The sequence below is a fragment of the Hippocampus bargibanti genome, linkage group LG16, assembly GCF_051943395.1.
Source record: "Hippocampus bargibanti isolate YZ-2025 linkage group LG16, ASM5194339v1, whole genome shotgun sequence".
NCBI classification, from domain to species: Eukaryota; Metazoa; Chordata; class Actinopteri; order Syngnathiformes; family Syngnathidae; genus Hippocampus; species Hippocampus bargibanti.
In genome coordinates this window covers 7,278,673-7,343,776 of record NC_142749.1, presented here as the reverse complement: position 1 = coordinate 7,343,776, position 65,104 = coordinate 7,278,673, and the positions used below count along the sequence as shown (strand labels likewise).

The following is a 65,104-nucleotide window of genomic DNA, read 5'->3' as shown; positions in this document are numbered from 1 at the left end:
CTCTGCTTGGGTTTTTGTCCTACAGCATGCCCACAATTGCCATGAATTTTAGTTCAATTGCTTTGTATTGACCCAACTAGCCTCAGCTCTTTACTCTGCAAATAGACTTTTGTGAGAAGACGGAGAGACAGAGTCAATCAAACGCAGACTGGACGAAGTCAGATAAATGTATTCGTCTTGCACGTGATCTGTTGAGTGCATGAAATAAATCCAATTTCAAGTGAGTACAGTGGCAGGATGGAGTTCATCAGAAATTATATTTTCAACAACTGCAGTGCTGTGTTTTGCAGTCTTACATTTTGCATTCTACGTGTGCATGTACAATATGTTTTCACATTCATAAGCTTTGATCATTTTATCATAATTGCGAAATGCAATGTAATACCTGGGAAATATTTTACACAATTATACAGTGCTTTTATATTTGACAGTGACCTTAATGTTGGACCAGCACTGTCAAAAATGTTTTCAGCTGAAAATTTTGATGTGGTTTTAGTTTGTAGGTAAAAAACGTACAACAGAAAACATGCATTTAATCATTACATTACATACACCTAAATTACTAATTTGTGAGTTGCCAAGTAGGTTTTATGTGCATACAAAATGTTACATTTGAACTCCTGAAATAGGTATGACATTGTATGAGACATGCATTTAAAAAAGTGGAGATGCTAAGGTGGAGGAGGTAGAAACTTAAAAACGATGGGCAGAAATAGATATGATCACATTTTTTTTGGGCTGGGAATAAGCAGCAGATGCATTTCAATGATCTGGAATTGCAAGTCATTGATGAGCAGAGAATAATGAAAGAAATTTACATGACGGATGTTGTGACCTCGTGTGTGTGTGTGTGTGTGTGTGTGTGTGTGTGTGTGTGTGTGTGTGTGTGTGTGTGTGTGTGTGTGTGTGTGTGTGTGTGTGTGTTAGGTGTGCCCCATTTGCAAACACAAAAAAATGCACAACATCTCACAACTAAAGAACTACACTGAAGTCATTTTCTGAGTTTCATTTTGAGAAAAGTACTGCTCAGTTTCTATTTTAGGGCGGACACAAAACAAATCTTTTTGTATGTGGCACCTCAAATATTGTTTCTGATAAACACAGAGGTCGTAATTGTTCTTTGGCAGCGCGAGGGCCAGTCCTGTTATATGGAGAAAGGGACTTAAAGGACAACCGACACCACTTTTTTTGTTTCCTGACTGACCTCAGAAAAACGTTTTATAGCATCTAAAATACCCAAAACACGCAGGGTGATATTTTTAGTCAAATGCAAAACACCAATAAAAATGACTTAAAGTGTCTAAAAAGTACTTCAACTTGAAACCGGAAGTGGCCAGTTTCAGAAGGTACCGCTCCCTTGTTCGTGATGTCACGCCAAGATGTCTTGCCTTGCTCGAGAATCAAAGCAATGGCTTCAGATTCGGAGAATATGCTTTCTTGTTACTCATCCAGTTATGAATATGATTCAAATAGTTCTGATGAAGAAAGCATAAATGTTTGCAATTGATTAAAGAAGTCTTTCCGGGTCATTTTGAGGCTTCAGTGCTGATATGTAGCACCCAGAACATGCAGAAGATGGCGCCCAAGCTGCGTTGGAAATGGGCTGGTTTGTCTGCTGGTAATTTGTGTCAGTGAATATCAAATAGTTGTCTTGGTGCAACACACAAGGATTCACCATCGCGTTACTTATGTGTTTTCCTTCTAATTTTGCCATCAACACGAAGTTTTCAGACCAAACAACGGATAGCAAAAAGCTTGTGTGTCCTTTCTTGGTCAGGGGCGTTCCTTCCGTGACGTGACGTCAGGAATCGTCACCAACTCAAAAACAAGACTTCCTGAAAATTCAGCGCGAGCCTTAAAAACGTCAAATATAGCTATATGCGGTGGAATCTTTGTGGAATACGGTCAGTAGAAGTCATTTGAAGCGATTTTACAAATTATGGACACAACTTGCCCGGAGGCGTCGGTTGTCCTTTTATTGTCTTGTTTGTCTTCTGTCCAGTTCAGCCAAGCCTTAGAAATATGACACTTCTGGTTTCTATATGTTGTGGAGACTATAGGGGCACATCGGCACACTTTTGTGGACAATGGTCATAATGCTGCATACCCCCTCTTCCCCCCATGGTTTTTTGAGGTTACAACGCTGGCTTGAAAAATGGGCGCGACTTTGTGATGACTACAGCTGACAATGGCGGGCGGGCTGTGGCCATCGCAACGTTCCGGCCTTTCTACCTGTTGCCTTGAAGCTCACCACACACAGACTCTGTATCCTAGACACGCATGCGCGCGCGCGCACACACACACACACACACACACACACACACACACACACACACACACACACACACACACACACACACACACACACACACACACACACACACACACGTTTTTTTCTCCATGGTAAGGACTATGTGCCAAGGATTTTCCCCGTGGGAACCCTCCTTCAAACATGAAAAAATATATATTCATGAAACACACATACAGCTACTAAAATAACCATACAGCTCATTTAATTTGTATTGAAGCACAATTTGATTGACATTGACATTTAATTTCTCATAATTGTACGGAATGCAGTTAACAGAAATAAACAGAAGTACAGTAGCACAGTGGGACCTTAATAATAATAATACATTTAATTTACAAGCACCTTTCTGAACACCCAAGGACACTTTACAATAAAAAATAATAGATAAAACAATAAAATTGTGGATAAAACAATAAATAATAAAACAGCAGATTAAACTATACCATGAAAGCAAGTTTAAACAGGTGGGTTTTGAGGTGAGATTTGAAAGTATGACGGGAGTCAATGTTACGGATGTTGGGTGGAAGTGAGTTCCAGAGTTTGGGAGCGGAGCGGCTGAAAGCTCTGCACCCCATCGTGGTGAGACGGGCAGAGGGCATACAGAGATGGAGGGAGGAAGAGGATCTGAGGGCCCGAGAGGGAACGGAGATTTGAAGTAGGTCATACAGGCAGGGGGGGGGCAAGGTTATGGATGGCTTTAAATGTAAACAGAACTATCTTGAAATCAATACGAAGTTCAACAGGAAGCCAGTAGAGCTGCTGGAGGACAGGAGTGATGTGGTGAAAGGAGGGGGTTTTAGTGATGATCCGGGCTGAGGAATTTTGGACTAGTTGGAGTTTATGGAGAAATTTTTGATTAACCCCGAAAAGAAGTGAGTTACAATAATCGATACGGGAGTTGACGAGACTGAGGATAACCTTGGCTTACACTTAATTGGTTCCCAGACAGAGTGTGTCAGGCAAAAAGTGTGTATCCCAAAACTTAATTTCCCATAGGAAACCATTAAAAATGAGAATAATCCGTTCCCAGGTCTCCATAAAATATAATTCTCAACTAAATAAGCATTAAAACTAGACACAGTATACCTTATTCTATGTATAATAAATGTGCTATTGTATTGTAATGAAAGAAATACACTTCATTGTATAATAAAGTCATTTTCTTTACATTTGTGATGGTCTGATGGCTTGATGGAATGAGGTGAGCTAGCTGCCCGAGACCGTTGCTTTGACAGCACGGAAACATCTTTAGCAACACGCGCAGCTTTGATAGCTTCTTTGTTGCAAAGGATGAGGGCATGGTGGACTTAGCATATTTGTACTGGGTGGTTAAGTCAGACAAACGCACACCTCGTTCGTGTTTCTCAATGATCTCCTGTTTCTCCTCGACTGTAATTTTGTTTTGTGTCTTCTTCGGCTGAACATGAGCCTATGATGGGGTCTTTTTCGGTCCCATAACAGCAAAAGTATCCGTGATAAATCCTTGAAGACGAACGACATGTGCACTCAGAGAAAGGGGGTGTGGAAAGGTAGGCCGGCTGAGGCGCTGTTCTGTCGTGTGGTTTGGTGTTCTTCCGCCGAAAATTACTTCACCAGCCACAGTGGGGCGCCGGTCCATGTGTATCCCGAAAAGTAGTGCGTATGCCAAGGTTTAATTTTCATAAATTTAACGTTCGTAAACCGAAAAGTTCGTAAGGCAAGGTGTTCGTAAACCGAGGTCCCTCTGTAGTTCTCCAGACCGTAAATGAACAACTAAATGCACTAAATCAGTGGTTCCTAACCTCGGTTTGATCGAACCCTAGGGGTTCGGTGAGATGGTGTCAGGGGTTCAACGGATTCTGCCAATGGGTGGTAAGACACAAGACTCAATCAGAAGCAGAAAACCTTTAATCGTCCCATAATGGGGAAATTTGCAACATGTCATAACTAATTATTGTAATTTTTGTTGTTCTTATGACAGGCCTGCTTGGCCATCAACGGTTGCAGATGATAGTCAACATCATACTGTCCAAAAAAAAGTATATTTATAACTTGAAATGTTATTTACCATATTTTCCGGTGTATAAGGTGCAACTCCAATGTATGGTCTATTTTGAAACTTTTTCCATTTATAAGACGCACCGAACTATAAAGCGCACCTGTTCCAAATATAATATATGAAATATAATAGATGAATATACAAACGTTTTCCAAATAAAAAGCACACCACATTATAAAGCACTACACAAGAGGCTTGGGTTATGCACTTCCTCTACAGGGGGAAATGGAGTCTGTGACTGCTGACAGTGGTTGCGAGACCTGTTGGTTCAATATTCACATATAAGTCGCACCTGCGAATAAGGCGCAGGGTCATCTTTTGAAGAAAATCAAGGCTTTTGAGTGCACCTTATACACCAGAAAATATGGTAGTCTGTTTTTAATACTTTATTAATATATTGAATTTGTAAAATATATATTTATTTTTCCCTCATGAAGGGTTGGCTGAATGTGCCTGAATTAATTACAGTGAGACCTCAACTTACGAACACCTCAACTTACAAACTTTTTGTCTTACAAACGTCAAATTTATGAAAATTAAACCTTATAATAAGCACTATTTTCATAATACACACCCACCACGGCTGGCGGAGTGATCTTCGGCGGAAGCACTCGACCGAACAGCATCAGAGGTTAAGTTACCAACAGTCCTTATGGAAGGTGACTCTCCTCCCATCAGCCATCAACGGTCATCAAAAATGTAAATACAACTTTATTTTACAGCACAGTTTATTTCTTTAATTACAGTCCTCATGTAATGCGTCTCTCTTTCCAAACAGCAATTCCCTTTGACCTTCGACCTCTAACGCCATTCCATCAAGCCATAAATGACCATACAAATGTAAATAAAGTGACTTTATGATACAATGCAGTGTATTTATTTCATTACAATACAATAGCACATTTATTATACATAGAATAAGGTATATTGTGTGTAGTTTTAAGGCTTATTTAGTTGAAAAGTATATTTTATGGAAACCCGGGAACAGATTATTCCCATTTTAATGGTTTCCTATGGGATTTTTTTTTTTTGAGATACACACTTTTTGCCTTACACACTCTGTCTGGGAACCAATTAAGTTCGTAAGTTGAGGTCTCACTGTACTTGGCTTCGATACTTCTAAAAACGTTACGAACCATGGCACTAAATGCCTTTAAATTGAACTTTCCATGGTTTGTGTGAGGGGGAAGATAACCCTAATATTGTTTGTGTAATTTTTCAGCCGCTCTTTTGTTTTCAATTTAAACAGTGCATTGTTTACGTGAATCTGACTATCACTTGTGTGTGAAAGAGTAGCCTCCCGGTTACTTTGATTGAATCTTCTCCATATTGAAACACATCCGTTAATTTCGGGACTGCAAAATGCCACACGTGTCATCTCTAACTCCTCTCTCTCCTTTCTATGGAGATAAACATGTGGAAGACCTAGTAAGTAATGTCTGTCATCTAGTGGTGAATGGTGATATTACAACATTACAACTTATCAGGCGTGGTGGGGGAAGCCTTTTGTAATCTCGCCTGTCTCAAAACACACACACAGACACCACCCCAGCCATTCAGTCAAGCACTGTGAGGTTATTGAGACAGGGAGGCTGAACTGATTCCTGCAGTCGACACCGATCAGAGAAATCCCATCATTGATCCTGCCCAAACTGATTTGACAACCAGGCAAAGAGGTGACCACATGATACGATGTCCATTTTGTCATTACATTTCATTGTGTGGTGCTTTTTCTCTCTTTGTTTTTGCTCTCTCATTTGTAATGTCAGCTTGATTGAGTATTTTCTCCTCCCTTGTGGGTTCAGCAACAGCCTCCCTCCTTACCCCACATTCACGCACACACACTTTCACTATCTGCGGAGGCACCCAGTCGATATGTGACCGCCTCAGCTCATCAGTTCTTTGCTGCATAAGGCGACTGCAACTCTGGCTCCTTATTATTCTTCATTTTTAAGGTAGGTGCACTTGTAACAGTGTACGGAGTACGTAACCGAGCCCATCAGGTGTTAAAAGAGGACTATTACAGCCATGGCTCGCATACAGCTGCATCTGCAACATCTGCAGTGCTGTTGTAATTTGTGTTGACGGGTGGTGTTTAATCGCACTGTTTCACAGGCTTGCTGTATGTAATTGCTTTTGGCAAGAATGTTACAGTACATGTAGCAATCAAATTCATGTCATGAAGCTGTGTGAATAGTGTGACGTGAACATTTTTTGCTGTAATCCGTTCAAATTGATATGTCTTGATTCATGCAAGTTGAGAGAACTGCTGGCTGAAATTATTGTCGTACTTCTAAGCAGCGCTATCAGTCAAGACATTGCACAGGCTTAATTTTACACAATTTCCTGTACTGCAATTCATATCTGTTGATGTCATTACTATACAAGATATTTGGCAATGACCAAAGATGCTTAAAAGTTAATATTGACTTTGAATTGTAAAAATATAGGCATTTTTTTATTATCATTTGCAGTGGCGCGGAATTCAACTGGTGTAATGGTGAAATACCTTTCCGTTTTTTTCAGTAGAGTGCCTTGCAATGTTGCATTCCAACCAAAAGGTGTGTGAATTAAAAATCCATATTATGTGTGGCATTGGAATGTTTCTTCCCCCCAGCAGTCCAAAACGTCGACCAGGGATTTGTTTGAGCCCATATGTCACTTTAAGTGCAGTGCCATTAGCTCTGATATTCCTCCTTCATTCCAACATTTGAAATGGCCGAGTGTGACTACGCCCAAAGCCAGAGAATTGTCCATCTTCCGTATGTCATTTGAATGGTTGCCCATTTGCGTAAACCCCGTGATTGACTGATGAGCGGGACAGAATCAATTCCGCCTCTCACCTTTTGGTCAAGAATAGGCGACAATAGAATAACAACAATGTAGAAGGTGCTTTTATTCACTGCATTTATTTAACAATAAATGCAGTGTCATTGTGCTGAAAAGCACAATGACTAACATGCCTCTAAATCAGGGGTGTCAAAGTCATTTTTTGCCGCGGACCACATTGTAGTTATGGTTTCCTCTCGAGGGCCGTTATGAATTTGGGGAACCAATTAGAATGTTTAAATCCCTTCAAATATTACATATAGAGCACACAGCAAATTAATGAATAACTCGTTTTCAAATCTGAAGTCAAGAATAATGACTTTTATTGTGGTTGACATCCAAAAATATGTCATTTTGGCTCAGATTTTAGCAATCATCATGGAATTTAACAAGTTTGATTTGCTTTCGCGGGCCGAAAAAAATGATGTGGCGGGCCGGATTTGGCCCGCGGGCCTTGACTTTGACACCTGTGCTCTAAATGATTGCATTTATGACTATGCAAATTAAAAGTTAATTTCTCTCACTGGACAGAATTTTAAAATCCGATCTCACTGCATTGCAATCATGTATTCAAAACCGTGTCCAAGGAATCTCTGATTAAAAGTCTCCTTTATCGCCATCTGTAGTGTCCCCTCCAACAGAGTGTGATGTGGATGGGCTGCCTAGTGGTTACGGATCTAGGGAGTCCATCCTTTGGCCCCGTGAAAAGAAAGACTGGAAAAGAAGAAGGCGTGGTCGTAATAACAGGTAAGCTGTCTTTGTTTTGCCTGTTCGTGACCACGTCCGTTTTTTAATTTGAGCGGTGCGTCAGACATTTAACTCATTCACTGCCAGATGTGCAAAAATGTGACCACTCCAGTGCCAGGGTTTTTGTCATTGTCACTCGAATTCCAGGACCCACTGAATATTGAGTTTTAGGACTACATAAACTTTCAATGCAACGTAAGAAACATTAGACTCTCTTCTGTCATCAGAAAAAGAGTTCATTCCTAAATTATACGGGTTTGGAGTTATATGATTCTAAAATGTAATACAATGCAAAACATACATATTGGTTTATGTAGAGCTTTAACAACAGCTGAAGCTGGAACAAAGTGCTAACATGGACAAAGGGGCAATGCTGCCCCCTAGTGGAGAATAAAAAAACACATGACCAGAGGCCATGGCCAGCAGTTTATCAGCACCCAAGCATGCAAAAACAAAACCCGAACAAAGTCGGGAATGGCGCTGTATGTCATATTTTCAATTCCCGAATAAATTCAGAAATGGCAGTGAATGAGTTAACAGATGATGTTGCTTCTCAGAAAGGCCGTCGGGCTCAAATCATTGCTTTTTGGGGGTGTTACAGTTTCAACGGCTGGGATCGAGGCCACCCCAACACAGAACCCATCAGAGGAAAATCAGTCCCCGCGTTTGAAGTGACTGCAAGTGCAGCTATGCGCTGCTCCACCCTGCTTGCCATCCTCACAGGGGTGTTACTCTACTTGGTGCTCGGTGCCGTGGTGTTCCGCGCTTTGGAGGCGCCGCGAGAAGAGGGCAAGCACAAGCAGCTGCAAGGGACATGTCAGGAATTCCTGATCAACTTCACCTGTGTTGGTCCTGACAACCTGCAAGCTCTCATAGAGGTATAGTGAAGATCATTTTTAGACTAGCTCCAATCAGCCAAATATAAACTAATGACAAAATATGAATCTATCATTCAGAACAACAACAATTGTGTTCAGCAATGCAAAAGTGAAGTCCGAGTTACTGTGGCCACACCACAATCGTTTGTGGTATCATACATTACACTGCCCGTCACTTTACATACACACATAATGCAAGCAACTTTCCTACAAGGAAAATATTGAGTAGAAGAAAGCTAAGCTAAGTTTGTAGTTAAAAAAAAACAAATCAAATCCAAAATTTACTCACATTTCTGTTGGAATTCTGCACCCCCATCAACGCCATTGTAATAAGAAGTGCCGGTAATTAGATTTGCTCAGTCATCAATATCTGGGTAAAAACAATAATTGACTCATTCACTGCCATTCCCGAATTTATTTGGGAATGGCTGTTGAAAATATGATGTGGAGCGGCATTCCTGAATGTGTTTGGGTTTTGTTTTTTCTTGGGGGGGTGCCGATAAAGAACTAGTCAGACCTCTTGCAATGTTTTTTCCCTTCAACGAGTGGGCAGCATTTGCCTTTTGTACAACTGCCCCCACTTGCACCTCACATTACTCCAGAACCATATAAATTAGGAATTAACTCTTTTTTTCATATGAAAGAATAGAGTCTAAGGTTCATTACGCTGCATTGAATCGACGAAAAGGTTTCTTCCTAATGGACAGAGGTGGTTATCAGAGATATATATAGGGCCAGAGTTAACAGCACAACTTCAGTTTGCTGACGAAACTCTTCGAATGAGGAGCGAAACGTACGACACCTTCAAAGAAGTACAGATGACGGCTGAAGAAACCTTTTCATCGATGGACCACTCCTGTACGACTGAGAGCCTGAACAGACATATTGCTGCATTGAATGTTTAAGCAGTCCTCAAACTCAATATTCTGTGAGTCTTGGAATTTGAATGAAAATGACAAAAACCCTGGTACTTGAGTGGACACTTTTTTGCACGTCTGGCAGTGAATGAGTTAATTGCGGGAATATGTCTCCCCCCCCCTCACAATTCCACCGTAGGAGGTAGCAGAAGCCATTGGTGCGGGTGTAGATCCAAGCAACAACACCTCCTTTGTCAGCCAGTGGAATCTGGCTAGTGCCTTTTTTTTCTCTGGGACGGTCATCACAACAATTGGTGGGTAGACGGCTGCACGGCCGCTTGACACATCCTGCATGGCGATGCGATACTTGTTTACTTTGATTGTACATATGCAGGTTTTGGAAACATCTCACCCAAGACTGAAGGCGGTCAACTCTTTTGTATTTTCTATGCCTTGGTGGGAATTCCGTTCTTTGGTATTCTTCTTGCTGGAGTGGGAGATCATCTGGGTACCGGGTTGAGGAAAACGGTTGCCAAAATAGAGAAACTCTTTCTGGTCAGAGCCCACATGTAACTTCACTTAGACTGCGTGTATGTTTTGTTTGATTGACTGAACTGTGGTTTCTATTCACGCACAGAAATGGCGCATCAGTCAAACCATTGTGCGAGTGATATCTGCCATCCTGTCCATCCTGCTCGGCTGCCTGCTGTTTGTCGCAGTGCCAATCCTGGTTTTCCAAAAGGTAGAAGGTTGGACACTGTTGGAGTCTGCATACTTTGTCGTCATCACCTTGACGACGGTGGGGTTTGGGGACTATGTGGCAGGTAAACTACACTTGGACGTTTCTATTTTTCGAACACTTCTGTTTTGAGAGACCAATCTTGCATATTTTAAGTGATAGAACCTGAGTAAAACAACCATGCCAACTAATTAACTATGAATCTTAAAAAAAATGTTGATTTAATAATAATAATAATCAATATCATTTCTAAACGCCTTTCAAAACTCTCAAGAGTCACAGGATAAGTTTTAGCAAGAACATACCTCGGCTTACAAACACTTTAGCTCACAAACTTTTCGCCTTACGAACATTAAATCCGCTTGAATATAATCTTGGCATACAAACTAGTTTTCAGCGGCGGACGAACCAAACCACACAGCGCCGCGGTGGCTGGCGGACTAGTTTTCGGCGGATGAACACCAAACCAAACGGTCGAACAGCGCCACAGTGGCTGGCGGACAAGTTTTCCACCACCCCCCCCCCCCCCCCCCCCTCTGTTTGAGTACAGACGTGGTTTGCTATCGAGTGGAGTACTTTTGCCATTATGGGACCGCAAAAAGACCCCACCACAGGCTAGTGTTAAGCCGAAGAGGACACAAAAGAAAATTACAGTCGAACAGAAGAAGGAGATCATCGAAAAACACGATCGAGGTGTGCGTTTGTGTGACTTCGTGTCACAGTACCAGTATGCTAAGTCGACCATTGCTACGTGAGGCTAAGGGTGTTTCTGTGTTGTCTAAGCAACGGTCTCAGGCAATAGAAAAGTTTGAAAAACTTCTGTTGATTTGGATTAACGAAAAGCAGCTAGCAGGGGGCAGTGAGTGAGGGTATTATCGCCGAGAAAGCACGCCAACTTCACTTGGATATCATCAAGAGGCAACTACATCAATGACCATCGCAAAGGTAAATAAAACGACTTTATTATATAGTACAGTTTATTTCTTTAATTACAATACAATATCACATTTATTATACACAAAATAAGGTAGAGTTTGTGTTGTTTTAAGGCTTATTTAGTAGAAAATTATGTTTTATGGGGGCCTGGGTTTCTTTTGGGAAATAAGGGTTCGGCAGACAAACTTTTCGCCTTACAGACACTTTCTGGGAACCAATTAAGTTTGTAAGCCGAGGTTAACTTAGCATACTTCTAAATACATTTTTGAGCTGATGCACATGGGCTGGTTAAAATCTTTACAAGTCAACTAAATGTGTATGCGTTTATTTGACTTTGCATTGAGAATTTTTATTCGGCCATTAAATTATTTGTGAGTGTTTTTTTCTGAGTCTGAGATAAAGTACGGTTTTTTATTGGTATGTTGACTCAAATTTGCAGTCACTCTTCATGGAATATTGCTATAACCCACTGACACTCTTCTTGAAGGAGATTCAGGCCTCGAAGGCAGCGACCACTGGTACAAGCCTTTGGTGTGGTTGTGGATCATACTGGGTCTTGCCTACTTTGCATCCATTCTGTCAATGATAGGAAACTGGCTTCGAGTTCTTTCAAAGAAGACCAGAGCTGAGGTTTGAAATCCTCCCTGTTGTATTTTTAGCATTCTCTCTGGTTCCATCATTGTTGATTTTATGCTTCTGTCTTAGATGGAGGAACTGCGAGCCCATGCCACTGACTGGACCCAAAATATACAGAATATGGATTTTCGCATCTCTGGAAAAATTGACGATCCCTTTAGACGGCGCCGGCGCAGGCAGCGCCATCGCGCTCGCAGTCACGGTCATGGTACTTCAGCTCCCGGGGCTCCCGAGGGAGAAGATCGGAATGACGGTGAAACGTATTCAGAATCGTACTCCTCTTTTACATCCTCTTACGAGTCCGAATCTGGATCGGAATCTGAAACCAATCAATCCGACCAGGTGCCCGAAGAAAAGAAGGACCCTCTCTTTTCTCAGCCTCTTGACTATTTTGGGGAGAATTTAGCATTCATTGATGAGTCATCCGATGCTCAAAGTAATCATTTACAATTCGATACTCAATTGGATTCAAAAGCACCACATCTGAAACACGTCAAACCACACAAAAGAAGACGCCACAGGAGGCCTCTCCCACGAGGTTTAAAAAATGATCATAGCAAGCGACCCCGTTTTTACATGAAGGAGCACAATGGAACCTTACACCCAGTTCCAAATATACCTCAGACGTCTCAAGAATAACACAAAGCATAGGAAAATATGTTGCTAGAACAAGAGAGGCCATAACAGTACTGTATATCCCCACTGCGGTGCTCATGGTGAGATATATTAAGGCAAAAAGTGGGACCAGAACAACAATTTGTTTGTTTGTAGTGCATAATGCAGGGAAATGTAACTCAAGTGTTGAAAAGGCTTTAGCCGCATGCGGTTTGCAGATGATGCTGGTTTACTTTAGCTCGTTTGCCTTAATGTGAATATGATGAAACGTCTCAATGCCTTTGCCTTTTTTTTGTTACCGTCTGTGGAATTGCTGCTCTCTACTGGGCTGAGAGAGAATTGGCAGTTTCTATAGATAGATATGTTTGACATTATTTATTTTGAATGTAATCATTCAAAACAATGCAAAAAAAAAACTAAAGAATCAGGAGGGACAAACCAAAAATCTCATACTACCATTTTGGTGGCACTGACCACCGACACTTGCCTGCCAACTGACTTTGAGTTGGAGATTTTTGAGGTGATTCACCCAACTTTTAAAATGACTATAAAAGACAATATTTGTATTTTCACGGCCTTATGCGCCACTGTTAATGCACTAAAATAATGTTTGTCCTTTTTTCAATAAAATACAACCCACAGTGTTTTCCATTGTCGACTGTGAAAACAAAGTCCATGATGACATTGCTGACTAATGTCATGTGTACAAGTGGACTGTGACTGTTTCTCATATATTCCCGATTCCAGAGCAGATTTTCTTTTTAAATTGTAGACAGTTAACACATCATATGATCACGAGGCATGGCATATATTATTGAAATAGATGTAAGACTGAATGGATAGTCATGTGATCCGCCTTTTTAACACCTAAATGTTCCAATGCTTTTGTCCATATTGTGTTCGCTGGCGAGGACAAATTAAGCCCAAGCTGCAAGACTGGAATAGCACACATGCTGACAATAACCACTCAAGCATTGGTGGACTCAAAAGACTTAAAGGACAACCAACGCCTGTGGACAAGTTGTGTCCATAATTTGTAAAATGACTTCTACTGAGCGTATTTTACAAAGATTCCACGGCACATAGCTATATTTTACGTTTTAAGACTCGCGCTGAATATTCACGAAGTCTTGTTTTCGAGTTGATGACGATGCCTGACGTTACGTCACGTCTGGAACGCCCCTGACCGAGAAAGCGACACACAATGCATTTTGGGTACTTTGTTTGGTCTGAAAACTTTGTGTTGATCCGTGTTGACGGCGAAATTAGAAGGAAAACACATAAATAACCCGATGGTGAATCATTGTGTGTTGCACCAAGACTACTATATGATACTAGTTGACACAAATTCCAAGCAGACAAATCAGCCCATTTCCAATGGAGCTTGGGCGCCATCTTGTGCATTTTCCGGGATGCTACATTGGAGTCCAGACGGCTCAAAATGATCCGGAAGGACTTCTTTAATCGATTGCAAACATGTATGCTTTCCTCTTCAGAACTATTTGAATCATATTCATAACTGGATGAGTAACAAGATAGCATCTTCTCCGAATCTGAAGCCATTGTTTTGATTCTAGAGCAAGGCAAGACGTCCTGGTGTGATGTCACAAACAAGGGGGCGGGACCTTCTGAAACTGGCCACTTCCGGTTTCAAATTGAAGTATTTTTTAGACACTTTAAGTCATTTTTATTGGTGTTTTGCATTTGACTAAAAATATCAGCCTGCGTGTTTTGGGTATTTTAGATGCTATAAAACGTTTTTGTGATGTCAGTTAGGAAACCAAAAAATAGTGTCGGTTGTCCTTTAAAACAATGCAATATCAATCACAATGCCCTTTCATATTCATATTTAAAAAAAAAGGTCATGACAGTTAGGCACTCCGAAATGAACAGACAATTCCAGAGGAGCTTGGCACACAGACTGAATGCTAAGAGCCAAGAATAAATTGCTAAAACTCATACGTGGCGAGTACCAGTGGCAAATGGAAGAGGGAGCGCACCCACGGACTAAATATACACAAGCAGTGCATGTGATGATGATTGTAGACAGGTGAAACACTTATAGCCTGGAAGAGAATAAAATCACTATGCCTGGAGATACATTAAGAGAAGTAAAGGGAATATAAATACAATAAAACAGGAAATGAACATAAGCAGCGGGATGAAATTGACACTAAATTGCATGGGTGGGCATTTTGAAGTACCTCACTATGGGATTTTTATCTCGATAGAATGTAATTGTTGTGTCTCAATGGTATTTCACGTTAAGTCTGACTGATCAAACTTGCCAACATTTTTGCCTTTTTTATTAGAGATGCAAGAAAACTTTTAAAGGTTTTTTTTTGTACTGATTCTAAACCTGACCTAGTTTTTTATCCTAATACACCAGGGCTTTACATTAAATCAATAAATCTGAAACAAATGTAATTTGCTGAACAGTCATACATTAGTATTATTTTTGAATTAAAGATTAGGTTCAGCAACATATGGATATAGCTTTAAATTAGGACGCATGGTAAAATCTGTTTCAGTGGATGTTTTAAAGGTCAAAGTTAAAAACAAAAAAAAGAAAATGTCTCAAAAATCTTATGTGCTATGAAAAAAGTCACAAACATTTTTTAAATCACTTTAACTCGTTCACTGCCAGACGTGCAAAAATGTGTTCACTCCTGTGCCAGGGTTTTTGGCATTTTCACTCAAATTCCAGGACCCACAGAATATTGAGTTTTAGAACGACAAAAACATTCCATAAAGTGTTAGAAACCTTAGACTCTGTTCTTTTACCAGGAAACAAAAGAGTTATTTTCTAAATTAAATGGGTCTGGGGTTATATGAGCTTGAAATGGGGGCGGCTGTCCAAAATACTGTATAGTGCAATACATACATATTGGTTTATATCGCGCTTTAACAACAGCTGAAGCTGGAACAAAGCGCTAACATGGAAAAAAAGGGAAATGCTGCCTCCCTATACAAAAGAAAAAAAAAACATTTCCAGAGGCCATAGCCAGTGCTTTATCGGCACCCAACCATAAAAAAAAACAAAACCTGAACAAATTCGGGAATGGCGCTCTACGTCATATTTTCAATTCCCACATTAATTTGTGAATGGCAGTGAATGAGTTAAATGTTCATTCTTTCTACTCCCTATACAAGCAATATAAAGTGGTGCTTGAGATAATAGTTAAATGAATTATGTGATCATGCTCGTAAATTAAAATATTCAATGTACTGTATACTTACCGGTAAATAAGAGAAAAGCCATTAGTCTAGAAAAGCATTATCCTCAAAGACAGCAAAATACGCAGGTGAATCTGCCTTGGCCACCAGAAGGCAGCATATCGCAATCAGGAATGCGCAAACGAACAAGAGCAGAATACAATACAGTACAATAGATATTGATTTATGTAGCACTTTAAGCTGAAGTTAAAACAAATCTCTTAACAAGAATGTATTAAACTACTGTACATGACTTAATAAGGTGATGACAGCATTGTTGTGTCATCCATCTTCATGTGTTGCTCCACATTTGTGTTCAAATATCCAACCACTGCAACATACTGTATAATATGAATGGTATTCATCACAAACTTTACAAATGCACATACATTTATCTAGTCTTTATTTGTTGCTATGTTGTTGAACAAGAAAAATGCAGATGATGTGAGTCATGGGGTAAACCCCCCCTCCCTGCTACAGCAAATGGGACAGTTTACTGTAGCATGTATAAAGATGACAGGCAGCCTTCTGGCAGGGCGCTCAGGAAGTCAGCAGGCTGCGATGATGTGCGCTGGCAGTGGGTGACCTTTTACTGGAGGACACACACATACGCACGCGCACACACACACGCGTTACGCCTCTAGAATGCCACGAATACTACTGCTGCTGCACTCACCCCACTGCTGCCACCAGAGGGAGAATACTGACTCGTCTGTACACTTCACTCCTGACGTGCAGTTGGAAACAATATTCTGATTGTGTATTATTAAAAAAAAATCTGAAACCCTGCAGATATAACAAATTTGGTCAAATTGCATAGTGATAATGTTCTGTTGAAATTAGCTCACTGTTCGAATCAAGATCAACTTCATTTTAACAAATCTCTCTTGACATTGCAGTGTCGGTCATTACTGTGAACTGACATGTTTGCTTGTGTAAATAGTAAAAGCATTCTAATCAGCAGCAAACGTTTAACAGAACACTGAGCCTTATCTCTTCATGTTCTACTTTATTTGTGTTGCCTTGGTTAGGAAGACTGCAGTGCCTTAAAAGCTTCAAAGTATGCACCAACTGACCAAGTAACTATTTGTGTATGCTTATCAAATTGTGTGTAATGTAGTGTGGATATTTTGGTTGCTTTTCTATAACGAGTCATTGATGCCGTAATGTGCTTTCTTGTACAATGGTGTCTTGGTATTTATGTAGTCTATCAGCGGACACCTGTCTAAGGTCAGGACCTACTGTAAGAGGCGCCGTTGGGTACCCAAATGGCATTCATAGTATGTAGTTCCAATTTATGTTATGGAAAAATAGATTGTATAACACAGTCTGTTAAATTGTCAACTTTTAAACAATTTATATGTCATTCTATAAAACCCAAAACAGGGCCGGTTTTGCCAGGTTTAAAATTCACACTGCACCAGCACGATGCAGTCCCGCAGAATTGCAGTGCCTGCAGTAGAGACCCAATGACCTTGCTTCAAGGTCGTAATGACACCACCGTCAGTTTTTCCTCTCGTGTGCGCGCGCCACGACCATCCTGCACCCGCAGCCCATTTCACGCGTGACCACAACGAGGCGCACCTTTGACGCAACTACGGTGTTGAGGGAGGGGGATTAGTTATAGTAACACGCAATAGGCTAAATACAGACAAATGTGGATCGGCGCATATTCCAAGATTGGTTTATTTTTTATATATGAAATATTATATATACTATATAAAGTTTTATAGATGAAATGGACAATAGTGACACTCTTTACCAATACAATCTATCCAAGTATTGGGACCTTTGACAAACTATTAGAGTGTTTGGAATAATATAGCTCAATTTATTTCAGTGAGACGGTTGACATCCTTGCAATCGAGACTCCGAATAACGTTAATGAATTAAATGTGGCAGTGTCACGAGACAGACGGCATAGTTTTACACGTGCTCTTGCAGATCTCCCGTGTCGATTGTGACAATAAGAATAAAAAAAACTAGAGTGGTCTACGTATAAGGTGACATAATCAGGACGTACATTTCTACATGTTTTTGCATGTTGCAATGTTAGGAGAAATGTGCACATATGAGGAAAAGTCACGTGATATTACTTCACTGTCCTACGCGTATTCTTTCTTGATAAAAAAATCTGCAGGAGTTGCTTGGCCTCGTTCAGGATCGACGACGCTAGTGGATGACAAGTACGTAGAGACGTAGCGGTAAAGGCAGACGTAAATTGCTCAGTGGGAGGAGCCGGAGCACGGGACAGGGTCTGACGTCATCTTGTGCATCAAGTTAGTAAAAAACAGTATCACCGGAAGTTAATGTTATACGCGAACTAAAAAAGATAAACCATTGCAATTTTAATTGTATTAATTGTCAGTTCGTACACGAATATGCACAATAAAATTACACAATATTATATTAAATTTGGAATAGGTATATTGTTACTCCAACCAAACCAAATCTTTTAGCGACAAGCAGAATAAAATAGTGTTTTATTCTGAATTTAACATAACAGGATGCAGTATTGACTTATTTGAAACTGGACTATGTAAAGACGCTTCAGCTGCGTGAGTCGAAGGTGAGGATTTTAATACCTGTCTTGGAACCAAGCAGGCGGAGAAGACCGTGTCGCTCGGAGTTGTCACCACGAATTTCTCGGCCAAGTCACCGTCAGGTGTGACAAACACGATATTGCTTAACAGTGCCGTCAGAGCGCTCAAGTGAACGGTGGACTTACTTGTCCCGCAGACCTGCTTGGCCCAGATATAAAATCCGGGTTCTGTTGTTTTTGGTAAGTATAGAGAATGCATAGCGGGAATCTGAATGAAATTGTGGTTATCCGTTCGTTATGCATGTGCTGCCGATTTTACTCCATGGTAGCCTGATTTGTATGCATGCTGGGGAGAGTGAAGTTGGCGTGGTCACGTTATTGGGGGTAGGGGGCACTAGCCGCTGGGGAATTGATCATTTAGTTTTCTTTCCGTCGATAATTTACTGCAGACACCACATGTGCCTGTGCACAAAAGCACTACTTCTAGACGTCACGAAAAGACTTGAAGTTTCATAATCAAGCCACAATGTCTTTGAAAGCCCCATACAATATTTAAACAGGATGTACTGTTCCTAGAACAAAATATCATTCCATTTGATGCATCCAGGTTAAGATTAATACAAAAGTAGCGATTTCAATGCACTGCGCACATCTGCAATAATCCAGAGTTGGGGGTCCTTAACTTTGGCAGGTTATCATTTTCAGTGTTAATGGACTTCCTGTCTCAACACACTGCCCTCTGAATGTAACCAAGCCTGCTGGTCTGGGATTGAGATCACTGATCTGAAGGTCTAATCCACTTTGACAATTAACCTTTCACCGGTTCGAGATCAGTAGGCAAGGTCACCCCTGGGTGCTGTTTCTGGTAGCTGCACCGTGCACGGCATATACAAACCTCTAAATGACTTTTAAATTCACTTATTTGATGCGTAACCACCGACAATGACCACTATGCGGCAAGTCAACTTGCATCAAAACAACATCTCACCGAAGGGACGTTGGACTTGGACACACATGGAGTTTAAGTGTGTCGGCTTCAGTGTCAGTCAGCGTTCTGATTGCGTATGTTGCCCATGAGGTATTAAATAACTGACACGAGAGTATTTATGTGATCTTTGGTCGCATTTGCACAACCAATTAATTATGCACTCCAATATTAGAAGAGCTATGAGCAAACTTCAGTTCCCAACTTGGTATGAGTGAGAGACAAGGTGTTGGCTTTACTGTCTGTCCTTGAAGCATTCCTGTGACTTTGACCTTTGGAGTGTATCACGCAGCATAAGGGGCGGGGGGGCGTTTGTTGAGTCTTGTCCATAAATCTGAATATATTCTGCCAGTTACGTATATGTTTCGGAGATTATGTCTCATTGTTTTCTATTCACTAGTGCTTTCATAGCCAATGGCAGCAACTGATAGTTTTTAGTGGCAGGATTCACGCCTATCCTTTAATTCGTCTTTTATGAAACACACATCTTTCTGCAGAATCCCCAAAACCCATGCAGCATTCAGTACATACCTTCATTTACTTTGCAGGTGGCCCGATAGCAGCCGTCCACAACCTACAGGAGACACTGGGAATTGCTTACTGTTTATAGGCTTCCAGTCCAGCAACCAGGTAATGAATTTTCAATCATATCTACTGATAGTTGGGGGCATGCCATTCACCGTTTTAAAGTTGCTGAATCATTTACAGCAAATGTATGTAGTAAAGTGCAATTTAAAGCTAGGAATTGGAAGTGGGGGACTTTGTCACAGTTGAGGGGCTCTTCTTGTTGCTCCCATTGTTATGGTATAATGTGGTATTTTGGGTTTGTTTGTTGGCAAATGATTGTGCAGGGTATTTGTGTTAAGTTGCTGTCTGCATTGTTTGCGGTTCAAACACTTGCAGACCCGTATTTCTCAAGTAGTATTAAGACCCATTTGGATGATGTCCCCCATGCTGTAACTTGTTATGATGGTCGTATTGCATAAATCTATGATTTCACCGGTGTTGCATGCAGCCTAGGATACATAAATATAAATCAGGTGTCTATTTCTAAACTAAAAATTGCATTACTCTTCAAAATTGCACATACATGCTCAGGAATTGTGCCAGTTCAATTAATTAACTCCTGGTTCATGCACTACCAGCTATAATAGGAATCGCTATCCATGCCAAACGAGTGTCTGCGTCAGAGCACACGCTGGACCGTTCAATAAATGTTTAATAGTACCTGTATGTTTTTTTCTCAACAACTATCTGTTCCTGAGATTTTTGTTTTCTCTCTCTCTCTCTCTCTCTCTCTCTCTCTCTCTCTCTCTCTCTCTCTCTCTCTCTCTCTCTCTCTCTCTCTCTCTCTCTCTCTCTCTCTCTCTCTCTCTCTCTCTCTCTCTCTCTCTCTCTCTCTCTCTCTCTCTCTCTCTGGGTCTCTGTCTCTGTCTCTCTCTCTCTCTCTCTCTCTCTCTCTCTCTCTCTGGGTCTCTGTCTGTGTCTCTGTCTCTCTCTCTTTGTCTCTCTCTTTCTCTCTCTTAGACATTGATCATGGCTCAATATTCCAAAATTATGTTTAAAATGTGTCATAAAAACTGCTGCACTGTTGGGGTATGTGCTTTTTGGAGGAATAATTTGCAAGCTACCCGTTATTGAAAGAGATGCAAAACTGGAATGTGTAATTATACGACGTGATTAATTTGGGAGTTATTTGGATATGTGAACCGTGATATTCATTCACTCATTCCCAGCTCTTAACAACGCTGTCGAACGGCAAATCTGTAATAAGATTGTTCTAATCATCTCGGAAATGTTTGTTGACCAAACAGCTGTTTGGCTTAGGAGACGTAGCACCTCTTAGCTTGGCACATAGCAACATTGTAACGCGTAGCTGGCAGCCTGGGTACCGCTTGCTTTTCACTCCATTGGAACGCACCCCGGAGACTCGAGTGCCACGCCGGTCTTCCCTTTCAGGTAAAACGTAGTTTGGCGTGAGTTAGCGGCCAAAATAAATCAAGAGCCAAGCGGATGTAGGATTGTTACTATGACTTAACCCAAAGGAACTGCTCGCTAGGTAGCCATGGGAAGCTAACTTCCCTGTTTAAACTGCTCGCTAACGTAATCGCCAGTGCTAACGTGTTGGGAGATTTCCTGGGTTGGAGTTTCGATGGTGGATCGCAATAACAGTGAAGTGAATGGAGCCGGTTTACATTGAGTGAGATGCAGTTAAACTGTTTTATTTCGACGGTCGCATTTGAATCAAAATGATTTTCTCTTGAAGATGTTCGTCTCTGAGCCAAACGGAACGACGTCGGTGTGTGCAGCGATGCGCGTGGCAAAGCACTGACGACAGATTCCACACAAATTCACACGAGTTATAATTTGGAATAATCCAAATTTGGTGGCACACAGCCGCTTTTAATTGCCAGTTTTGCAGTCCGACGCACTTTTGAACAAAATTCACATGTCTGATGAGGCAAACTCCAGCCGAGGTTACCAACTGCGATTGCATGGGATTGAGTGCCGGGTTGACACAGTATATGCAAAATTAATTGTGATTGATCACCGGATCTTGTTGGGATTTAGCATATAGATAAATCCCAGCGATTTCTGTGCGTCGATAAGACACACTATCACCACGGCTAAATGTGTCATCTCTATGAATGACTACTTTTCTTTGGCCCCTCACAAACTTGTTTCTAAAATAAGTAAATACATGCAATGCGTTGACGGCGTAGGCAACCCTGATTAGAATAGTATTATCATGAAAATGATTGGCTAGATGAGATTAGCACTTCTTTGTCTCACAGTGGAGAAATGTACATGTCACAGCTGCCAAATTATCAAAGGAAGATTAAAGGAAAGAAGAAAAACAAAATATAGAATCAAAATATAGAAGAATATAAAGGCAGCCACTCTCACTGTGCCATCTTGAAGTCAAAACAACAAAATAACAAATAATGTGACAATACAAAAGACAGTCATTCAATCGAAAGCACATTCGCTCCCTCTTTGTTGTATGAAGCAGTTTTTGATGAAAGAGAGGATCAAAGCATTCTTTTCACAAGTAGATCAAGGTGAAATGTGCACGTCTGCTACAAGCTAAATATTGAAAGCAAACACGAAGCTGTAGCATCCATAATAGACCTTTCCTGCACAGGCGTTTAATTCAATGAAAGCTCATCTCATACTCCTTCCATACTGCCATTTGTGTTCATGTTGTTTTGAAAGAGTCAAATTAATTAATTTTTTGGTTGGTAAATATTAGTTGGAACATATATTGTACTTATTGCAACATTTTGTCTCTTATTTGGTGATGTAGTCTATTGAAATTTCAATCTAACACAAATAGGAACCCACCTGCTTGCCCCCATAGTTGGTGCATTAGATTGTATTACATTTGGTAACAAATACAAATTTGTCCTTTGCCCGTGTCTCCGGAATTTAACCACCACTTCTAAGACCACTAGATCTTACTTAATGTAATGTAGCGATACAGTCAGTATGTTTATTGGATGTTAAAAGGAAAACTTGCTAAGACACTAAAATGGCAATGTAGCTCAGTTTTGCATTGTGGCATTGTCTGCGCTTCACGCATGTCTCCACGCATGGGCAATCTTGTCTATTAAAATGAAATAATCAATAAAACCACATAATGGAGCGTACTTTCTATTTTAACTAGCCTAAATGCTTTCATATTTCTTTTGACCATGTTTTTCACTGAGGTTTTGCTGTGCAAATGTCCTTCTGCGTCTTCTCGCATGTACAGTACAGACATTGTGTGCATAAGCCTGTTTGCTTGCTGTCATTTTACTTTTCCACCCAATAGCAGTTATAGACATTGAGAGAAGGGAAAGTGTTATTGCCGCAGCCCTCTTACAGCTTCACACATTGTAGCGTTAGTTATGCGCCTGGAAAGTGAAGAGCAAATCTGCTTTACGAGCAGCGTGACCTTCATCCAGTCACCTTGGCTATTTTAATTTGCGGAGATGCCAGTGACAAAGACTTCACACTCTCCTGACTTAAAGACAGTGCAGTTTTAATATGTATAGAAGGTTTTGGGTTAGCTGAATCATAGTCAGCTTTATTGTCAAATATGGTAATATGCATGACATACAGCACAGATAAAATTGATGTCCTCTCGGACCCAGCGTGCAAGGCACTTATAATGTGGCTAAAAAAAGAGACAGACAATTGACAACAGACAATACATGTAATTTCTGAATGTAAATTGAGGTAGTGTCGTATGTAAAGTGAGGTTGTGTCGTATGTAAAGTGACGTTGATTCCATGACTTTAATGTCATACTTGATACGATATACAGAAACAAGCGAGGCTTTTCTACGTCATTCAATTTTTTTTATTACTTAAGTGACAACTCTGTGAACGCTATGCTAAGTAATTCAGTAGTGATCGGTATAGTAGGAGGTAGATACGCTAATCCTTCATTCGTCCCACAGTGGGGAAATTTCTAGCGGCTTTAATGTGGCGAGAGTGGCACTTGAATATTGGCAGGGCCTGTCGCTCCTCTCCGGAAGCATTTACACTTTGACCACACAGGCTGCCGTCTTGATGATAATGAAAATGTCAAGTTAAAGTTAACCTATTGGACTGCATTGCAGTAACGTTGATTAAATTGTCTCCTATTGTTTTTACAATATGTCATCATTCAATGTTCACGCTGCACTCTATTTTTGTTGCACACCACACGGCAAGCACAAAAGGAAAGATGTCAGTGTGATGGGCTGCAATAAAGAAGGTGCTGCTTTGAGCTCCCTTGAACTCCTTACTACTGCACCAAGTACTTTTAAATTGTTATTTACACTGTATTTTTTTCTTGCCCTCTAGACAACATGTCTTCCAGGGATCGCCGGTCAGATGTCTACATCAAGGCAGAACCGAGCAGTCCAGAGGGAGGCGGTGGAGGTCGGACGAGTCCCGGCGGGGCCTCCTCTGACTCCTCTCAAAGTGGAGGTGGAGAGGCCAGAGGAGACGGTGTTAAACGCTATTCACCGCCGCTCTACACACCAGCCTTGCGTTGCCACTTCAAAGACGAGAGTGGAGATGGAGCAGACGAAGGATCCACTGGAAATGGAGCCGGGCGGTGCAAGTATGCCCTGAGCACGTTACCCAAGAGGCTGTGCTTGGTTTGTGGGGACGTGGCTTCAGGTTACCACTACGGCGTGGCTTCGTGCGAAGCCTGCAAAGCTTTCTTCAAGAGAACCATCCAAGGTATATCTTGACCTGTAAAACAACTTGTCCTTGTTGATTTTTTTACGTTGGCAATGTCAAGTAAAACATAGTGAAGACACAATTTTACTTACTACTTTTACTACTATTTTTTTTACTGCAAATGTAGTATGGACAGCAAGCTTGTTCAGTTAATGCACATTTCATAATGCCACAGATCCGAATAATAACCATTTTCATGTTGCATAAACAATAAATGGTGTTTATTTGATGGTAGCATGTGCCACAATAGCCCGCCCGGATAATGCCGTGGGGGTAAACATCATCACGGATGAGTTCCACAAAACACGGCTTCCATTTTATATCAGTTCCCCAGTTCCAGTTGGCAAAAATATCCCTGCAGGAGCATATTACTGCAAAGCATGCTTCAAATTAGGGCCGATTTTTGTCAGTTGATGAATTATGCCTGGTTTTCTCCAACCATTCACACCAAAAAAATTGTCTCATCTGACCAAAGAATTTAGTGTCACCTTTGAGGTAAATTTCAGGCAGACTGACCTGTGGCTTTTGCCATTCTGTGGTGGCTTCTGCATAGATGGTTGTCTTACTGGAACCTCTTTATACAGATCATCGCTGGAGCTCTGATAGAGTGAGCATTGGATTCTTGGTCACCTCTGTGGAAAAAAAAAATAATTTTATTTGGATGAGCAGGCCAGCTCAAGGTACTTTCCCGGTAGTTCCAAACTGCTTCCATGTATGGGCGAGAAAGTCCACTACACTCATTAGGAATGTCAAAGCAGCAAGACATTTTTGTCCACCCTTCGCCAGATCTATGACTTGAGAAAATCCCGTCTCAGTCCACAGACTTGTCTTGAATATGATGCTTGGTGTGTGACGGTGTTTGGTGTCAACACTACGACTTTATCCAAGCAGGTGTGCTCCATTCTAAAGAAATTCCAATAAACATACATGCTATGCTGTCATCCATTTTAATCACAGTCGAAAAAAAATGTTGGGCTTGTTTCAACCCACCTGATATATTTTGCATTCTGATGACGGCGAGGACCATTTTAATTCATTTATCACTTTGTGAAAGACTGACTACTAAAACATCCTCTCATTTTCTATGCTTGCATGAAGGTAACATTGAATACAGCTGTCCCGCATCGAATGAATGTGAGATCACCAAAAGGCGCAGAAAGGCTTGCCAGGCATGCCGCTTCACCAAGTGCCTCAAAGTGGGCATGCTGAAAGAGGGTAAGCGGGACTTCCACCAAACCGGCAGTAGATTATCTGGCTTTTTACTACTAGTCTTTTTATTTCAAATGTGTTTTCTCCGCATAAAATATTGCTTTTAATGTGTCCCGCTTGCAGGAGTTCGCCTTGATCGGGTCCGAGGTGGGCGGCAGAAGTACAAACGACGCCCTGAAGTGGAAAATGCAACATACCAGAGTGTCCCTCTATCATTGACTAAGGACAACGAAAAGGGTTTGTTGCAACCAAAGCTCCTGCAGAAAATGTTAGAAAGTGCAACACTATTTAGCAGACACGGTAACAAAACACGATGGCAAAAAACATCCAAATTGGTTTTTAAACATTGCCAGCGACTACTCCAGTTGCCCTTTTTTCTAGTAAGGTGCAACACAACCAAAGACTCCTTCCAACAATCAATTCATTGCATTTTTGGACAGAACCAGGCCCATCATTTTATCTTATGTTCAATTCGTATAAAATACAATACATATTGATTTATATAGCACTTGAGCAACAGCTGAAGATCAAGTATAAATTCATGTCGTACGAATATTATTGGAAATGTGATTGTACTTCATACTTACAGTTGGCTTCTCCTGAGATATACCAATCAATTCAAGTCACTGTGTAATATTCTTCAAAATAAGTTTATTTGTGACTTTAGCACACAATCTGGGTTAGTTTTTTTCTCCACAAATGTTATTCTGATATATTCTGAGTTTAACTCATTCACTGACATTCAAGCATTTATTCGGGAATGAAAATTTGACATGGAGTGCCATTCTTGAATTTGTTCGGGTTTAGTTTTTTCATGCTTGGTTGCCGATAAAGCGCTAGCCATGGCCTCTGGCAATGTTTTTTTCTTTTCCACAAGGGGGCAGCGTTTGCCCTTTTCTATGTTATTGCTTTGTTCCAGTTTCAGCTGTTATTAATGCATTTTATTTTAGACAGCCACCCTCATTTCATGCTCATATAACTCCAGGCCCATATAATTTAGGAATTAACTCTTTTTTTCCCTGATGAAAAAAGAGAGTCTGAGATCTGTGTAAGCTCTCAGTCGTACAGGAGTGGTCCATCGAAGAAAAGATTTCTTCAGCCGTCATCTGTACTTTTTTGAAGGTGTCGGACGTTTCTCTTCTTATCCAAGATGTTTCGTTCGCTGACGTAGCATATTGGATAAGAAGCGAAACGTCCGACACCTTCAAAGAAGTACAGATGACGGCTGAAGAAACCTTTTCATCGAAATTGAGTCTAAGGTTTCTAATGTTGCATTAAATGTTTATGTAGTCCTAAAACTCAGAATTTAAGTGACAATGACAAAAACCCTGACACTGGAGTGGACACATTTTTGCACATGTTTGGCAGTGAATGAGTTAAATGTCTTCACTATATTTTAAGGCATGTGTGTGACTTTCTACCCCGCCTTACCATGTTCTTTTTTTGTCTTTTCGGATACAGGTTCTTCAAACATCATCGTGTCCCACCTGTTAGTCGCAGAACCAGAAAAGTTATTTGCAATGCCCGACCCGCTGCAGCCTGACACGGCCCAGCGCACCCTTACAACTCTTTGTGACCTTGCTGACCGTGAGCTGGTCGTCATCATTGGCTGGGCCAAACACATTCCAGGTAGGCGACAATGAGAGAAACTCTTTTACAACACCATGGTTTCTGGATTCTCTAACATCCAAAGAATGACAACAAGAACAATTTTATATGATGGGTACATTTTTATTCTGTAAATGCCCTGACAGTTCTTGGTTTTTGCTCTTCTGTACGCCGGAGGTGGATTTCTTATCAAGTGGATAAGAATATGTGGAGCTCTATTGCTCTGCTGCCAGGACTTGTTGTCCTCCTTAACATTCAGAACCTTCACTCTAACTTTTTGTATTCCCCCGCCAGGCTTCTTGTCTCTGTCGCTAGCAGACCAGATGTCTGTGCTACAGTCTGTTTGGCTGGAGGTGCTGGTCCTGGGTGTCGCGTTCCGCTCGCTTGGCTGTGAAGATGAGGTTGTCTTCGCCGAGGATTTTGTCCTTGATGAGGAAATGTCTCGCGTTGCCGGCCTAACGGAGCTAAATGCGGCAATCAGTCAACTGGCCCGACGTTTCCGTGCCCTAAATGTGGACAGAGAGGAGTTTGTCATGCTAAAAGCCATCGCGCTCACTAACTCAGGTACAGTATTGTGTTGTTGTCAGATGACGCTTGCTAGCCAATTAACTCATTCACTGCCAGACATGCAAAAATGTGTCCACTCCAGTGCCAGAGTTTTTGTCATTAATAATAATAATACATGTTATTTATAAGCACGGTCTCAAGGACACTTTACAATCACAAAACAGGGACGTAAATGAAACTACAGCTAAATTGATAAAAATAACAAGAGATAAAGCTATACTACAGAGAATGCGATTTTAAATAGGTTGGTTTTGAGATGGGATTTGAAGGTGGGAAGAGAGTCATTGTCACTCAAATTCCAGGGCCCACAGAATATTGAGTTTTAAGACTACCTAAACATTCAATAATAATAATCATCATCATTTCATTTATAAGCTCCTTTCAAAACTCAAGGACACTTTACATTCAGGGGATATTTATTCCTACGGGTGAGCATCAGCAGCCACACACGCCAGCGTTCACTCAAATGCAGCGTAAGAAACCTTAAACTATGATCTTTCACTAGAAACAAATGAGTTATTTACAAAATTATATGGGTCTGGAGTTATATGAGCTTGAAATGCGAGCGGCTGTCCAAGGTACAATGCAATACATACACGTTGGTTTATATAGGGCTTGAACAACAGCTGAAAAAAGGTAAATACTGCCCCCTTGTGGAAAGTAAAAAACATAGCCAGAGGTCTAGCCAGCGCTTCATCAGCACGCACGCACGCACGAAAAAACAAAGCCCGAACTAATTTGGGAATGGCGCTCCATATCACACTTTTCAATTCCCGAATAAATTCATGAATGGCAGTGAATGTGTTAAATGAGTTACAATGCAATAACTACGCATCATCAGACTTCTGAGAATGTTCCTGTGTTCTCAGCCCTCTCGTAGCAAATTAACCCTTTCAGAGAAAGGGAGTGGACAGCTTATGCTACCAGAATACAGGGTCAACCGAAAGGTTAAGATAACCCAAAATTACCACTGCACCTCTTTTGTGGATGCAGGCGACAATGTGCAGTGAGCATTATATCAGTATGAATTGGATACCAATGTGGAACAGGCACAGGAGACACTTGTTTAGTTGTATTTACAGTTTCCATATGATTACAACAACCTAAGCATAATTTTCCCACCTGCCTGAAAACAAGGCAGATGAGCACTACATGTTTTTATGTACGGGTGGAAGTATGCAAGTTTACCGTCAAGTCAGCAAGTCATTTAGGAAAGCGATCCCGTGTTTTGTAAATAAAGGGTCGGGAAAGTTGAGAGACATAACACAGTAGCTCATTCCATCCTCCATGTTGCTCTGTCAGACTCTGTTTACATCGAGGATATGGAGGCTGTGCAGAAGCTGCGGGATCTCCTCCACCAGGCCCTACTGGAGCTGGAGTGTCAGCGGCGCCCAGACGATCCCCAGCGAGCCGGTCGTCTCCTTTTAACGTTGCCACTGCTCCGGCAGACCGCCGGTCGGGCTCTGACTACTTTCTACAGCATCAAGACCCGTGGCGGTATACCCATGCACAAACTATTTTTGGAGATGCTTGAAGCCATGATGGATTCACCCTAGAAGGGAGCAGCGGCAAACGTAGGATGATGCAGAGAGTCGACACGAGTGGGTGAATTGTTTGTCACAAAAGAGGTTTTAATAGAGAATTATTCATGAGAAAAGGGATTTTTTTTCCGTTGCAGTCGACGCGAGGGAAAGAAGCGGGGTTTAAAAATAAAGACTCTGCCGGCGCTTAGGTTTTAACCGTCAAAGCTTCAGTGAGCACTGTCCTCATTTGTGTGGACAAAAACAGAAGCGATACAGCCTGATGCCAAGTTATTTGCTGTGGCCTCTGTGATGTTTCGTCGTAGCATCATTCTGAAGTTGCATAACCACTGGAGAACATGGAAGGCGTCAAGAACTGACTCCGGTCATGTGGCTTTTGAACTTTGGAACGAATGCAACAGTGACTCATGAAAGCCATAACATATCCAGAAAAGACTTGAGGGTCCACTTTTAGTACAACAGGGTGCATTAATTTACTATAGCTGAGTGCCGTTGAAGGCAGTTTTATTTGACTTCAAAGACTGTCTCGCAATATGCTAAAAGCAATATCATAAATTGAGTCTTGTCTGTCACCTTAAGAATGGAATATGTGCTAAGTTACTTCCCAGTGAGTTAGTCACCGGTTGGTCGTTTTTCCCACTCAGGACCCCGACTGCTTTTATTTCTGCCACGGATGGGTTTGGACCGGGTACGTGGTGCACATCTTTGGCAAAATCCCTATTATATTAATACCCTAGTCTCAAAAAAAAAATCACCATTATTTACCACTGTTATTTTCTGTACCGTAGTACAGAAAATAACAGTATTTTGACTGCAATGCTTTTCAACAAATTAAACAAATTTTAGTCCAGGATTAAATTAAAAAAAAAATAGATTCAAGTTTTACCACTTAAAAAAATATGTACATTCAGTTTTTAATGTAGCATGGGTTAAGTGGATAAATATTATCTTCCCGTATTTGTGGCGGAAATTGAAAATAATCTAGGCCGCGAATGCTGATCTTGAATGTTTGCTCGACTTTATTTTCTTGCCATGACTTGTTATCTCAGCATCTTAATGACTTCTAAACCACGTGTTTGCTCCCTGCTGGTTGGCTGACTACTAGTTGACAAAGTTCTTGATAATTTTGCAGCAGGGCCCACCTTTTAAATGTCATTTTTCGCTAATGATCAGTCAGTTCATTTGGCAGGCAAAATTGTGAAACATTTTTTGCAGCCTGATGGAGACCTATTAAGAATGTGAGAATATTTGGAACTACTTGTTGAAATCTTGCAGCATTCATTTGCCAAACCGCTTCATCCTCACTCGTGTCGCGCGGGCTGCTGGAGCCTCTCCCAGCCCAATTTGGGCAGTAGGTGGAGGAAACCCTAAACTGCTTGCCAGCCAATCGCGGGGCGGACAGAAAGAAACAAACCATCAGTGCTCGCTCACACCTAAGGACACTTTAAAGTGTTCAATTAGCCTACCATGCATGTTTTTTTTTTTAATGTGGGAGGAAACCGGAGGCACCGGAGAAAAACCACGCAGCCCAGAGAAGAGCCTGCAAACTTTACGCAGGGTGGCCGGAGCTGAAATTGAACTTCTGCATTGTGAAGTCAACGTGCTAACCACTCGACTACCGGGCCACTATGTTGCAGCAGTCAACTTAAATGTATAATCTTGGAGAAGTTCACACGAAAAGTGCAACTAAAATCTGCTATTTGGACAGTAAACCAAATACCTGTATCCTTTATTCAAACAGCGCTTTCACAACAGCTGCAGCTGTCATAAAGCGCTGAAAGAAATATACAACAGAATAAAACATGGACAGTAAACCAATCAATAGTAGAGGTACTAAAATGTGTTTGTTAATCCTGTTAGCACATAAGGCTCCCACTTTTTTTCTTTTTGTCAAACACTGAGGTTGGACAAGAAATGCATCTTCCTCATTTGCCGTTTTTCCATCCTGTTGTCTTGACATTTGTTCTGGACCTCAGCCATGCTGCTCTGAAAACTGGTCTGACTCGTTCCATCCATGTGCTGTGAGATGGTTTAGTACGCTTTCTGCAGTGAGGAAGTGCATTGTAAAGTACCGGTAATCGGTCGTTTCAATGTGGTCTATTTTTGTGTTTGTACGTGTCTTTCACTTGTAAACACCTGGAATGGGCTCAGGGCAACTAGAAATGCAACATATGCAACATTGTGTTTTGAACCCTTGTTTTGGCTACATCCCTGAAAGCCCTACCCTTTTTTTTTTGTATGAAAGACTTCCAAAATAAGTGATCATCATCATGACGTTCACATTCAATGCATCTGCTGTCCAAATCTGATGCTCCTGAAACCCATGTATGTCTGTATATTGGCCAAAGTGCCATTAATCCTTCAGCCATGTACAGTTAAAGTAATATAACTAGCAACATGCAATTTATAGTGCAAGGTGACGAAGCCAGCAATGTGACAATTTCTTTACAAAATGTACAGTATTTGTGCTGCTTATGGTGTCTCAAAAATTAACAATGTTTCAATTAACCCTGTGTTCCTTTCTAAGATTTTCAAAGTATTAATGAAAATGGATTGGATTCATAAACTAATTTATCAGTTGCGGATTAAGATGTTCATTTAGGACATGAGAAGTCCTATTTTTATAAACTGTTTTCTGAAAGTTGTCATAACAGGGATAAAAATATGGTTTCCACCAGATTAGTGAGGCTTCAAATGTGTAAAAGTATGTCAAAAAGCCAAATAAATGTGGATAAAACTTTTTTTCATATTTGTGACTTGCTCTTTTAAATTACGATTTGGGGGATATAAAATGTTTTGCAATTGGACAAACTTGTTTTTAAAAATATTGTCATGTAAAGTTGATCCTTTTTTTTTTTTGAGCGGGGGGGGGGGGGGGGGGGTTGCTTCGAATTTGCTGACTAACCAAATTTGGAGATGCGTGGAAATGTCATTTTACATGAAGATAGTGTCTTCATATTATTACTGTATATTTTAGCTCCATGTTAAGGTGGTCATAGGAAACCAATGTTGAATGGAATGAGAGTCGTTGGCAGTGTTGCAATTGCAATTATAAAGTCACGTACGGTTTCTGTGTACATTTAATATAAATTAGCAATACAATAAGTTACCAAAACACCTGTTCCCTTGTATAACCTCTGTGAATATTTAACATTGCCAGTTATGAGGAATAGCCACTAAACATTATTTAGAAGCTCAAATCAATGTTTGTATTTTGACAGACTATTTAAATGATTAAATTCTATTTTTTACTCAATTTACTATTTGTTGACACTGCTTTATTTTGATGCGTGTTGCTGGTTGTGATTTTCTGTGTAGGCTTTGTTTTGAAGTTCGATGAATAGTTTTGATGTCCTTGTCTAAATATGTCCACATTAAAATCACTGTGAATAAAAGTGATATATTCCACTGTTTGAGGAAACAGGGAGTGGATTTTTTGAGGTGCTTTGTGCTGTGAAATAAATGGACACACTACCCACCTCATTTCATTGGTCTCATTTCTACTGGTTGCATGTCATTACAAACTGCTGTTTAGCATCAGTGCAGGTTGACAGTAGTATGTTACCAGTGACGTGCAGTCAGGGGAGGCAGGTGAGGCTGTGCCTCACCTGTCATGGAAATATCAAATGAAAAAATAAACAGTTATTTATTTAATGATTTGTACTTTAAAGTTATTTTCCATTTAACTTCACCATTTTTTTTTCAAAATCGCTGAATTTTCACATTTACCGTTCAAATACATACTAAAAAGAGACGAGCGGTGAGGCAGCAGCCGGCTGAGCCTCACCATGGATTGCGCAATGACCATGCTAACTGTGCTGGCTTGCTCTGCAGTGACACGGCATTGCTGTCCCTCTGCATATCGCTATTAAAGTGTACAGTTTTTATTTTATTTTTATCACAACTCAGAATCAGAATCATCTTTATTGCCAAGTATGTAGAACACACAAGGAATTTGTTTCCGGTAGAACACGCTGCACTAGTATCGTTGTCAAAAAAACTGCTAAGTGGCACTATACAGTTCCATTTTGGCTACTGTTGAAAGAGTTCAAAGAGTTAATGGCTTGGGGGAAGAAGCTGTTTAAATGTCTGCTGGATTTGGTGCGCATGGATCGGTAGCGCCTGCCTGAGGGGAGTAGCTGGAAAAGGTGGTGGGCAGGGTGCGGAGGGTCCAGTAGGATTTTCCGCGCCCTAGTTTGGATTCTTGCAGTGTGCAAGTCTGTGTGCATAGGTGAGGCACACAGTTCTCCTGCCTCATGACAGGGGGCGCTGGTGATAACAGAGATTCTTCCTGCGCCTCCTCGGCTGCTGAATAATAGAATTAGTGAGAGCAAGCTACAGTAACAGCAAGTTAAGTGCAACCATCCAGTCATTTTTTTCGTGTTGCTTGGCCTTATTTTCAGAATGGAGGATTACATATCTAAATTGAAAGAAATAGAGACTTTTAAAACTGAAGAAAGATCAAGAAGGCTTCTACAAAGAAGGTATCGATGCCTTTCTTCAGAAGGAGCGGCACATGGACTTCATTTATAAGTAAAGGTAACACGATAATAACGTTTATTATTATTATTATTATTTAAACACTAATAGCATGCCTCATGTAGCTAAACTTTTTTAGAAATATTGCAGCATCATAATATTACGTTGAAAGGTTTACGTGGTGCGTTCAATTGTTATCGAATGTTTTAGTACTCATCACACGCGTTGACGTCTAGATAGCAGTTGGTGGTATGAATTAAGTGTTGCCGTGGGTCTGGCCAAAGCTCGAAAAAATGTAAAGGTGCGGCAATAGTTTCCAGTTAGTGTGAAACCATGTTGGAGGCGTGTATACTCTCGACAAAAATCTTCCTCTGGGCACGCCTCTTTGTCACATAAGCTTCATTAAACGCAAGTTAGCATAATGTTTTCCCTTGCTAATGCTGTCATTAAACGCACCCGCGTAGACTATTGTGTACGGTTGATCCACTCGTCTTCTTTGGTCAAAATGCCGATTAAGGTAAGATGTAATGAACAACATAACAGTTGCCACTTGCCAAATGTATCGCCATGGCAATTGACGAATTTGTGTGGATAGTGTATTTTTGTAGCTCGTCATGCTAACGACAATTAAGTCGCTACGGCAGAATGCACTTGTTTACTACCGTCGTGGAGGCTTTACTTTACTAATTTTTGTTTCCCAGCCACCTAATATGTGACAAAATCGTTACTCAAATCATTATATATCCGTACTTTACACACATTAATGGTCTTCTGCACATCTCAGCTAATGACCTGCATCGCAATACACGTTACGCAATTTTTTTCAACATTTCATTGTGATGTGTCATATATTGATCACAAAAAGCTGTTTCATCTTACATTAGTACGTCGTTCTAAGACTGTTAAATCGTTTAAGTTGTGTCACAGATGATTGACAGGTAAGCTTTGATTCAGTGTTTAATATATCGTCGGCATATGCCGTGCTTTGTACATCTATGACTGGTTTGGTCAGAAGAGTTTTGAACTCTCAAGTAAATATGATGAAAAGAACCCTGTACGACTAATTCGTCAATGTCTGGCTTGATATTTAATTAACCCTTTCGGCCATTTTAACCAGCATTGCTGCTGTTATATTTTAGTTTTGTCGTCCTCTAGCGACTTTCATTTAGAACTGATTTGATTACGAACCAAGGACACCATACAAAGAACCACCGACACAAAGTATATGTCCAATCCTACACAAAAAAAAAATAATTTAGCAACGCAACAGTGCCGTTTACATCATCCGGAACAGTTGACGACTGATATTCACTTGATGAAAAGACAAAAACCTAAATCATTTCAATACAATACACTACATTTACTGGGAAATAAAATTGCATCAAGTCACTGAGGGTTATATGCAGATTGCTACTGATTATTTTTTGCAACCCCAACTTGGCTTGCTCCAGTCAACCAAATGTACTTATTTCTGCTCCGAGGTGGGCGACTCTCTTCCTGCGGTGGAAGTCCATGAGGGTCAGCCAGGAAATAAAGTGTCAATGGATCAAGTCTTCAAGAATAAGAAAGGAATCCTCTTTGCTGTACCAGGAGCTTTCACCCCTGGCTGCTCCCAGGCAAACGCACACAGAATTTGTCATCATGTCCTGGCAATCATAACCTTTGCCAATAGAATTGACTGTTTTCTGCTTTTGGTTTCAGACTCACCTTCCAGGTTTTCTGCAGCAGGCAGCAGACTTCAAGAGTAAAGGTGTACAGGAGATGGCCTGCGTGTCTGTGAATGATGCTTTTGTCATGGCTGCCTGGGGAAAGGAGCATGGAGCAGAGGGAAAGGTCCGCTTTAGAGGAAGCATTGTTTTCAGCGCGTATTCCCATATCACTGCCAGTTTATTGTTCGCCGTGATCAGTCACTACAATTATTGATTGAAAATGTATTTATTCATCCCAAAGATTCGAATGCTGGCTGATCCGACTGGAGCGTTCACAAAAGTAAACCAATCAGCCTTGTTTTTAAATCGAACTTTTTTGGGACCACATTTCCAACACATTTCTCTCTAACTTTGTAGGCTGTGGACTTGTTACTTGATAGTGATCAAATTGTGCAGGTTCTTGGTAACAAGAGATCAAAGAGGTAAGTTACACATTGTATTTGTTTTGCAACAACACTCTATACTGTATTTGTAAGCTTCTTTTTGTCAGTTGACTTCAATATACCATTGAAACCATCACGGAAATTTGGGATTATTTTGCCACCAGACTGGACAATAACTTAAAATATACCAACTTGCTTCAGTTGCGATTTTAGTTCAAATGAGTATGTGACTATTATGTGTTGCAGGTATGCAATGCTGGTGGAAAATGGAGTTGTGAAGAAGATCCACGTGGAGCCTGATGGCACAGGGCTGACATGCACCCTTGCGCCCAGTCTTATGTCTGAACTTTAAAAGTCTTTTTGAACTTGTTTACCAAACTATAAACGTTGCACTAACGAGTCCAAATCTGTTACAGTGCTTCACCCACATCCCAAAGAGTGCTTTGTTCTGTTCTTGATCCTGAATAAAAGCTGAGGAACATTAACTTTTGCATTGTACTTTAATATTTCAGTGAATGTTAAACTGGTATGACTAAATGCCTGATCTTAAAATGTAGAGGACAGATAGGGTCAGCAATGGAAGAGTAACCCATGGCAACATGTTGCAGAGTTTTGCATGGGCACGTAGTGGGTAATCTTTCTGGTGAGACACGGAGTCATCAGGTAAACCTGAAATATATGGCATACAAGATGGGTGAGTCGCAAAAATATTGGTAAAGTGGCCTGGTGACTAATGGCGCCAAACTGACAACTACATGAAAGTACCAATACTGCTCTCAACAAGAAACAATAAAACAGGTTCAACTTCAGTACAACGGGTATAACATGACCACAACAAGGGGTGCTACAACATTTCTTCCAGTAACTGGATTGGCAAATGGGGATGTATGATCATTCCTCTTTGGCATGAGACTCGGCATGATTCAGATTTGAACTTTGTTTTACTCTCTGGTGCTTTCTACTGTCTTTGTGACTGCTTTATTTTCTGTATAGGATAGTTGTCCATGTTAAGCGCTTTGTTACAGCTTCAGCTGTTGTTAAAGCGCTATATTTGTCAATATATATTGTATTGTGTTCTTATTGTTATGAATACCATACAATATTTATAGCACTTTCAAAACATCTGCAGCTGTCACCAAGTGCAACAACATAAGAGCAAACTATTGACTAATACAATCCTGACATATTTTTGTACATAGGCCTTGTAGTTTAAACTGTTTGTGGATATACACATTATCGACAATTCATGTTTGAAGGTAAACAAAAATATGTTGCCTCTATCAATAATCTGTTTCGAACACATTCACGCTGAGGAGATGCTACTCTCCTCATCCTCAGTTCCACTAGCCACCTCTCCAGTCGCCCCAACAGCATTATCTCAGATGAACAAAACGAGGGGGGGTCGGTAAAAAAGCAAAAAAAATCAACTCGAGAAAAACATGGCCATCTCCTCCCTAAAACACGTTGCAGACAAAGGCGCAACCGTCAAGCACATATTTTTGTCCTTGAACAAATGACACTCTCAAAACGTGAATTATAAGTATTCATGGTTTTTGTAATGTCCTTATACTAACGAAGTTTGACGAAGTTCATCATCCCCTTTATCAATTCTTACTTTACCGGTAATTTGCAATTCTTAATGTTTAAAATTGTATTTTTTATCGTGAATTTCTGGACGTTTTCTGTTACCACTCCAGTCCAGTTAGCGGCGGTATAGAACGATTACACGATTACTTCAACAGTCAATTACACCAAAGAAGAAAAATTCGACGACGAAGAAGAGGGCAAGTAGGAAAAAAAGCGCGAGGCAAGCACAACTCAGCTAATATTACACTACGGCCCGACGTTGAACCCTGTCGGTACGATATTAGCCTCCAACGAAATTCCTTGTCTCAACTGTCTCCATTCATCAACATCATCAACGGTAAGAATAAAACATGCACGTTTGACTTCATTTACAGCTTGACTAACACGGGAAACTCATTCAGACAAAACAGTATACGGCGCCATAATGTGTTTCACTATAACTCCAACAATAGTTTCTTCGCATTGAGTAGAAACACAAGGCTGAACATATAAACACACAAAATCGTCTAATCGTTCCCCACCAGCAACTCTATTATGTTGTTAAATTAAGCCAACGTGATTCAATGTAGGAGTTGCAAATGATTGCGCGCACAATTCAAGATTACGACCCCATTGTTGCGCAAATTTAGAATCGAATGAACTGGTCCAGATTATTGTGTATAAAAATGAAAGGTGATGTCAATTCTATCTCGGTGCGTGTGTGTGTTCGGGGGTTTCGTATTTCGATTAGCTGCAAACTTCAGAAATTATGTTAAATCATAACGTTTGCTAGGATGGGAATTTATTACACATCGGTCATTTGTACACCGATGATTTAGAATTTTAGAAAATTAATTTATGCATTATAAAGTTGCGTTTAAATATAGCAGCATAAAACAACATCCAAACAAAAAGACAAAAAGTTTTTAATTTTTTTCTTCATAAAATTTAATCTTACTGTGTTGTGAAATATTAATATTGGATTCTCCTTTTATAGTCTCGCAGTGGAGAAATGTACATTTCACAGCAGCAAAATGGTTTAAGTAAGAGGAAAGGAAGCAGTAGAAAAAGAAAATACAGGACCTGCTGTCAAGGCAGCCACTCTCGTGGCGCCATCTTGAAGTCAAAACCAAAAAAACTAAACAACAATGTGACACAACACAAATGACACAGTCATTCAATGTTAAGGACCTTCTGCACACTTCTATGAACCTGTTCTAGATGAAAGAGGCGAGGATCAAAGCATACTTTTGGATCAAGGGCGTCATGTGAAATGTACACGCCTGCTACAAGCTAAATGTTGAAAGCAAACACAAAGCTGTAGCATCCATTGATGAATAAAGACTGTCCCACATAAATCCGCTTCAATTCCAAATACAAATCTGTACCCTGAACTGACACTCCTTTCTTTTCATCGCGGGCTCATCCAGCCGCAAACTGTCCAACAGCACCGACCTTTCCCCTGAACAAAGCGGGGCTGTGGAAATGCTGCCCATTACAGGCGCAAAAATACAATCGCCCCAGAGCTGTCCAGCGAACATAATACACGAACATAACAAAACACAATACAGATATAAATGGACTTTTTGAATTTTATTTTAGCTGAAAGTTACACCCACATCTCTTGCGAGGCAGCCTCGTGCGCCTGCAAATTTTGTGCTTTCCTTCTTTTGTTTTTTTTTCACTTTGTTTGCAAAAAAAACCAGTCCCGTCTCAAAATTCCTCAAACCCAAAAGTTGGAGGAAACACAAGTCAGTTGTTTTTGTGACCTTTGTCTTGCTTTTTTGTTTGATTTAGGTCCTTCAACAAGGCAGCCATGTCGTCAACATCACAGAAACATCGTGACTTTGTGACTGAGCCAATAGGAGAAAAACCTGTGTTTGCTCTTGGTGGTATTGGTGAGGTCCTTGGCAAAAGACTGGAGGAGAAAGGTTTTGACAAGGTGACACAAAATCAATTTAACACGATTGCTTTTGTTCTTGTATATGTCCTATAGTCCTGTAGTGATCCATAACTGGTGATGGAGGTCACTTTTTTCCTTCATTGATCTGTTTATTTTTACCACACTTTTGTGCAACAATTTGATATACCGTAATTTCTGGACTATAAGCCGTGACTTTTTTCACAAGCTTTCAACCCTGCGGCTCATGATAATACTACATTTCATTTATAAGCGCCTTTCAAAACTCTCAAGGACACTTTACAGTCACATGATCTTTTTTTCTGCAGGTGAGCAGCGGCAGCCACACGCGCCAGCGTTCGCTCAACCCGGACTATATATGGCATTAGACACACTTCATTGCATGATTAATATTGAGAAACTCAAAATTCTACCGTGTATATAAGATGACACAATAAGGAGAAAGAAGTCTTCAGTTATTCTTGTCATCTGTGCCTCCCAGTTGTGGACCAGTCTTTTGTCCGAGGAACGTCGACGGCATACGTGCACTTCGCTTGCAGATGTACCCTCTCGCTTACCACAGTCATCGTTATTCCACTCTCCGTTGTTAATCACGATGGAAAGACAGTTGCAACGATGCGTCTAATTTATGCATTTTTTCTAACTCCCGCTAGGTGCGTTCGAGCACTAAAAGTAAGCGTGAGACAGGGCTAATATATGTACCAAGTAAGACACAAGTCTAACGTAGCTTCAAATGTGAATCATGCATTTAAAGTGGCCCTACGAATTAAATGGGCTTGGATGACCAGAGGCAAGAAATCGTTTACCAAAACTGGCCATATGCGAAAACTTTTTGCATATGGCCAGCAAAATTGCTTTTCGCCGAAAAGCAATTTTTGCACGTCTGCCTCGAGGATCCTGACAGCGTGGAGCAGTGTGAAAAAAATCAAACATCACCAACGGGTTTCCAAGAGAAGCTGCTGCAGGACGGAGAGGACAGCAGAGCACAAGCTCGGGAGTGACTTTACCTCAGGATGAAAGCGTCAACAAAAGAGAGAATGGGAGCGTGTGTGTCGAGGAATATCTGACGCTATTCCAATCCGACACCTAGGAGGAAAACTTCTGTGTTACTACCGTAATGCTGCCTGTGTTGCTGCCGCGTTACTGGCACTGTTTTGAAAGAAAAGTTAAGGTATATTATTAAAACTTTTTCTGCCTACCGTCTTTATAAACATGCGCCATAAAGACAGGTGCGGTTTATGTATGTACAAAATGGGTTTTTTTTTTTCTCCTAAAAATGTACTGGGTGAGCCTTATATTCATGTGCTCTCTATAGTCCGGAAATTACGGTACTTTGATCTGTGCATATTTATATTGTAATGGATTTTTTACCTGAAAAAGTGATCGGACATGATGAGATTTGTGACAAGACAGATGGATAATGGACTTCTTTTTGACCTCTATCTGTGCGGAATGGGTGGAATGATTTAAGAGTTTCTATTCTGTGTTCACCAGGCATACGTGGTTCTTGGACAGTTTCTGCTGCTAAAGAAGGAGGAAGAGCTTTTTCGGGAATGGCTTAAGGACACTTGTGGCGCCAACTCAAAACAACAAGGCGACTGCTTCAACTGCCTTAAAGAATGGTGCGACGCCTTCCTATAAAGCTTCGTCTGTTTCTTTTATATTGTTTTTGTAGTTCAAACTGGCCATCAGCTCTTTGATAGATGTAAATCCACAATATATATATATATATATATATGAACAAACACTGCAACACACGTATGAGGTTTATTGAAGTGAACTTTTAATTGTACACCTGTTGATGATGTCGTTGATTATGCATCGTCTGTATCACATTTTAATTAACTCATGAGTGATCGAAATAAATTTGACAGTCGATTTGTTTCAAGTTATTTCACCAGACTTTTAAGGTTTGCTTATTGTATTCGACTCCCTGTTTAGTGAATAGTGTAATTCTAGACCGTTGTCAGCCCGTTTTGGGGCAGTGATTGCTGCGTTTTTTTGAGAAGCCCGCATCGGCGTTTGGAAATTTACTTCATGAATAATATCCTTTCTTCGGATCAAACTCACTCAATATTCACCGTTTGTTCAGTGTGTTGTATTAGTTGGTTGTTCATCCAACCTTGCTAAGATTTTAATTTCTATTTATCAATAGACGTGTAAGCAACTCGAATCTTTTATCACATCAGACTACTGTTATCCTCGCACTCTTGGAATATTTAAGAGTTTTGACAGGCTGTCCAGTTTGGTTGTGAAGTGCATTTAAAACAACAGGTAAGCAGAATTTGATAGATAACCTTTACTTGTCTCACAATGGAGAAATTCACAATTCATAGCAGCGAAGTTAGGAAAGTAAGAAGTAGAAGTACAAAATATTGGAGCTGCTGTAAAGGCAGCCACTTTTGCAGCGCCATCGTAAAGTCAAAATAAATGACAACAGAAAAGGCAGTTATTCAATCGTATCCACTTTTCTGCAGCCTCCTTGTTGCATGAAGCAGTTCTAGATGAAAGAGGAGAGCATTAAAGTGTCCTTTTCACCAGTGGATTAGGGATGTTTGCTACAAGCTAAGTTTTGAAAGCAAACAAGAAGCTGTAGCATCCATTGATTCTCTTGTATAACACAAAAGTAGATTCAAAATCTGAGCCTCCAATTTGCCTGATTTAAAATACTGGATACACAAAATAAGATGCTTATTAAAGTGTTCAAGTTTACAGCAATGGACTGCGACATTAATTACACCTAGACATTCGACGATCGAGTGTAAGTCCCCTCACCACTATAGTAAAGCCAACAGTACTTATTCTGAAGTTGCCTGAAAACACCACTGCGTAAGAAAGTGAGCCCACTGGTGAGAAAGTAGACGTTAATCCTCTCCTCTTTCATCTAGAACTGCTTGATGCAACAAAGGTTGCAGAAAGTGCTAAAGATTCAAGACTGTCTTTTGTATTGTCACATTTATTCTTTTGTTTGTTTTTGACTTCAAGATGGCACAGTGAGAGTGGCTGCCTTTACAGCCGCTCCTGTATTTTGTTTTTGCCTCTGTGAAATGTAAATTTCTCCACTGTCAGACAAAATAAAGGCTAATCTAATGACAAAAGGGCCACTTTTTGGGCAGAAAAACGATTTAAAGAGCAGACTTTTCCAGACGTTAGAACATTAGTTTCCAGTGCAATATCAACCAGTAACCGGTTCACGTTTGGGGTCGTTTTCAAAATGAGATTACTGTTCAGTGTAGTCAGATCAGCTCTAAACTGCATGTTGAGTGGAATACTGCTGAATTTGATTTCATTATATGTAATTAAGAAAATGGGAAATTAATTACTTTGCTTTGCTAACTTAGTTTGCTAATTAGTTTACTTCTCAATGTATTCTTTTACATGGTCGCTGCAATGGGTGTTGGCAAATAAAATCACAATTGACGTTCTCACCGCAGGTTTTTTTTTTCGGGGTTAATCTTAACCCATCAGATAAGGCAGGTGGATCACGCCTGGAATTTGACACACTCCGATTTAAATGCCAGGTTCTGAGATAAAAAACAAAAAGGAAGAACAAAATTAACCATTTATAAAGCTCCTTGCATTTGAATAACCTCTGCAATTGAAAACAAAATCCTCGATTGGAGAAAAAAAAGAGTTGGAGACGTTGCACTCGCGTGCACACACTCATAACTTGTGTTTTAGTTTCAAATGAACAAATTGTTGTTTGCACACACCTGCCATAATTAACGTCTAATGAAGTCAGCTGTTCCCGTCGGTTTTTCCCGACATGTTTGCAGTCGCACGTTACAACACAAGGTTTTATTCAAATTCATCAGTTTGGACGGAGGTACAAATTACTTTCCAAGGTTTTTGATATACAGTACCACCGAATATTGAAGACGGTCATCTCGTGGATATAACAGCACTGAAGTGATCAATTGATGGGAAGATAAACGCTCAGGGATGTCGTGAACAGATCAACAACGCCAACATTGAGGAAGATGCAACAATTTCTGGTAAGTATCAACTATTTAGTCACATATAAAATAAACTGGAATGTTTTGGCCGGAATCGTATTTGAAAATGTATGTGGTACACAAAGTTGTCCATCGGACGACGCTGTTGTTAAACCAAGGTTCGCGTTGGAAGCCCCCTCAACATAAACATCAATGTTTATGAATTTGATGTCAGGTGGCCCAGACCAGTAAAAACGATCATCATTAAAATAAATAACAGTAAGGTCGTATTTTTCACCTTTCTTTTAACGCATAAAAATACCTCCCCATGTCTCCCAAGAACACTGCACCCACGTCCACTGCCTCCCCTTTTCCCATTTTAAAAAGAAAATTAAAAAAAAGTTGTACAGATAAATTACTGGCTTCTGAGTTCAAAACTAGTTGTCCATGAAGTTTGTTGTATATACTATGTGATTAAATAATATGGCTTCCCAGTCTTCACGCCCCTCTGACAAACGTTTTATTTATTTTTTTCTAGTTCAAACTACATATCATGTAATTTAATCCTGTCAAATAAACTCGGAAAGGTAAGTACATGTGATGTAAACTGCTGCTTGTTACTGATGCTACTGTCTTTGGCTGTGAAAATGTTTGTTTTCTGCAAATGAATTCATTTGGGTATGTCCACCGCAGAAACTTTAACAAATGAAACCACAACCGTCACAATACTATTTCCCGAAATGATTTATTTCACGGCTTAATGCTCTTTGGTGATGATTTTCTTGTCAAACGCTGCCACTGTCATACAAAATGTTGAAAATATTCAGATAAGTATTCAAAAAATGACGCCAAAATAATAGTGAAGGCCGAGATGTTATTCTTTCTTTTTAAAATAATCCTAACAAGTTATCAGATGTTTTTTCAGTAAAGCTGTTGAAGGATAGGAATGACAAAGCACCTAGATTTTGACTGCTATACCATCTTTAGTTTTAACTTGCTGAATGTATGTACCCTCGTGATCCATTTCATGAGTGACATCTACATAAAATAATCAGATGTAACACCGGCGCTGTATCAAAAGACAATTGCGCAATATTGGCGCGGCAAAATACGCAGTTCAATTACCTTCATAATGATCCAATGACTGTGACTTATAGCTACAATTTATAGCCACAACAATCAACACTGACAAAAACAATGGGAAACGTGGACTAGTAACATTGATGAACAAATCAGGCATATGCAGAAAATGGTTTATAATCTTATCAATTCAGAAGTGTAGTGTATGGCTTATTAGTTTTGTGGGTGTACCTAAAGGTGTTTAGATGCACATTTGAATGTTTTTGGTGACTCCCGATTTGGATATACAGTACATCAGTTGACCTTCTGCACTAGACCACATACTGGTTAGCATGCTGCAAAAGGATGCACACATAATGTGAATCTTCTTTCGATCCGATTGCAGCTCACTCATGGCTTTAAAGAACCAATAGCCATTTTAAAAGTCTAATGTTGGACAAATGGCTCATTTATAATGCACTTTCAAATGAATGTATCCTCTGAGGTACTGTTGATTCCAAATGAGATTTACATTTTGATAAATGATATTTTCTTGTATATTTGTTTTTTTTAATAGAATTATTTTAATTCATACAGTACCTGGCAACGTTTACTGATGGCTCTTAGTCATAATCATGTAAATGATGTAGTTCTTTTTGTGCTGGACTGTGTACTGTTCACAGTTACCATATGCAAGTACTGTCGTTGGTCATACACATGTACTTTCCATTTGTATTTGTATTTTTTTTTAACAAGCCCCAATTGAGCTCATAGCAGAGCGCAAAAGAATTTCTTCTCCCTGAAAGGGTTCTCCGAAGTGGGCACGGGTGAGATCAGGGGGTCGTCGCAAGCGTGGGCGTCGCAGTACGCCATCAGGTCAGCGGCCGCCTTGGATACCTGCAGAGTCAGAGTAGTTCTAATGAGCCTGTTGTTTGACGACACTTACAAATTCATTCCCCGTGGCTGTTTATGTATAAACAATGCAAATATCTCGTGGACCAGGCTGCTGCTTGAAATCTTTACAGCGTAAAGAAATCAAAGTTTGGGCTCTCATCAAAGCAAAACAACAAAAACAATCTTCATATGATTCCAACATGAACAAAGGCCTTCAAGGTCAGCAATGTCAGTGTCAACTTAACACGCGTCACAATTTTAAGTGGTAAATTAGCAGAGGCAGACTTCGTCTAGCTTTCATTTAATTACTTCTTGGAAGGTGTAAAATAAGTACCAATGCAATATAGTCAACACTCGCTAGCCACATTTTATTCTATATGGCATTCAATACACAAGTTGCATAGTAATAATAATAATACATTTCATTTATAAGTGCTTTTCAAAACTCTCAAGGTCATCTTACAGTCACTTTGAACTCCACTACATGTTGATGGTGTTTCTAATTTGGTTACCTTTTTTATTTGGATGTGTGACATGCAAATTATCAGGACCCCGCTTTGATTCCGTGCACATCATATTTGTAAACGCAAGATGTGCTATGCATAAAATTACTTGTGCTTAATATCGTCTGGTTTGTGAGGATCTTCATGTTGCTTTACCTTTATCCTGCAGAAACTAGCCTCAATCTTCAGTTGCTCAACCAGCTTCCTTGCCTGGCCGACACTCATGGTGCTGTTCACTGGGGTGTCTCCTTTCATTCTGAAGACGAAGGTAGCAAAAAAACAAAAACAAAAAAAAAACATCAGGCTTTAGGAATACGTAAATCAACTGTTTTGTGTTCATTTGTCTTATTGAATTGATTTTAGCTGCAATACACAAGGAAGTACATTGATCTAGTCACAAGTGTAAATAAACTAAGAGCAACTTGCATCTGCTTAAATCTACCACACATCTCAACAAAGGGCTTACACAAACAAAACAATACGTTACACAGAGCTCCACTCTGTAGGTTAAAGATCTTTTATTTTTGCGGTCAATGTGCCATATTACAGCTGCTACGTTAGTCACGTTGTGCCTAAACTCAACCCCACTGTTTAAAATACAATATGTTGCATCAGTAAGGTGAACTGCGTCCACCTTGGCCTGCACAATTTAACCACAAGCAAGAATAACCACCAGGAGGAAATTAGCACCTCCGCGACACAATCCCTCCTCAATGACTCAAAAAACATACCGACGTGACTCCAAGTAGCAACGGGTGGATCCTTACTAAGGAATGCCAGACATGTAGTGATTCTTTCCCATCCATTGTGGATCTTTCCCCCATTGTCTTTTCACCCTTCTCCATCCAACTATATTTGTCTCCTTACCCGTATGCTATTCCTCTTCAGGTGCACCCCCCCTTCCCCTCCTCTTGTCTGCCGTTTTGTAGCTATGGCCTTCTGTTAGCTTGTGTGTGCGTGTGTGTGTGTGTGTGTGTGTGTGTGTGTGTGTGTGTGTGTGTGTGTGTGTGTGTGTGTGTGTGTGTGTGTGTGTGTGTGTGTGTGTGTGTGTGTGTGTGTGTGTGTGTGTGCGCGTGTGTGTGTGTGTGTGTGTGTGTGTGTGTGTAGCTGGACCCACCCCTTACAGACAACTGCCTGGATGCTCCCCTTCTCTCAGCAGTCCAGTGCACTGCAATCCAGTCACAGTAAAATCTGGAGGCTCATCCCCTCTGCAGTGAGTGGTATCTGCCAGATGGAGGAGGGGAAGGCACAGCATCGATGAGGGGCGTTGGTGGAACTCACCATATTTGTGGAAGGGGGATTTGGAAAACGGGACAATTTCCCCATCATAAAATTATATTTGCCATGCAGCCAAATTATCTGTGGGGTTCAAATGTTTGTTATTCGGTCTAAAAATGCAATTTACTTAATGATGTCAGGTCCAAAGGTTTGAATCATCACTGCCCCGCCTTCCCTCTCTGTAACGCCCTCCCTCTCCTCTGTTGCTATGGGGACTGCTGCAGTCTCCTCTAATACGTTTACGATATCAACATTTTTTGCCCGAAGGAAAAAATCTTGTTTTAATTCTTTTCGGCAAAAATATGCTTGATGATGCAATTTAAAGATTAAATATCATTTAATTCATGTTATAGGAGTAAAACAGGGGCTCCTTTACACGGTTAAATAATGCATACAGTTCAAGCACAATCAAAACAACAAAGGAACAGGTTAATACAACAAATATATTTGGTTGGGAGTTAAATGGCAACAGTTATGTTTATGTTGAGCATGTTTTGTTTGTCCGCGAAATGTCATTTTACGCTTGATTGGATGTCACTCACAGCTTTCCTTGTTGTCGTAAGCCATTGACATTGTACAATTTACAGCTTAGTATGAGTATCGTAAACCAATGAAGTCGCCATATTGGATGTGGTAATATGAAGTGAGAACCAATGTATGCAACACCGTTATAGTGATCCTATATGACAAACATTTATAAATGTCTAATTTCAGATTCCTTGTTTTGATGCTTTGTTGAACAAATGTTTAGCGATTAAACAAAACGGAATTGTATGAAAGAAGATAAGTATGGGTTTTGTTAGACCTATTATCTTATTATTGTTATTCTTTAATTCATTCATATACTCTTCGTATTGGCCGACAACCGCTTCGCAGTGTACACGCCGCCTACTACCTAAAGAATACATGGCTCGGCTCCAGCATGGCTGCGACCCTCATGAGGATAAACCCCTCAGATAATGGATGGGTGGATGACTAGTTATAGTTAATTAAGCAGAACTCGATTACCCTCATGACATATCGAGGCCGTCAGCCCAGAGACTCTTGAGATGAGTGATGTCCTGACTTTTCCATGCTTTTGCCTTTACATTCAGACAAAAGTAAGCAGCTTCACACACATGTTGATATTGTGAATCAATGCAGCAGATGGTGCTCATCTCTGCCTGGAGGATGTCGTCAAAAAAGATTCAACCGTATTGTGAAAGATTTTCATTTTGGCCATTAATTCACTGACTGGTAGAGTACTGACATACTGGATAGTTTTCGGGTGAATTACTGCCATGACGTAATTGAAGAGGCAAGAAGGTGGTGTGGTTTCACTCACTCAGACCACTTGGGTGTGAGCTCATCGGATGGGGCTTCTCAGGTTCAAAAAGTCGGGCAGCAGTGATTAAAGTCACAATTTAATGTGGTTGATATTCCAATACAACCATATTCAACCCAACCAATTGAGATGGATCCCCACCGCACAAGGATTTTTGGTCCTGTTAAGAACCAGTTAACTTGTGGTTTTATTCACTTCAATACAACGGGGGAATGCTCCTTGTCTTTGCATGAACTGTAGCAGTGTAATTTAGCAAAAGCCCTAATACTGTGAAGGCGTTCAATTTTAGTTAGGCCCAAAGTGGAGGATGAACCCACTTTACAAATGCTATGTGCTGATAATCATTCCGGGTTAAGTATAATAAGGAGAAAGAACCAAATCACAATCTACATTTTATTGTAACCGCGTGATTGTTCAGAAGTTAATTCCAACTCCATACTGAATAGGTTCTGTATTGACGTGTCTGCGGGGCCTCGATCACACAGTTGCCAGTACCAACTTTGTGTTATGTAATTCTAAAGCGAGCAGATGTGGGCGGCATGATGATGATCAAAATCAACAATTACAATTGCTGTCTGTATTGATGGCACAGTTCAATACTTGGCTGTTGACTCACAGGGCATGGTTATTAAGGGTGTCCAGACTTTTTCTCATCTTAACTTCATCACCTCCTTCAAGAAAAAAAAGATAATAATACAAACACACACATTTCCTTCTTATTTTATTACAAATGAGTTTCAATGCGTGAACATGAGCAATGTCCTCGACCAGCCATCCTCTTTTGCACTGCAATCTGGTAGGATCCTATTGGGGTTATTTTATTCATTTAGAATCAATGGAAGGAAAAAAGAGAGAAATATGCAGTGGCACCATAAACATCAGTGCTACTGTCATTAGAGTTACTTAGAAACACATTTAAATCTCATAACCTTGCTGGTCACAGATAATGCAGTAGAACAGCCACCGTGCACCAAGCGGGCTGGCATGTTGCTAAATGCGTTCACCCTCCACACCCCACAGGATGCATATTTGGCACTGTGCCAAATTGCAGTGAGCAAAGAGCCAATTGGACTCACTTGCTTCTCCTCTATTTAGGAACATGACAAATAATACAAAATTGATGCTAAAAATGATATTCCAAAGCAATAGGCAACCATTTAGAATCCCTGGAAGCATTGACAATTTTAAATGTGTGAAATATGCATGCAACATGAATGATGTCAATACAATTTCAATATTTGCATATTACTTTGTGATGATTATTTGGTAGTTTCAATATTAATCTCTAAAATGAGAATGTCGGCACATTCTTTACATCACCTTTGTCTGGTTTCAAATGTAGACACGAAAGCCTCTGAATATGATGTTGCAGACATTTTGGATAACTCAGATTTGTGGAAACTGTTTGAAGACCACTTGATGATCCAACACGACTGTGGATGAATTTGTGTTACTGTCGATGCTTTGTCTCAATGCTTTGATCAAGAAAGTGCAAACTGGATCTTTTGTCCATCAAGACCCAAATAAACAAAACTCATATTTTGGGACCGCTTTAGAGGTTTCTTAATCCGATGCAGGTTCAAATCTGGGACAGTTGTTATTTCTTTCCCCCTGCTCCGATGATTTTTTATTTTTTTTGGGGGGGCCGGGGGTCATTTGAGGACTGCAAGTCTGTTGGGAGTGCCTGCTTCCTCAGCGGGCAAGTTAATGAGCTGGCTCGTTTGCCTTTCTTTATAATTCAATGCTGAAAGAAACCAGCAATCCCTGATGTCTGCTACATCATCATACAGACGTATCGCGCTCAAGCCATATTACGAGCTTTAAGAAATATTTTTTAGTCTCTTCTTCCCTCCTAATACCTTTTCAAGGAACACGCTACAGATGGTCCAGCTGCATAAGTAGTCACGCTAAAAATGAACACACAGCTTTGAGGCAGCACAAGTGAGCCATGTGCATAAATTGATACATGTGCGCCCTTTTAAAACCCGCGCCGCTTTTTGTGATAAATGTGACATGCAATGAAGTCTTACTGATATAGCAGCATCATATCTGTCACAGTGCATGTGAAATCATTATTGTGAAAACATTGTCAAAATAGAACGACTGAGTGCTACAGGGTGAAAAGCGAGACAATCGGAAAGGGTTGTAATAGAATTTTCAAATCAGTAATGTGAGAAAACTAGTCAGCAAATTCCGAAAGGAGCCAGGCAATGTTTTTTTTTTCTTCCCGACATATCTGGCACAGAAAGCAACACACTGATTCAAGATTGGTAACATTCAAATACAAGTACAACAGGTAAAGAACACACTGGTTTACAATGTTTTCAAAACTATTATCAAAGACACGTCGACACCTTGCAAATCTTTCGGCTTACAGTAAATGCAAAACGGATTCGCTCATACGAGTCTGCGGCCCAAAGAGAATATTTCGATGTAAATTCATAAAGCATGAAATTAAACAACTTCCTTCTACTCAGTAGAATCTACTGCCATTTGCATATAAAGTCTATAAAAACCGCAGAATAACGACCACTGACCCCTTTCCAGTGCGGTCTATAAGCTCAGGGAAGACTTTTTTTTGTTTGGTTGGCTGACGTAATTGAAAAAAAAAAACAACAACAACAATTGGACACGAAATTTAAGAAAAATGGTTGACCAGAAGAGTGTAAAAACAATACATAGCATGATGATGAAACATAACTGTAGAAAATATACAGAACATATATAAAACTCCCATTATTAATAAACATTACAAAAATAAATAAGTATTTCCCGGTCAATGTTTTAACACTGACACCGGTGAAAGAAAGTGAAGGCAGTTTGTTTTCTATTAGGGAAATTTTCAATATCTGATTAAAAATAGTGCAGTATATACCTGCTGAAAAAAATGCTAATGGTTTTTATGATGTCCATCATAAATCAAGTATTTTTGCAAGGGGGAAAAAAGGCAAAAATTAAGCACAATGTACCAAATGTGAGCATGTTTGATCATCGCTAAAAAAATATTAACATCATGCAATTATTTTGACAACATGGATTAAATTCAAATGAAAATGGCCTGTGGTAAGACACTATAACAATAGTTCTCAGCAAAAATATCGTTCTTGGTTAAATTTTAGAATCCAGCACAGTGTATAGCATCAAAAATGTGCAAAATAATTAGCATGCCTTGTGAGCAGCTCCGAAAATATCAATTCTGCTCCATTACTAAATTCTTTCTATAAAAGAAGTTTACAGTATAAACACAGACTCACAACAGGAAGCAACTACGGTAGGCCTAAATATGGCAAACTCCTGCCACTAAATAGTTAACAGTAAATAATTTATAGCCGATGTTTCACTATCATATATCACTTTAGTGTTTTTTATTTTTTTCTGACGTACGACCCATAAGATGATGCTGAATGGACCTGATTAAATTCTCGTTCACAGTAGAGGTGTTCACAGTGAGTCATTCATTCTCTAATCAAAGCATCTGTCTGTTATCCAAACAGCTTTGACCTCAAGGGTCGAAAAAGCCTTCATAGAACAGTAATGCATCGTCACAAGGGCCACAGTGAGGATAAGGCAGGAAAAGAGTGTCACTGGAAAACAAATGATTTTGGCTCCTTCACTTAAAGATGCTGAATTAAATATAGAGCACATTTGTTCTGCGGGGTGTCAATAAGAGAGACTTGTAAGCTCCATTGTCAATACATTGTAAACATTTTAAATACTCTCTGATGCTATAAAATTCAATTTAGAGAGAGCATTGGAGTTGACATTGTCAGCAAGCAGAGATAAGTCAAGAGGGGGGTAAAAAAATCTTGTGTGACTGTACCAGACCTTAAGTGTAACTCACCAGACCATTACACAATCGCAGCTCATGTAATGTACCCAACATCCATTTAGGATTCAGCTGCACAACTGATTTTCCACCAATGTTTTATAATGTGGTACCACATTACAATTATACAAAGGTCCCTTAAAAAAGTATACTCAGCCTATGTATGCACACTTGGGGTAAAAAGAACATGTATACACCCATAGCAGTTATCAATTTGACTGCAAATGATACCAAAAACATTCTTAACTGACAGTGTCTTCTACTCTGTACAGAATTCTTGATAGAACATTTGTATTAGCTCATCTGATGTTGGGCACGCGTACACTACCTAATATCCAAATGACGTCACTCGTAGCTAGTCACTTCCCAAAAGAATAAAAGTCTTTCAACCTTTGTTTGATGAACTCTGCATTTGAGGATGATGTAACTTTGGTGGTGTTACCTGCCTTTTGGCACTCTTACTTAAATATCAATGCACACCATGAACACGTGTAGCCATTTCTAGGAGGTGTTTGCCAGTTTGACAACATAGCTCCCAGATTAATGCTACTCACATCTGTATTAGGTCCATGTAGCGTATTTGACATGACAACAATGTGTTAAAGTGCATTGTAAAAGTGTGTCTGTTGCTACATGTTGGAACGTATTGTAATAGTGTGGCAATGCAATTTTTGCATGCAAATATGGCTTCCGTTAAGCTGTATTTACACTCTGTCCCCCGGTGACCAGGTTTGTCCAAATTGTAGTACATCATGGTAATTTAGTCAATTTTTCCCTCTGTATTCAAGTGTTGTTAGGTTTTCTGACAGTTTGTCTATCCATGACAAGTCATCTGGGGAGAGTACTACTGAATCCTGGAAACTCAAGGATGCACTGACTCCACTACGATCCCTCCTGCGCTGTCCTGTTCTGATGGAACACAATGTAAACATAGCCTTAACAGTGTTCATATGGTTGTTCATGTAAATGACAGGAAGAAATAGGCATAAAGGGGAATAAAAGAGATATTTCCATACAATGTTCCATCTATATTGGCACATAATCTATTGACAGCATACTGGATGATGATCAAGTTAAATAGCTACTCAAGTGGTCATTTATCAGTTTGTCTCATGTTTCACAGTATAAAAGTGCATTAATTGCCAAACAACTCCCCATTTTCCTATTGTAATAACCTGCTTCGCAAAACCAAATTACCGTAGTGTGTACCAGTCTCTTTCACACCTGGGTCTCAACACCATCAAGTTTAGGCATCAGGATGCGAGGAGTCACCCCGGAGTTGAGGTCCCTCTCAAACTCCAAAAGCTGCCCCATGAAGTTTAAGTTGGGGGACACCACGGGACGGCGGCTGCGTACGTATTTGTAGGCATCTGTCATTGTCATGAGGGTGTGCTTCATTAGATAGGCGATGACAATGGTTGCGGAACGGGATACGCCTGCCTGGCAGTGCACCAATACGCCCTGTCCACTCTGATATGCTTCCTCTGTGGATGGAGGGGATTGAGGGGTGGGAAAAAGACAATTATACTTATAATCAAAAATATATAGTGATGAGGACAATCATGTACTCCAAATGCATACCGTGCTCCCCTGAAGGAGCTCAGACTGGACTTATTTAATGTAAAAAGGGACCTGGGGTACTTGTGTTCTGTACCCCGTGAAGCCAAAGCTCTCCTTGTAGATGAGATCTCAACATCAAATATTCTTTAATTACATTTTTTAAATTAATTTCTTAAATAATACTGAACTTGCAGTCCAGGCATTGGTGTCAAATCCAGGTCATGAAGTTGAGAACCCTTTTACAGTTTATATTTAGCTTCAGGTGGAGACCAAAAATTTGAATATAACAAGCCAGCTCATTAACTTGCACAGTGAGGACACGACACTCCCAGGAGGCCGATGCGGTCCCCACAAGTGGGCCTACTCAACCGGGACTTAAAAGAGCTCCCTGGGAGAAGTCATTAGACTGCCAGTTGTGTAGAAGTACCAGAAGGTGAAGGTTTTTACTTGACACATTTGAGTAAGAGTGTTCCAGATCCCAAGAGCCATCCATTAATTCCTTTTATTTGTTTATTTATTATTAGTTTTTGCATGTATTATATGCCAATTGGAGAAAGCAGCATAGGTGCATATCTAGAATCGGGCATGCTATTTTGACTTATTACCAAACAGAAGAGTCAAATGGAATTGGTTGAACCATCTCACCAATGAACTCAAAAACCTCCTCAAAGTATTGTCGAAGGTTTTGTTTGCTGTTGTCTGTAGCTGGCAGCCTTTTGTAGTGCAGTCCTGATTTGAGGTGGAAGAGAGGGAGGTGTGTGGTCACGTTGACCACATAGCCGATGTTGAGGTGCAACAGCAGATCCAGATCTTGAGCATCTCTCTCATTCCCAAGATACAAGAATGGCAGGATGGCACTGATCGCAGCGTTCTCCGCATCGGGAGTCATCGCGGATTCGTCAGACAGTGAGGCGGGTAGTGAAGAGGAGAGCGGCAGAGTAAGGTGCACTATGGGAGAACAAGATGACATATTGAGAGAATTCTCCTACTTACGTTTGAATACTTTAAAGCATATTTTCATCAGTGCTAACTAGCTGGAATTTGATCAACGGATCATTTTTATTATGCCCCGGAATACAGAATGAGAGTAAGAATCTTACTTCTACTCTTCTCCTCATTTTGATCTCTATTGAGTGAGTTCAGAGCCAAATGAAGAGACTGAGCCGATGGTAGAGAATGTCCCACATCTCTCTGCCCAGGTTTGGGTTTGATGAATGTGCTTGGAGCGGATGGAGGAGGTGAAAAGGAAACCGGCGACGGTGAAGGGGAGGGGAGTGAGGGCGAGAAAGGATATGGTGTTTCTCGATTGCGCTCAAGTGGGCCTGCCGTGCTTGCATCGTCTGCTTTATTAAGAAGCCTTCTGAGTGAGCTCCGTTGTTCGTCACATCCTGGTCCAGACCTGCAGCCCAAAAAATCCAGGGCGGCCATCTTGTCTTGTTGCAGTCGCCGCCGACCAGCTTGGTCCGTGAGTTGAGCGTGTGCGTACTCCTGCAGGTTTTCACAGTCGAGACGGACGAGCCCGGTTCTTTTGCTCTCATTTTGGATCTGCCTCGAAGTCGTCTTTCCGATTCCTATTCCGGCACAGTGATTCTGTTGGGCTGTAGAATAGGTCATCTTTCTCGCCAGTTCTTCGGGCCAGATAGTTTGTACGCTGTAGTCATCATCGTCGGTTTGAAACATGGAAGCCGAATGTGGTGCTCCGATGCTTCTTCCTGGGGGTTTGCCTCTACGAGGATTGAATGTTACCACGATGGGGTCACTGCTACAATAGCTGCAGGTGGAGCTTCCTGTGCGGGAGGCTTTGGGATTACAGCCCGTGACACAGCTTTGTATTGCCCGAAGAGGGGCAGAAGAGGATATTGGGGTACAAGGCAGACATCCCCCAACCATTTTCTTCCGAAGAATAGCGGGGCTCTCAAAGTTTCCAGCCTCACTGGAGCAGGAGGCACAGCGGATAGGTTTGAACAGGCTTGATCGGTGTTCAGACACAGTGCTGTTAGTTGAGGAAGTGTTTGAGGTGGAGGCGGTGGAGAGACACCCTCCCAAATTTCTCAGACCCATTTCTTTGCCTCCTTTTTTTACTGCCCCAACGTTATGAGCCCAAGAAAACGAGGTAGAAGAACTACCACCTCCTTGGCAACTGGAGGCATGTTCTTTAGACCCTCTACAGCGTATCAACCTCCAGCAACCGCATCCAAAGGGGTGGCCGCAGTCAATTGTGCAGGTGTGGTCAGGACTGGGAAACCCTCCTGTGTGGGAAGTGCATGGGGACAAGGGAAGACCATGAAGAATATGAGGATGGTGGTCCCTGTGGCGAGATGGCCGAGGCTGGCTAAATTGTTGGAAGGAGACAGGGATGCGCGCGGGTTGGGGGGGAGAAGAAGATGGATGATTGGTGTTTAGGATGGATGCATGGGGAACAGGGACGGAATTGTGGTGGTAGGGAAGACTGTGGCGCACGGTGCCCAGCTTGGAGCTCTTGTGATTCAGTGAAGTGAATTCGGGCTCAGGTCTTTTCAGAAGAAGGTTCGTGTTTTCCTTCTCTTTTACATCCCTGAGCTTGTACGGCTGTGCCTGCGCAGGGACAAATTGCAGAACTCCGGCGGCTGACGACAGCTGACTGTGTCGACTTCGCTGTAATTTGTGGTCGCCTCCACCTGCCCGCTCAGCGCCGCCAGTTCTCCCCCCAGTGTGATCTGAATGCGAAGGGGCACATTGTCTCTGTGTACAATTGGCGCTTCCGCTGTGGCCTAGGGGGTTGCTGATCCCTGTTCTCCCGCCCTTGTCCAGAGTCAATCTGATATCAATCGTATGTGTGTGGGATGGCAGTCGTGGGCTAAGAGTTACGGTTCCATTGCTGTGACAGTGGCTTGGGATGTTCCTGTAACCCGGCGGCGCAACGGAATGATCGCCTGGGATTCTCTGTCCACGGGAAGATCTGCGTTTGCATTCCAAAGTCAGAGATTTACAGGTGGGTGGGTAGAAATGAGGCTGGGAAAAGTGAGGCTGTGGAGTCCGGTTGATTTGCCCATTGGAAGAGGCGGCTATCTGAGACGAGTGACGTGGAATGGATTGCGGAGAAGCCTCGCACAAGGCAATGTTTTTAGGCCGCTGGATGACCACTATACGCTCGTCGAGAGGAAGAGGAGGCATCTGGGTTCATGGGAAGCTGTCCAGTCAAAAGGAGGAAAGACGAGGCCAAAGGATTAGTCACGACATTGTACTTGGATAAAAACAGAGAAGAAAATGTGGGTCAGACTTTAAATCCCATTCTTTTTTTTGGTCCAAAATTAGGATCATTTGCCTTGGGCCTTTTCTATTTGAACAGACCCGTTGCTGTGTCATTGTTGGCACGACTAGTCAAATATTTATGAAATGTAAAGTCAAATCCCACAAGCACCACTGACAACATAAGATTGGATATGTTTTCAGTCTGATTTTTTTTTTTTAAACACTCTGAAGCACCTCTGCTGTCTGAGGAAAATGAAAACATAGCATAGGATCAAACAGTAATAATGTCACATCTCATATTAAATATTTTTCCACTGCGAGACTAATAAAGGCAAATCCAATCCAATATGAACTTGTCACACAGAATTATTTCATCATTGGCATCACAAATGCCAGATGAAAATTACACCCACTGGTGCACATTTGACCCTAATGGATAACATTGCGGCAAGGAACCGCCACTCCCTTTGCCATATCCATTTAAATGTGCACATCTTGTTTTGTTTTTGCTCACTTGTATCAGTGTTCATCAATATATCCAAAAAGTTGGCATCCCCGAAACAGAGGGTGCCATAATAATGAAACATTAAATCAGAAAAGGTTGCAACGGTATGCTAATCCGGATTGGCAATTTGCTTCTTAAAAGCTTGTTTACAAACATTATGATGAACTTGCAACAACCTTCATCCCTGAAGACTCATCAAGCCTTAGCCAAACACATTTACTGATGTAAGGGATAATGTTGGAATCAGGGTGGGGGCGAGGAAGGCAATTCTGCTCCGACTGAGCCATTTTCCTGCGCGTTTTCGAAGAGTCCCTCTTCCACCATACACGATTGAAATGAAAAGGTCATCAACCGGTTCTGGAAGAGTCTGATAATGATTGTTTGAATCAAGTGTGTTGGAATTGGGAATCTTGTGAAACAAGCAGCACTGCGGCTCTCTTGGGCCGTAGCGGCCATGTGATAAATGTCTACTCTTGAACAAAACGGACTGTTTGCTCCTGTGGTCAAGATGTGCCACACACAAATAGATATGGTTTATTTTTGACAAAATGATTCCAACTGGTTGGCTGAATCGGAGATGGACATTTGTCTTAGTACAAAACAAAACTAAACAGATCACAACATACACAAAACAATTAGTTTTTCCCACCACGACACGGCACAAATAGATCACAGCTCATTAAAAGGCCACTTTGTGTTTATTTGAGCCATTTAATCACCGCAATATTTGTCATTAACATTTAATGACTTGTTGGAACGCAACACAATAGAAAACCAATCCCGATGAACACACGCTGATGAATGGGGATCATTTGTGATATGAAATGACTCTGGGGTTCATTAATCTGTCGATTAAATACGTTTATCTATTTTTCAGCTCATTGGAAAGCTGGTCCAGTTACCACGCACTTTGTTTTTGGTGCAAGGTGTTCAGCAAGCTTCTGTATACTGCTCGACTGGGCAGTTTTTGTTGTTGTGGTTTCTTTCTTTTCAATTTGAGAGGCTTATTGAGTGTAGTATTGGATTGGATTTGCTTTAGTAGTCTCACAGTGGAGAAATTTACATTTAAATTCATTTAAAACAATGTCTTGATTGATATTACTGGCCGCAAGTTTGACATTTTGTGATATTGTTCAGAAATAGCTTTTCTTCTTCTTCTTTTCCTTTTGGCTTTTCCCTTCAAATTGAAAACAGCATGACAAATGCTCTACATTAAGTTTTTTTTTTTTGTTGAGATGGTGACATACAGAGAGTGAAGTGACAGACTATTTAACACTGATGTTAAACGTTCTCTGTGGTCAAACGCGATGCAGGGCAAGCGTGAGGAGAGCAAAGTATCTGGATGCCATAAAGTTACCCTATTTTTTAGACTATAATGGTATTTTGCCAATACTTATATAGTGAAGAAAAAAATCGTATTTTTTCCCCAGTGGTCACATTAGAATAGTTTATATCATGTTTCAAAGTGGAATTGTAAACAAACTGTACACCTACAGCACATTGAAGAGCGGTTCATCATAATGCTACCCTAAATTTTTGGTGAAAGAAAAGTCGGCTTTCACCTTCATAAAAATAAGAAAATCTTTATTTGTCTAAATATGTATGTTTGTATGTAGTATGTTTATTTGTCTGTATATTCATATACATTCCCAATTTACACCAAGTAAGAAGAATAAAATGTATAGGAACTACTGTAAAGGCACCCATTCTTGCGACGCCATTTTACCCACAATGACACAAATAATTCCAATAATAATTGTTATCGTCTTTTTTGTTTTTTGTGGTCGACTTGACCAATACAGTACCATCAATTACTATATTTCAATAGCGCGTGTGTGCATCGGGTTAATTTTCAATTGTTCCCAACAGACAGATTGAATCACACCGTAAACAAACACAGCAGGGGAAAATAAACAAAGCTCGAATAGTCTGGGGATGGCCTTCATCCCCCACACCAAACAGATACCGACCCAATGACAAGGCAACCTGATCTTTGGTATCCTCATGATCACGTCCATGCACACAATCTGCTGATGGTGTCCTCATCTTTTGTGTGTGTGTGTTTTTTCCTTTTTCAGTTTAGCCTGTGGTAGAAAGGGGGGGGGGGGGGGGTTGCATTGACCCAGATTTGTCATGGTGGAAGCCGCTATGTCTCTGATCGCCACTCTCGACACTGCCACTGAAGGCCAGCTAGTGGCCTTTTCACTCCCTCGTTGCTGTATATTCAGACGGCAGTCATAGTCCCGAAGACAATGAATGGACCAAAAAAAGAGTAAAACAAATAAATAAAAAAGACAATCCGAGCATGCTCTTTATGTCATCACTCATGTGACACGCTGACGCGATCAAGGTGAAAGGGACAAATTTTAACATTTGAGTGGATCACCAGATTGGCAAGCAGTGTTTCTCTGTTCCAGCTTCAAAAATCAACTCATCATTCTTTCAAACGTGCATGTTTCATCCAAATAATGTTTTCTCTAACTATATGTTAAATGTTTAAACTTGAATAGAATTCATTTAAAGGTCATACATGAGCCTACATGATCGATCGAAAGTAACAATTTAAAGTTTGATGCATTGACAGTTACAAAATAAAATGCTTTTGTTGCCCATTTACTCGTGAATGTGCAAGCCAATACCCCTTTGGTAAAATGTTTGTTGCAAGTACGTTTACACAAAAATGTGTCTTCCACTCCACAGTGGCATTTATAAGTGTAACAAAATGTTATCTACAGTAAAAAACGATGAGACAGCTCTGGAATGAATCTCATTAGATGTTCTCCCTGTTCCTAATGTTGTTGTTGAACAAGTATTGCAAAACACAAAAGTAGAAAAACTTTTTCAGTCATCTCTCACAGCAGTGGGTGATAATGGTCCCTTGCCACCCCTTAAGTAATCATCTCGCTCCCGTTTATTGGTGCCTGAGTTCCTCGCAAGAGTCTTAAGGGTATTTATTGTATTTATTTATTGAATATATTTTATTGCTTTGCCAACAACAGCAGCAAGAGCAGAACTACAGTGATTATCTGTGTGCACTTGGAGTCATCGATCACAGCAGCGGTTTCTTGTCATGTCAAATGCGCCTTCAGATACGGTGCAGCATTCGGGGAAGGAGAAACAGTTGAGGGAATTTCTTTTTGGGAACCAATGCTTACTGGGCTGTAAAAGATGAAATACAGTCTTTGTGTTTCTTGTGCCTGCGGCTAAAAGACATTACATGTACCTGAATGTGTCCGGCATGAAACAAACAGCAGATGCACTGTGCACTTGCAAATGGCAAAAGTGAGGATGTTCAATCAATCATGGAATAAATTACACAGTGTAGGTTCTTTTTTAAATGATATGACATTATTTATTTATTCCACGGCGGAGGCTCCCTGAGTTGTTTGGAATGACATTAATCAATGTTGCATGTATTTATTGTGTGAGCGTGCATGTGCCTCCCACCAAACTGGACAGACGAATATGTCCTGACAATGACCGAAGGACAAAGAAAAACAAATTTTACTGCATCACTGTGTATGAAATTATTGTACCATTTGTAATTGTTGTCAACTTGCACAGTAATCAGCCTTTTAACTCATTCACTGCCAGACATGTGCAAATAAGTGTCCACTCCAGTGCCAGGGTTTTTGTCATTTTCAGTCAAATTTCAGGAGCCACAGAATATTGCCTTTTAGGACTACATAAACATTCAATGCAGCGTAAGAAACCTTCACCTTTCTTCTTTCATCAGAAAAAGAATTGATTCCTAAATTATATGGGTCTGGAGTTATATGAGCTTGAAATGAGGGTGGCTGTCTTAAATACAATGCCATACATACATATTAGTTTATACAGCTTTTGAACAACAGTAGAAGCTGTAACAAAGTGCTGACATGGAAAAAAGGTAAATGCTGTCCCCTTGTGGAAGGGAAAAACATTACCAGATTTCTGGCCAGCGCTTTATCAGCCCCCCAGCATGAAAACCAAAACCCGAGCAAATTCGGGAATGGCGCTCTACGTCATATTTTCAATTCCCAAGTACATTCGTGAATGGCAGTGAATGAGTTAGTGACCACTTTGATCCTTTGATGCTGTTTTTGTTGCAAAAATCTTGCAAAGTAAATAAAACACATGGTCGATTTTTTTTTCATCCCTTCAGTTAATAAAGAAAACATGAGACTTCCATGCAGTGTGACAAAGCGTCGCCTTTACACCGGTGTCACAGCATCGTGTCTGGTCTTGACCCAAACATTTGAAGTGTCGCTTGCAACAGCAGCTGGATTGTGTGTGGAAGGGAGAAATCGGCTCAAAGAAAATCGGTAAAAACGTAATATAAATGGTAATAAAAGCAGCCGTGATGATAGAAAATTGCAAATGTTGATATGTTGACAATGTCAAAGGGCTTATCAGAAACGGACCAACTAGGCTGAGCAGCTAAATGGGGAACCGGTCTTGTCTGCAGCCTGAGAAGGTGTGGCCAATGCATTCTGAGTCACTTTTAATTATGCCCACAATGAATCATACCGCCAATTTACAGTCCCAAGCGCATAACAATGCACGGAAGCTCGGTACAAGACGTTTACTTATTCTTATCGTTCGACTTCAGACCGTATTATTACAGCAACATGAACCTTGAACCAACCTTGGATCAGTTCTTCACAAAACGCCAGGCAAAAACCACTTCTAAGAGAGACTCAAGGGCAAAAAACGATGATGATGCATAATTTTTATTCTTTATTTATAACATTGTGCGCAACTGCAATTTATTGTGCAATAATCTACTGGAATTATAACATGTATGTGTTACATATTTTGATCAATTTGTACGTTTTATAATACATTTACGGCTGAATTTGGGGGTGCTCGGAACGGATTTGGGCATTTAAATGGAAAACGTGTCTCTATTAATGAAACGGCTCTGGAAGAAATTTCAAAAATAGAACATTTTGTAAGTAGAGGTCCCACTTTATTTTGCATTACGAGCAGTAGAAGTAGGACAGTTTGGCTTTTGAAAAATTGGTCTACAATCAAACTGTGGCCTCAGGGTTCTTAAACATCAATTGGATGTCAAATACTTTTAAGTCAGAACTAGATAATTCTTTGCTACCCTTTTTTGAAATGCCATCCAAAAAGGGAAAATAAAGGATTCAGTCTTGACCGTAGACATAGATGATTGTAAGTGTAAGATCATATAAATTGGTGGGCATAAAACACATTTATCGATAATTTATAGACGAACCCCTGCTAGTCAGTCCATCTCATCTAAACCAAAAAGATTTATTCCCACGAAAAGTTCCCATTTGTCTAATCCGCGGCCATGTTCATCAGAAGAAGAAAAAAGTGTGGCCTGATATCGAAGACTAAGAATAGCAATAGAGGAGAAGCTCCTTAGAAAAGAAACGTCGGAATTTGAGTCCTCTGTCAGATAAAGAAAAAAGAAGCCCACAGTCTGCTTCAAAGACTAATCTCTTCTGGTAACGAGTTTCTGAAGCTTCACTGTCATGGCGAGTTATTGGGGGTTATTGTAACAATTTGACAGTTTAAATCACATTGCCAAATGCCCAAAATATTGATGCTTTGAACCAAGTGCTTCCAGTAGTCAAATCTATTGCATGGCCCGATTTTGATACAGACGGCAAATCCCAGAAAATTGGGACATTGTATGCAACATAGAAATAGAATTGGAGAAACATTTAAAATCCTTGCAAAGCAACTTTTTTTCCGTTGCTTTGTGTGGTTATTGCAACTCTGACTTTCGAAACATGCCCCTTAGAATGACACGGCTCAATCTCCACTCAGCAGCTGCAAACTGTATAACTGTCAAATATTGGATGAAAAAAATGACAAATTGAGAATATGGTTTATTCTGGTTGCAGTTTGAGTAGGAATTCCACTGAACAGTCTATTTTTAAAACCCCAAATAATTTAATGCACAAAGTACAGTACTGTCTTCAGATGGACATTATTAAGAAAGGTTGGACAGCCCCGAAGCTAGCAAAAATAGCAAAGAATATCGCAATTTTATGAGTTTATCATGAATCCACACGTTCATAGTAAAAATGTGAACAGTTTAAGGGCATTATTTCTAAAGTTTCTTCAAGTCCCAAGTTATTTCCTGGCTAGCAGCATCCTATAATGGACGTGTAGTAAATCACACCACACTCACAGCTGTGGACTGATTCAGACGTAGCATAACTGAAGGCCAAGGGTTAACATGTACGGCCCACCACTGATATCACCAATACAATTTGATCCTTGACCCTTTTTGTTTTTCTCCCAGTAAGCTCCTTGTTGTGTCTCATCTGCATGACCAAAAACATGAATAATTTTAAACAATTCTCTATTTTATGAAAATACAGTAAGTGATAAGTGAACACATTTAGCGCCTTTTCTCACATCCGCAAGGGGTCCCACTAACCAATTTTGCAGAATTAATTGCACTCCCGTCGTGTTCAAGCCTTATTTTCTACCTTTGACAGTATAAAGCTGCTCTGCGACTAAAAATACATCACTTAATATCAACAAACACGGTGCCATAGATGAATGAAGAAACGCGCTAACGCGATTCCTGGCGTTCTCCAGTCAGCGCAATTCACGCATTTCAAATGTAGCACGCGTGCAAACGTTAAATAGAAATTGCGTGTTCAACACACAAAGCCTGATGTAGACGTGCGGTGAATAGGACCCCCCACACATGTCACCAAGTGGACCGAGACATTTGCGCACGCAACCCGTCAGGCCCACCGAACCGGACGGTGACGGTTTGTCAAAAAAGGGAACGACTTACATCATGAGAAGTAGTCTTGGAGAGCAGTCGTCATTGAGACGCAGCGTCACCACTCGCCTTCATGCCTGCGCTGGTACCGTTGGATCTGGTCTGATCCAGATGTGTGTGGCGCCGAGGCAGCCCGCGCGCTCGCGTGGACATCGGGGCTTCAGAATGAGGAAGATACTTACATTTAAAGAACAAAAAAATCGATTTAGTTTGCATGAGCAGAAAAAAAACTAGCTAGCGTTTGGCCGAGTGAGTGTGTGTAAAGTGAGCAAGGGCGCGTGCGCGTTGGCACGTGTTCTCGTTGTGCGTGTTCTTGTGTGTGCGTGTGTGCGTGTGTGCGTGTGTGCGTGTGTCGGGCGTGCAGGGAAGTGGGCTCTTTTGTCTCTGCTGTGCATGACATCATCTCAGGCCAATGGGGGAGCGCACGAGACCAAGAAAGGCCACGGGCGTGCACGTTTGAGACACCCAGTCATGTTCACATTAGTCATGATCGTCATCCGATTTTTCGCCCCTCTCTTTTGCTATTTCGGGTCAATAACAAGACCACTGCGCTGTGAATTCAAATCATTTGAGTTGTTTATTTTTGGCAGCAAGGTGGTGCTAAAAACCATTAGGTGGCAAATGAAATTCACGTTCTGTACTGAAGTACATGTAGTAGAAAGGGGGGCATTGTTGATTTTATAACGACTCTGTTCAACGTA

The 65,104-nt window shown here is 40.7% G+C and overlaps 6 protein-coding genes across 11 annotated transcripts; 4 read left to right on the top strand and 2 right to left on the bottom strand.

Annotated features, from left to right (window-relative positions):
• Positions 1–5,926: 5,926 nt before the first annotated feature.
• On the top strand, positions 5,927–13,427 carry kcnk4b (potassium channel, subfamily K, member 4b). The gene is made up of 9 exons (XM_089016900.1): positions 5,927–6,025; positions 6,155–6,304; positions 7,805–7,925; positions 8,527–8,803; positions 9,860–9,974; positions 10,055–10,215; positions 10,298–10,484; positions 11,823–11,965; positions 12,041–13,427. Exons 4-9 carry the CDS (start codon positions 8,615–8,617, stop codon positions 12,608–12,610), a joined length of 1,365 nt encoding a protein of 454 aa, XP_088873026.1. The 5' UTR covers positions 5,927–6,025; positions 6,155–6,304; positions 7,805–7,925; positions 8,527–8,614; the 3' UTR covers positions 12,611–13,427.
• Positions 13,428–18,340: 4,913 nt separating this feature from the next.
• On the top strand, positions 18,341–32,211 carry esrra (estrogen related receptor alpha). Of its 3 annotated transcripts, XM_089017091.1 has the most exons (8): positions 18,341–18,584; positions 19,878–19,959; positions 24,162–24,545; positions 25,644–25,760; positions 25,878–25,991; positions 27,216–27,383; positions 27,657–27,926; positions 29,232–32,211. In XM_089017091.1, exons 3-8 carry the CDS (start codon positions 24,167–24,169, stop codon positions 29,483–29,485), a joined length of 1,302 nt encoding a protein of 433 aa, XP_088873217.1. In that variant the 5' UTR covers positions 18,341–18,584; positions 19,878–19,959; positions 24,162–24,166; the 3' UTR covers positions 29,486–32,211. The 3 variants fall into 3 exon arrangements, with proteins under 3 accessions (XP_088873217.1, XP_088873218.1, XP_088873219.1); XM_089017092.1 differs by lacking the exons at positions 18,341–18,584; positions 19,878–19,959 and adding an exon at positions 20,908–21,288; XM_089017093.1 differs by lacking the exons at positions 18,341–18,584; positions 19,878–19,959 and adding an exon at positions 21,379–21,529.
• Positions 32,212–34,232: 2,021 nt separating this feature from the next.
• Positions 34,233–36,526, top strand: prdx5 (peroxiredoxin 5). Its single transcript, XM_089016868.1, has 6 exons — positions 34,233–34,466; positions 35,431–35,565; positions 35,651–35,782; positions 35,900–35,938; positions 36,016–36,080; positions 36,288–36,526. Exons 1-6 carry the CDS (start codon positions 34,371–34,373, stop codon positions 36,391–36,393), a joined length of 573 nt encoding a protein of 190 aa, XP_088872994.1. The 5' UTR covers positions 34,233–34,370; the 3' UTR covers positions 36,394–36,526.
• Positions 36,527–37,807: 1,281 nt separating this feature from the next.
• Positions 37,808–41,406, top strand: banf1 (barrier to autointegration nuclear assembly factor 1). Its single transcript, XM_089016919.1, has 3 exons — positions 37,808–37,965; positions 39,405–39,549; positions 41,023–41,406. Exons 2-3 carry the CDS (start codon positions 39,424–39,426, stop codon positions 41,167–41,169), a joined length of 273 nt encoding a protein of 90 aa, XP_088873045.1. The 5' UTR covers positions 37,808–37,965; positions 39,405–39,423; the 3' UTR covers positions 41,170–41,406.
• Positions 41,407–43,447: 2,041 nt separating this feature from the next.
• gng3 (guanine nucleotide binding protein (G protein), gamma 3) lies at positions 43,448–47,244 on the bottom strand. 3 transcript variants are annotated; one of them, XM_089016870.1, is made up of 3 exons: positions 46,787–46,952; positions 46,076–46,175; positions 43,448–45,419 (listed from the first exon to the last, which is right to left on the bottom strand). In XM_089016870.1, the coding sequence occupies exons 2-3, from the start codon at positions 46,172–46,174 to the stop codon at positions 45,291–45,293; spliced, it is 228 nt and encodes a 75-aa protein (XP_088872996.1). In that variant the 5' UTR covers position 46,175; positions 46,787–46,952; the 3' UTR covers positions 43,448–45,290. The 3 variants fall into 3 exon arrangements, with proteins under 3 accessions (XP_088872996.1, XP_088872997.1, XP_088872995.1); XM_089016871.1 differs by having other exon boundaries at positions 46,651–46,789; XM_089016869.1 differs by lacking the exon at positions 46,787–46,952 and adding an exon at positions 47,037–47,244 and having other exon boundaries at positions 43,450–45,419.
• Positions 47,245–49,060: 1,816 nt separating this feature from the next.
• On the bottom strand, positions 49,061–64,731 carry LOC148886261 (uncharacterized). 2 transcript variants are annotated; one of them, XM_089016867.1, is made up of 5 exons: positions 64,416–64,731; positions 59,614–59,727; positions 55,008–57,076; positions 54,553–54,855; positions 49,061–53,831 (listed from the first exon to the last, which is right to left on the bottom strand). In XM_089016867.1, the coding sequence occupies exons 3-5, from the start codon at positions 57,058–57,060 to the stop codon at positions 53,566–53,568; spliced, it is 2,622 nt and encodes an 873-aa protein (XP_088872993.1). In that variant the 5' UTR covers positions 57,061–57,076; positions 59,614–59,727; positions 64,416–64,731; the 3' UTR covers positions 49,061–53,565. The 2 variants fall into 2 exon arrangements, with proteins under 2 accessions (XP_088872993.1, XP_088872991.1); XM_089016865.1 differs by lacking the exon at positions 59,614–59,727.
• Between the last annotated feature and the right edge of the window lie 373 nt (positions 64,732–65,104).

Coding starts and splice junctions, on each gene's coding strand:
- kcnk4b (XM_089016900.1), top strand. CDS start 8,615: ATGCGCTGCTCCACCCTGCTTGCCATCCTCACAGGGGTGTTACTCTAC. Junction 8,804..9,859: donor ACCTGCAAGCTCTCATAGAG/GTATAGTGAAGA, acceptor ATTCCACCGTAG/GAGGTAGCAGAAGCCATTGG. Junction 11,966..12,040: donor CAAAGAAGACCAGAGCTGAG/GTTTGAAATCCT, acceptor CTTCTGTCTTAG/ATGGAGGAACTGCGAGCCCA.
- esrra (XM_089017091.1), top strand. CDS start 24,167: ATGTCTTCCAGGGATCGCCGGTCAGATGTCTACATCAAGGCAGAACCG. Junction 24,546..25,643: donor CTTCAAGAGAACCATCCAAG/GTATATCTTGAC, acceptor GCTTGCATGAAG/GTAACATTGAATACAGCTGT. Junction 25,992..27,215: donor GACTAAGGACAACGAAAAGG/GTTTGTTGCAAC, acceptor TTTCGGATACAG/GTTCTTCAAACATCATCGTG.
- prdx5 (XM_089016868.1), top strand. CDS start 34,371: ATGTTTTCCCTTGCTAATGCTGTCATTAAACGCACCCGCGTAGACTAT. Junction 35,566..35,650: donor TCACCCCTGGCTGCTCCCAG/GCAAACGCACAC, acceptor TTTTGGTTTCAG/ACTCACCTTCCAGGTTTTCT. Junction 35,783..35,899: donor AGCATGGAGCAGAGGGAAAG/GTCCGCTTTAGA, acceptor TTCATCCCAAAG/ATTCGAATGCTGGCTGATCC.
- banf1 (XM_089016919.1), top strand. CDS start 39,424: ATGTCGTCAACATCACAGAAACATCGTGACTTTGTGACTGAGCCAATA. Junction 39,550..41,022: donor AGGAGAAAGGTTTTGACAAG/GTGACACAAAAT, acceptor TGTGTTCACCAG/GCATACGTGGTTCTTGGACA.
- gng3 (XM_089016869.1), bottom strand. CDS start 46,174: ATGAAAGGAGACACCCCAGTGAACAGCACCATGAGTGTCGGCCAGGCA. Junction 45,420..46,075: donor CTAGTTTCTGCAGGATAAAG/GTAAAGCAACAT, acceptor CTGACTCTGCAG/GTATCCAAGGCGGCCGCTGA.
- LOC148886261 (XM_089016867.1), bottom strand. CDS start 57,060: ATGCCTCCTCTTCCTCTCGACGAGCGTATAGTGGTCATCCAGCGGCCT. Junction 54,856..55,007: donor AAATGAGGAGAAGAGTAGAA/GTAAGATTCTTA, acceptor GTTCTCCCATAG/TGCACCTTACTCTGCCGCTC. Junction 53,832..54,552: donor GGAGGTTTTTGAGTTCATTG/GTGAGATGGTTC, acceptor CTCCATCCACAG/AGGAAGCATATCAGAGTGGA.